The sequence below is a fragment of the Carcharodon carcharias genome, chromosome 2 (assembly GCF_017639515.1).
Source record: "Carcharodon carcharias isolate sCarCar2 chromosome 2, sCarCar2.pri, whole genome shotgun sequence".
Classification (NCBI taxonomy): Eukaryota; Metazoa; Chordata; class Chondrichthyes; order Lamniformes; family Lamnidae; genus Carcharodon; species Carcharodon carcharias.
Window position 1 is genome coordinate 59,412,077 of NC_054468.1, and position 72,089 is coordinate 59,484,165.

Here is a 72,089-nt window from a genome sequence, read left to right on the forward strand (position 1 = left end):
TCATCTGAAACAGATGGAAACAGGTTTGTACTCGAAAGAGTTACTGCAGGCAGGTGTAATGAAAGAAACACAAAACCTACATTTATACAGCACCTTTCATGATGTCCCAAATTGATTTACAGCCAATTCAGTACTTTTGAGTTGTAGTAGTCACTGGTACAATGTAGGCAATGTCAAATGGCAGAACAGGCTTGAGGGACTGAATGGCTGACTCATGTTTCTAATACATATATTCATATGTCATTTGGATGAATGAGATGAGCTGGGCTGGATGGCCTTTGTCATCCATAATTACCTTGCAAACAGAGGATGGAGTCTTGCCTGGAGTTCTATTTATTTTGTTGCTAAGGGATGTTTACTGAGCAGGTTTTGTGGAGTGAAATTGCCAGGACAGGAGTGCGTAATGAGCTCATAGTAAATCAGTAACCAGTTTTATATTGCACATGATTCTCAAGAGTATTTTCCATTGACTTCAATCTTGTCCTTTTTTCACTTACCTATTCTCCCACATATCTTGGTGTTTTTATGGGTTTTTTGTGATTTTGAAAAATTCTGATAAAGTTGTGCTGCAAAGTAGACATTGAAAATATATTGTAGCGAGAAGCAGCTATCAGCAGAGTCTTCAGACTTACTGATCAAGGAAACACAGATACAATTTTAAGCCGGTCTTTGTGCTCCGGCCTCTTAAAAGTTATGCAGCACAGAGACACCTGAGGGCTTCAATTCTTCTCACTGACAGTGAAGACTACCTCTTCTACAGAATGGAAAAGATTTTATGGAGCTAAATTTTGCTGTCGGTGAGCAGGGGGCGGAGCGGGGTCTGCCGACTTGTCAATGGCCAATTGAGGCCATTGACAGGATCGTTAAAACAATTAAAGGACCTGCCTGTCCAACCTTAAGGTTGGCGGGCAGACCAGCAGCCCAAGCAGGGAATAGAAAAAACATAAAACCTCATCCACAGGCGGGATGAGGTTTCATGTAGGGATTTTAAAAGTTTAATAAAGTTTTAGTGTAAGTTATGAACATGTCCCATGTCATGTGACATTGTCACATGGGGGGTACATGTTAAGCATTTTTTCTAATTTTGATGATTTTAGATCTGTCAGCAATCTCTCTGAGGCAGCCCTTAGCCTCAGGGAGATGTGCTCTCTTTCGTGTGCATGCGTGAAAGAACGCACTCTCGCTTTGGGGAATCCCCCCCCACCCGCACAGGAAGCGCGTAGCACTTCCCGGTGGACATAATGCTGGGTGGGCCTTAATTGGCCAGCCCACATAAAATGGCGGCTGGGCCCGCTTCTCTGGCTGGGATCTGCTCCCCGCCTGCCGGAGATTGGGTCGGGCACGCCCACCCGGAAGGCAGAAAATTCTGGCCATGATGTTTATCTGGGTTGCAAGTATTAATCTTCCCCCCAAATATGAATTTTCTGCCGCCATGTTCCTATGGTGCAATATGCAGAACACGTTACTGAGGGCTGAGGCAGTCGCCTAAATCAGTGTTATCGTCTGCACAGCATTATAAATAACCACTGGGATATTTTCCTGTGAAATTGCATGATGCTGTTAACGTAAAATTTGCACTTTCTGGTTTGTTTAATAGTCACTGCGGGATCACTTATTGGAAGCACACATCCTGCACTATATCATTACTGCTCTTAATATTAGTGACCTATGCAGCATATATGTCGGTTGATATTTTTAGCCAGATGCCAACAATGAGCGGTATCATTTTATGAGGACCTTTCTGTGATTATTTGGCAAAATGATTGGTGAATCTAGGAAAGGAAAAATATCATGCATGATTGAAGGAGCAGGATAAACAGGAGTTGGGAGGGTTGAGATGGGTGGTGGAATAAGGGGCCCGGAAACTTGAGAAGCACAGGGGCCCATGATTTCTCTCCCTGTCCCTGGGTCTCACCAAGGCTCTATGTAACTTCAGTAAGACACATTTCCTCCTACACACAAATGCTCTTGCAATAAAGACCAACATAACTTTTGCCTTGTTATACCTGCATGTTAGCTTTCAGTAGCTCATGAACAAGAACACCCAAGTCCCTTCGAAGTTGAACACTTGCCAGTCTCTCACCATTTACAAAATGCTCTCTGTGGCCAGAATTTTCCCATCGGCGATTTGTGGGTGGGGCCCACTCGCTAACAGGAAAATGACGCGTAATGATGTTGAAATAAGCCCCCGACATCATCCCGGTCCCTTTAAATCTTTAGGAAGGTGGGCGGACAGCGAAATCAGCTGCCTGCCCGCCGACCTGTCAATGGCCAATTCAGGCCATTGATAGGCTAATTAAGATCATTAAAGAACTGCCCGCCCAACCTTAAGGCTGGCAGGCAGGCCAGGAGCCCCAGCAGGCTCCTGATAACACATGAAACCTCATCCACTGGCGTGATGAGGATTCATATCCGTTTTTAAAAAGTTTAATAAAGTTTATGTCGTTTTTATTAACAGTCCCATCTCGTGTGACATTTTCACATGAGGGGGACATGCTAATAATATTTTTATATTTCTATTTTTTAAATTTTGTGCTAATCTCCCTGAGACAGCACTTAGTCTCAAGGAGCAGTGCGCTCTTTCACGCGCCCCGTTTCAGCAGTAGGGGTCGGCTGTCTGCCCGCCGCCGAGCTGGTGGGGCCTGCACACCCACCAAGGGTAAAATTCTGCCCTGTATTTCTAATTTTCCTACCAAAGTGGATAACCTCACATTTGTCCACATTTTATCCCATCTACCAACTTTTGCCCATTCACTTTGCCTCTCCAAATCCCCTTGAGTTTTCTTTGCATCCTCCTCATACCTCACACTTCCACCTAATTTTGAGTCATCTGCAAACTTGGAAATGTTGCATTTAATCCCCACATGCAAGCCATTGATTAAGATTGTGAATTGCAGGGACCCAAGCATTGATTCTTGCAGTACCCCACTAGTAAAGGCTTGCCAATCTTAAAATTGCCAATTTATTCGCACTCTCTGTTTTCTGTCCATTAACCAGTTCTGAATTCATGCCTGTATATTATCCCCAATCCCATAAAATAATTTGATTTACTAACTTCCTGTGTGAGACCTTATCAAAAGCTTTCTGAATTTCTAAATATACCACATCTACGAGTTCCCCTTTATCTATTCTGCTTGTTACATCTACAAAAAAATAATCCAAAATGTTTGGTAAACATGATTTTCCTTTCATAAATCCATCTTGGCTCTGCTCAGTCCTACCATCATTTTCTAAGTGTCCTGTTATCACATCCTTTATTATAGATGCTAGCACTTTTCTTACTACTGCTGGTCATGGACATCTTTTATCTTCCCCTGTTTATTGAGTAAGGCATCTCATATGCCCCTTGAATCTGCATCTACATATGAATTGATCAATGATCTCTGTCAGTTGTTGCCTAAAGGATATGAATTCCAGACTATTATGACACAGCCAATGGTAAAGGCTGAGTTGCTCAAATCCCAGAAGGAAACTTGAAACAACAGTCATAACCCATTTTTGCAATTTGTATGTTTCGAGATGCAAGCTTTGAATTCAGTAGTAATAAGACCACTGAGCCTCAAGAGGTCTTTATATAAAACTAAATTAAACATTTATTAACAAAAGAAAAATTATAAGCACATACATATGTCTACAAAATTACTACTATAATAACTATAAAACTCTACTAATTAATCTGTCCCAATTACACCCCCATTAAGGCGGAAGTAAAATTCATAGATTTGAAAAGACCCCAGGCAAAGCACATTTGACCTTATGAATTCAAAATGAGGCTCTTTGCAGATACGGTTGCAGGTTGGTTAGATTTAAAAACCTCTGCCTTACACAAACACACTCCTTTCTGCTTATATCTAGCTTTTCCTTTGAATGTAAATTTCCCAGTGTACTATTAGGTTTTAACATCACATATTCTAACAATAACACTTTCATCTCCCTAATTTTATTAATAACATAAACACATTGCTTGGCGTCTCCCAGCTAGGTGCAAGATTTAACTCCCACTCTTGAATGCTTTATTCCACAAATGCAAATGTACACTTAACCTTTTAAACTTCCTTACTGTTTATCTAATTAAAATCTCAGAACTAGTATACATCAAACCACCCAGACTAGCTGGTTTTAATCTAATTAAGACACACACATACACCCACAAAGGCACAGGCACCACTAAACACTATTTTTTATAAATTCCAATAACATGATAGACATTAACCTCTTCATGACACAGATGATGTATTCTGAAGTTCAGCTTTATTTATAATTGATCTTCATTGACCATACTGTATGTGGATTTTTAAGGTGGTTGTTGGACAGATCTGATGCATTCAGTTTGTGGAGGTCTTCATTGACTATAGCAATTTTAATTTTTATGGCTCGTTTATCTGGGTCTGAAGTACTAACATCCAGAAAACACAGCTCTACACATTGTTGGAACAAAATAAACTCATATGGAAATTTCACTGCCTTCCACTGGAGTGCTGGAAATTCTGTGGTCATCCTGTTGCTTTTTGCTGAGTTATTAGGACCTTATCTGAAACAGGACAGTTATCTAGGCTGTTTGTCTCCCCGCGTTGTAGTACATTTAATGGCCCCACCTTGGCTTGTGATGGGTTACTGCTTGAAAGCAGCGGTGGTGCTGTTGACCTCTTTTTCATTTTTCCCTGGCTTACCAAAGCTCTACCCAAAAAACAGTGATTTTGGTGTGAATATTGTTAAGAACAGTAGGGGGGTCAGTTCAAACAGCACTGTTTTCCTCTTACCACCAGTCCGTAAACAGAAAGTACTCAGCAGGTCTGGCAGCATCGACGGCGAAGAAAAGAGTTGATGTTTTGAGTCCTCATGACCCTTCAGCAAAACTGGGTAAATCCAAGGAGAGGGATGAAATATAAGCTGGTTTAAGATGGGGGAGGCGTGGTTGAGTGGGGAGAGAGAAGTGGAGGGGGTGGTGTGGTTGTAGGGACAAGCAAGCAGTGATAGGAGCAGATAATCAAAAGATGTCACAGACAAAAGAACAAAAGAACACAGAGGTGTTGAAGTTGGTGATGTTATCTAAACGAATGTGCTAAATCAAAATGGATGGTAGGGCACTCAAGGTATAACTCTAGTGGGGGTGGGGGAGCATAGAATATTAAAAAATAATGGAAATAGATGGGAAAAGAAAAATCTATATAAATTATTGGAAAAAACAAAAGGAAGGGGCAAGACTCAGAAAGGGGTGGGGATGAAGGAGAGAGCTCAAGATCTAAAGTTGTTGAATTCAATATTCAATCCAGAAGGCTGTAAAGTGCCTAGTTGGAAGATGAGGTGCTATTCCTCCAGTTTGCGTTGGGTTTCACTGGAACAATGCAGCAAGCCAAGGACAGACATGTGGGCAAGAGATCAGGGTGGAGTGTTAAAATGGCAAGTGACAGGGAGGTTTGGGTCATTCTTGCGGACAGACCACAGGTGTTCTGCAAAGCGGTCGCCCAGTTTACGTTTGGTCTCCCCAGTGTAGAAGAGACTGCATTGGGAGAAACGAATGCAGTAGACTAAGTTGGGGGAAATGCAAGTGAAATGCTGCTTTACTTGAAAGGAGTGTTTGGGCCCTTGGACGGTGAGGAGAGAGGAAGTGAAGGTGCAGGTATTGCATCTTTTGCGTGGGCTTGGGGAGGTGCAATAGGTGGGGGTTGAGGAGTAGGGGGTGATGGAGGAGTGGACCAGGGTGTCCCGGAGGGAACGATCCTTACGGGATGTCGCCGTGGGGTGAAGGGAAGATATGTTTGGTGGTGGCATCATGCTGGAGTTGGCGGAAATGGCCGAGGATGATCCTTTGAATGCAGAGGCCGGTGGAGTGACAAGTGAGGACAAGGGGGACCCAATCATGTTTCTGGGAGGGAGGAGAAGGCGTGAGGGCGGATGCGCGGGTGATGGTCTGGACACGGTTGAGGGCCCTGTCAACGACCGTGGGTGGAAAACCTCAGTTAAGGAAGAAGGAGGACATGTCAGAGGAACTGTTTTTGAAGGTAGCACCATCAGAACAGATGCGACGGAGGCGAAGGAACTGAGAGAATGGGATGGAGTCCTTACAGGAAGCGGGATGTGAGGAGCTGTAGTCGAGGTAGCTGTGGGAGTCGGTAGGCTTGTAATGGATATTGGTGGACAGTTTGTCACCAGAGATTGAGACAGAGAGGTCAAGGAAGGGAAGGGAAGTGTCAGAGATGGACCACGTGAAAATGATGGAGGGGTGGAGATTGGAAGCAAAATTAATAAATTTTTACAAGTCCCGACGAGAGCATGAAGCAGCACCGAAGTAACTATCGATGTACCGGAGAAAGAGTTGTGGAAGGGGGCCGGAGTAGGACTGGAACAAAGAATGTTCCACATACCCCATAAAGAGACAGGCATAGCTGGGGCCCATGCGGGTACCCATAGCCACACCTTTTATTTGGAGGAATTGAGAGGAGTTGAAGGAGAAATTGTTCAGTGTGAGAACAAGTTCAGCCAGACGGAGGAGAGTAGTGGTGGATGGGGATTGTTCGGGGCCTCTGTTCGAGGAAGAAGCTAAGGGCCTTCAGACCATCCTGGTGGGGGATGGAGATGTAGAGGGATTGGACGTCCATGGTGAAGAGTAAGCGGTTGGGGCCAGGGAACTGGAAATTGTTGATGTGACGTAATGCGTCAGAGGAATCACAGATGTTGGTGGGAAGGGACTGGACAAGGGGAGAGAGAAGGGAGTCAAGATAACGAGAAACGAGTTCCGTGGGGCAGGAGCAAGCTGATATGATCGGTCTACCGGGCCAGTTCTGTTTGTGGATTTGGAGTAGGAGGTAGAAGCAGGCCTTCCAAGGTTGGGCGACTATCAGGTTGGAAGCTGTGGGCGGAGGATCTCTAGAGGAGATGAGGTCAGTGACAGTCCTGGAAACAATGGCTTGATGTTCAGTGGTGGGGTCATGGTCCAGGGAGAGGTAGGTGGAAGTGTCTGTGAGTTAACGCTCAGCCTCTGCGAGGTAGAGGTCAGTGCGCCAGACAACAACAGCACCACCCTTGTCAGCGGGTTTGATGACAATGTCGGGGTTGGACCTGAGAGAACGAAGTGCAGTAAGTTCAGAGACAGACAGATTAGAATGGGTGAGAGGAGCAGAGAAATTGAGACGACTAATGTCGCGCCGACAGTTCTCAATGAAAAGATCAAGAGAAGGTAAGAATCCAGAGGGAGGGGTCCAGGTGGAGGGAGGATATTGAAGGTGGATAAAAGGATCCGTTGAACGGGGAGAGGACTTCTGCCCAAAGAAGTAAGCCTGGAGACAAAGACGGCGGAAGAAGAGTTCAGCATCGTGCCGAGTCCGAAATTCATTGAGATGAGGGCGTAAGGGTATGAAGCTAAATCCTTTGCTGAGCACTGAACGTTCAGCATCGGAGAGGGGATGGTCAGGGGGTATAGTGAATACACGGCTGGGGCTGGGATTGAAAGATGGGGTGGGGACGGAGGGACAGGCAGGGGTGGAGGGTCCTAGATGGGTGTTGGTGTCGATGAGTTGTTGGAGCTTGCGTTCCTTAGCACTTGAGAGAAAGAGAAAAAGTTTCTTGTTGAGGCGTCGGATGAGACGAAGAATAAAATGAAACTGGGGGCACGCGCAGCTTTGAAAAAGGGTACGGCGGTGCTGCTGGAGGGAGAGGTCAAGTGTGTTCATATGGCGGCGCATGGCACTGAGTGTGGATCTCAGAATGTGACGGGAACAGCAGTCTGAGAAACGTTTTATGTCCTGGAGATACCTGTAATCCTGGGTGGGTTCGAAACAAGAGGATTCAAAGGATCATCCTCCGCCATTTCCGCCAACTCCAGCTTGATGACACCACCAAACACATCTTCCCTTCATCCCCCCGGCGACATTCTGTAGGGATCGTTCCCTCCGGGACACCCTGGTCCACTCCTCCATCACCCCCTACTCCTCAACCCCCACCTATGGCACCTCCCCATGCCCACGCAAAAGATGCAATACCTGCCCCTTCACTTCCTCTCTCCTCACAATCCAAGGGCCCAAACACTCCTTTCAAGTGAAGCAGCATTTCACTTGCATTTCCCCCAACTTTGTTACTGCATTCGTTGCTCCCAATGCGGTCTCCTCCACACTGGAGAGACCAAACGTAAATTGGGTGATCGCTTTGCAGAACACCTGCGGTCTGTCTGCAAGAATGACCCAAACTTCCCTGTCGCTTGCCATTTTAACACTCCACCCTGCTCTCTTGCCCACATGTCTGTCCTTGGCTTGCTGCATGGTTCCAGTGAAGCCCAGTGCAAACTGGAGGAACAGCACCTCATCTTCCGACTAGGGACTTTACAGCCTTCTGGACTGAATATTGAATTCAACAACTTTAGATATTGACCTCCCTCCTCCATCCCCACCCCCTTTCTGTTTCGTCCCCCTTCCTTTTGTTTTTCCAATAATTTATATAGATTTTTCTTTTCCCACCTATTTCCATTATTTTTAAATCTTTTATGCCCCCCCCAACCCCACTAGAGCTATACCTTGAGTGCCCTACCATCCATTTTGAATTAGCACATTCGTTTAGATAATATCACCAACTTCAACACCTCTGTGTTCTTTTGTTCTTTTGTCTGTGACGTCTTTTGATTATCTGCTCCTATCACTGCTTGCTTGTCCCTACAACCACACCCCCACCTCCACTTCTCTCCCCCCACCCACCACCACCCCCCCACCCACCTTAAACCAGCTTATATTTCTCCCCTCTCCTCGGATTCACCCAGTTCTGCTGAAGGGTCATGAGGACTCGAAATGTCAATTCTTTTCTTCTCCTCCGATGCTGCTAGACCTGCTGAGTTTTTCCAGGTAATTCTGTTTTTGTTTTGGATTTCCAGCATCCGCAGTTTTTTGTTTTTATTTCTGTTTAATTGACTGCCACTGCTCTTCAAGAAATGCCTACCTTGAAGAAGTTTTGTTCGTCTCTGCGACAAGATTTCCGGATCTCTCTTTTGCCTTGTTCACCTTCCATTTCTCTCCTGGTGCTTGACAAGATGTGTCGTAAAACCCACTTTCACAGCTATATCTCCTTTCTCAGTGACTGTCTCCGTCTCTGACTTACCCCACGTGGATTTCAACTGAAAGTCCATCCCTCTTGTTTCGAACCCACCCAGGATTACAGGTATCTCCGGGACATAAAACGTTTCTCGGACTGCTGTTCCCGTTGCACTCTGAGATCCACACTCAGTGCCATGCGCCGCCATATGAACACACTTGACCGCTCCCTCCAGCAGCACCGCTGTACCCTTTTTCAAAGCTGCGCATGCCCCCAGTTTCATTTTATTCTTCGTCTCATCCGACGCCTCAACAAGAAACTTTTTCTCTTTCTCTCAAGTGCTAAGGAATGCAAGCTCCAACAACTCATCAACACCCACACCACAGTGAATATTATACCCCCTGACGCTGAACGTTCAATGCCCTACAAAGGACTTAGTTACATACCCTTACGCCCTCACCTCAATGAATTTCGGGCTCGGCACGATGCTGAACTCTTCTTCCGCCGTCTTCTTCTCCGGGCTCACTTCTTTGGGCAGGAGTCCTTCCCCGTTCAACGGATCCTTTTACCCACCTCCAATATTCTCCCTCCACCTGGACCCCTCCCTCTGGATTCTTACCTTCTCTTGATTTTTTCATTGAGAACTGTCGGCGCGACATTAGTTGTCTCAATTTCTCTGCTCCTCTCACCCATTCTAATCTGTCAGTCTCTGAATTTAATGCACTCCATTCTCTCAGGTCCAACCATGACATTGTCATCAAACCCGCTGACAAGGGTGGTGCTGTTGTTGTCTGGCGCACTGACCTCTACCTCGCGGAGGCTGTGCGCCAACTCACAGACACTTCCTCCTACCTCTCCCTGGACCATGACCCCACCACTGAACATCAAGCCATTGTTTCCAGGACTGTCACTGACCTCATCTCCTCTGGAGAACTTCCTCCCACAGCTTCCAAGCTGATAGTAGACCAAACTCGGACGGCCTGCTTCTACCTCCTACTCCAAATCCACAAACAGAACTGGCCCGGTAGACCGATCGTGTCAGCTTGCTCTTGCTCCACGGAACTCATTTCTCGTTATCTTGACTCCCTTCTCTCTCCCCTTGTCCAGTCCCTTCCCACCTACATCCGTGATTCCTCTGACACCTTACGTCACATCGACAATTTCAAGTTCCCTAGTCCCAACCGCTTCCTCTTCACCATGGACGTCCAATCCCTCTACACCTCCATCCCCCACCAGGATGGTCTGAGGGCCCTTAGCTTCTTCCTCGAACAGAGTGCCGAGCAATCCCCATCCACCACTATTCTCCTCTGTATGGCTGAACCTGTTCTCAAACTGCACAAGTTCTCCTTCAACTCCTCTCACCTCCTCCAAATAAATGGTGTGGCTATGGGTACCCGCATGTGCCCCAGCTATACCTGTCTCTTTATGGGGTATGTGGAACATTCTTTGTTCCAGTCCTACTCCGGCCCCCTTCCACAACTCTTTCTCCGGTACATCGATGATTACTTCGGTGCTGCTTCATGCTCTCCTCGGGACTTGTAAAAATTTATTAATTTTGCTTCCAGTCTCCACCCCTCCATCATTTTCATGTGGTCCATCTCTAACACTTCCCTTCCATTTCTTGACCTCTCTGTCCCAATCTCTGGTGATAGACTAAAAACAAAAAAACTGTGGATGCTGGAAATCCAAAACAAAAACAAAAACAGAATTACCTGGAAAAACTCAGCAGTTCTGGCAGCAAAACAAAAACAAGAATATCTTCCGCCGATGCTGCCAGACCTGCTGAGTTTTTCCAGGTAATTCTGGTGATAGCCTGTCCATCAATATCCATTAAAAGCCTACCGACTCCCACAGCTACCTCGACTACAGCTCCACACATCCCGCTTCCTGTAAGGACTCCATCCCATTCTCTCAGTTCCTTCGCCTCCGTCACATCTGTTCTGATGATGCGACCTTCAAAAACAGTTCCTCTGACATGTCCTCCTTCTTCCTTAACTGAGGTTTTCCACCCACGGTCATTGACAGGGCCCTCAACCGTGTCCAGACCATCTCCTGCGCATCTGCCCTCACGCCTTCTCCTCCCTCCCGGAAACATGATAGGGTCCTCCTTGTCCTCAATTATCACCCCACCAGCCTCCGCATTCAAAGGATCATCCTCCGCCATTTCCGCCAACTCCAGCATGATGCCACCGCCAAACATATCTTCCCTTCACCCCCCGGAGGCATTCCCTAGGGATCATTCCCTCCGGGACACCCTGGTCCACTTCTCCATTACCCCATACTCCTCAACCCCCACCTATGGCATCTCCCCATGCCCACGCAAAAGATGCAACACCTGCGCCTTCACTTCCTCTCTCCTCACCATCCGAGGGCCCAGACACTCCTTTCAAGTAAAGCAACATTTCACTTGCATTTCCTTCAACTTAGTCTAATGCATTCGTTGCTCCCAGTGCGGTCTCCTCTACATTGGAGAGACCAAACGTAAACTGGGTGACTGCTTTGCAGAACACCTGCGGTCTGTCTGCAAGAATGACCCAAACCTCCCTGTCGCTTGCCATTTTAACACTCCACCCTGCTCTCTTGCCCACATGTCTGTCCTTGGCTTGCTGCAGTGATCCAGTGAAGCCCAACGCAAACTGAAGGAACAGCACCTCATCTTCCGACTAGGCACTTTACAGCCTTCCAGACTGAATATTGAATTCAACAACTTTAGACCTTGACCTCCCTTCTCTATCCCCACCCCCTTTCTGTTCCTTCCCCCTTCCTTTTGTTTTTTCCAATAATTTATATAGATTTTTCTTTTCCCACCTATTTCCATTATTTTTAAATCTTTTATGCCCCCCCCACCCCCACTTGAGCTCTACCTTGATTGCTCTACCATCCAATTTGAATTAGCACATTCGTTTATATAATATCACCAACTTCAACACCTCTGTGTTCTTTTGTTCTTTTGTCTGTGACATCTTTTGATTATCTGCTCCTATCACTGCTGGCTTGTCCCTACAACCACACCACCCCCTCCACTTCTCTCCCCCCACCCAACCACCCAACCACCCCCCCCAACTTAAACCAGCGTATATTTCACCCCTCTCCTCGGATTCACCCTGTTCTGCTGAAGGGTCATGAGAACTTGAAATGTCAACTCTTTTCTTCTCCACCAATGCTGCCAGACCTGCTGAGTTTTTCCAGGTAATTCTGTTTTTGTTTTGGATTTCCAGCATCCGCAGTTTTTTGTTTCTTTGTAAACAGAAGATGTTTTGAATTAGTTTCCTTTAAAGAAAAAGTGGTGGCGTATTTTTTCTGAATTCTTGAGTGATTCAATATTATTAATAAACCACAGCAAACACTAATCAGGATAAACTCAGAAGGTTAGTTTTTTTCACATATTGAAAATCTGAGAAAGGAGTGCCCGCAATGTCCCACTCTGTGTTCACACAGTAAGGGGAGGATAGAGAAAAGGAAGTTTACGTTACAAGGACTTATTAGGAAATAGTCCAAATTAACTTCTTTTGTTGACTTAGAGTGAGTGTCATCTGGTGTCACTCCACCTCTGTAACTAGAGTCATGTGGACTAAAGGCAAATGTCCATCTCTTATTCCCTGGGCCCCCGATGTACATTCTGTTGTGAACAAATTACAGACCCTTGTATCTACAGAGCATTTGTGCAAACAATGTTACATCCTCTGATCAATAACCCAACCTATCGGAAACAATTCAAATCAACATATTATCCCATTCCCACAGATACAATGACAATTAAGAACAATAATTTCTTCCATAAAGTCAGGAAAAAATGTCTTTATTTGAAAATATAGGTGTTCTGTCCTAGAATATGTTTAATTAATTAAGCCAGTTAGTAAACCAGAATCTAATAATGCATGATTTTTCTTTAAAGAAAGGGTGTCATACTAAGTTCAACCTGCTGAGTTCAAACCTTTTTCATATTTTGTTAAAACTGACAAAGAAGTCTCCAATTGCACAAAGGGTGGAATATTCCGTTCCAGCTGGCGTCAGGCGTGCTTGGTGGCATGAGCAGCCAATATGGCGAGAAGGCCAAAAATTGGTTTCACGACTTTGTGAAACCAGTTTGCGATCATCCACTCAGCCCGTTGTTGACAGTTCCCACCATCGGATGTCAGGAATCTCATTGTAATACATCTGCATAAGGCTAGCCCGCCAGTCTCATCACCCACACTGGATATGCCGCATCACGCTGGCCTGTTTCACAACTGCACATAAGTGACATGCGCCTGGCGAGCTGCATTTCGCTCGGGACTTCGAGGTTTTTTTCACTATCTTTCTTTGGGCAGCATTCACAGTCATCAGCCCCAGGCTTTGCATACAGCACCACATCACTTTTAGGGGAGCTCACAGGCAGGTCTCTACCTACCAGACCAGCCATAATGTGGGGATGCCTTTGGATGGCTGCGGGGATAGGGCTTGCTTGGGAAAGGGGGAGAAGTGACCTCAGGCAAGGGAAGAGGCTGCAGGGTAAGGGCTGTACTGAGGAAGGGTCATCCCAGGGTTTGCATGGGGGCAAAAGTTAATCTGTGCAAGTGGCCACAAAATAGTGAGGACTGAGGAGGCATTCTCCAGAGCAAATGAGGCCAGATGGAGATGTGAGGGTGTGTGTGGGAGTTTAAGTGGTGATGTCCTTTGAGCTGGCATTGAGTGAGATGCTAGTGAATGTGTGATGGACTTGACTTTAAAGTGATAAGATGGTTGCTTTTCCCTGGCACCATGGATGAGATCATTCATCCTCTATATGCACTGGATGGCCAGCCTCTTCTGTGCAGTATTGGCATGAATCACCACTGCCATTACCTACCAAACCAGAGTGATAATGTTGCTACCCCTCCTGTGGCCAAAGTGGGGGTACAGGACATCACAGTGGGCCTCCAGAGCATTCAAAAGGCGCTCAAGGGACACGCCACTAAACCTGGGTGTTGCAGTCTTCTTGCCTTTCAGGGCCATATCTTACTTGCAGCAGTCCTAAGCTGGAAACGTTGAGAGGTGTGCACCTGGCGTGATGAAGCAGCAAGGTGATGGCATGGCGGGCGAATCAGAGTCTGCCTACCATGGAAATGGCATGTTTCCCTGGAATGCATAATTAAAGCATAATTAATGCAGCAGGTTTGGGATGATATGGTGTGAGAAGTCGCAATTGCTGTCGGTGGGTAAAACGTTGTTTTACCTACCCACTACCACACTTAGTGCAAATTTAAGACAATTCTGTCCATAGTGTAATTAATACAAATACAATTGTTTGAACCCTTTACCTTAATGGTACCTTTAAGGTCATTAAGTGTATTAAGACCAATTCCTGGCAAACAGATGCTTTATTTATTAAGTGTCTCACCAGCAGAAATTCAAACTAAACTGTTTAAAATTTGGTTAAAATAAGATCCATAAATGTTCCTTCAGACCAACATACAGCCCTAAAAAAACAATAATACTATCAAAATCTTACAACTGGATGAATGTTTTCTGCCCAGACCAGTCTACAGTGTTTTAATTTCCCCTGACCCCTTGTGGAGTCGGTAAGCAGCAGTGTTGGAGCCTCTCCTGTCTATGAAGTCTGCTTATGTTTAGAGTTTCCAGAGTCAACCATTTAATTTCTGTTCCTGCTTAAACTCCACAGCAGATGGACTTATACTCATTAAGCGCTCCTAAATTTCAGCAATCTTATCGGGACCTGGGGTGCCTGCTGGCTGGAGCGAGCTGCAATCCCAAAATGAAGATACAATGTGTATGATTCATACATTCATGCAGAATTCATACACAGTGTGAGTTCTTTATAGTTATTTCACTTCCATGCCAGTTGTTCTTTTGCTGATATGGAACGGTTGTATATTTCTCAGTCAAATCTTCAAAAACTATGCTGCCACCATGTTACATTTTTCTCTTCAATAAGAATGTATCAATCATATCCAAGGATTGGTGAAACAGTGGTGTGGGTTCTTTATTCAAAGATAAGACACCATATACAGATAGAGTTAACTGGGAGGCTAAGTAAATGCATCTCAATCCTACTGCTGTTGTTTTCAGTCTCAATACAAGTCATGGGACTAATAAATCACATCCTGTCAAGGTGATAGGGATTGACAGCAGTTTAAGATATGTACCCTTAAAGGTTCATGCACTTCATATCACAACAGTAACTATTTAGAAAATACTGAACAGGTTGAGGTCCTTTTCTCTACAAAATAGGAAACTGAATAATGCCCAGTAGATGTCTTTAAAATTATAAAAAGGTTTGAAAGGGTAAATGTAAAGATGATGTTTCCATTTGTGGGGGAGTCCAAAAATAAGGGATATGAATATTAAGTACTTGCTAATAAATCCAATAAGACATTTAGGGGAAACTTGTTTACCAATATAGTGGTTATAATGTGAGAACTTGCTACCACAGGAAGCTGTTGAGGTGAATGGCACAGAGGCATATACGGGGAAGCTAGACAATTACTTGATGGAGAAAGGAACAGAGGATATGTTGATATTATTAGATAAAGTAGAGTAGGTTTGCATGGAGCATAAACATTGGCACAGACAAGATGATCTGAAAGGCATGTCCCATGCTGTCAATTCAATGTAAATCTCTGAAAATCATTTCACATTCATGCTTCATGTATGCGCATTTTCACATTTCAAGTTGCCTCTAGCTTTGCCTGCAGGAAGTCAGAACATGGTGGTCATGCAGGACATCACGGAGGTGACATAATACAACCTCATTGCTGAACAGTTGAGATGAGTACACATGTACATGATCAATTATCGTGCAATGACATGCTTTTCCTGAACCTCACCAAAACTATGCTGACCTACTCTGTGGCTTGGAAACAAAGGAATTGGTCTTACACCCAGAACATTTGTGCAGGAGGAAAGAATTAAAATCAGAAACTTTCAGCATCTTACAAACAATATAAACACTTTGGACCTGAAATCAGGCACACCTCTTAATGGATCAGCATAAATGTGAAGACAATACTTGAAGAGGAATTCTTCCTCCTCAGCATCATAACTTCCCTTCCAAAGAACATTTATTTTTTCTTCTCTTGTCATATCTTTAAAGCATTGACTTTTCCTATCATATAGTTCTCCTGCTGCAGACTGCTGATGGTCTGTGGTTCCACTGGCACTTACCCTTATCGGGTAGATTTACCCTGATGCTGACTCTCATTGTGGTACTTTTCCTTATGTGCTTACTCTTGTTGTATAGACCCTCAGATGCTGACTTTTGCTGAGATATAGTTTACTTGGTACCAATGCTTGCTGTGGTACAATTCCACTGGCGCCAGCTCTGGGTACACTTTCCCTCTCATTAACTCTCACTAGAGTACAGTTTGCCTGTCACAGGCTTTCACTGGTGTGCAATTCATCTAGCACTGATCCCACTGGGGTGCAGTTTACCTGGCCCTCTCACTCGGTACAATTTCCCTTGCACTGAGTTCCACCAGGGCGTGATTTATCTGGCACTGACTCTCAGTGTTGAATAGTTTACCTGACACTGCTTCCCACTGGTCTATAATTTCCCTGGCACTTACTTTCACTGGGATATCCTTCTCCTGGCATTTACTCTCACTGGAGAACAGTTCACCTGGGACTGTCTCTCAGTGCATATATACCAGCACCAGCTAGAAACATTCAAGTGTGCCCCATGATCAAATGTCACATGATTGAACCTCAGGTACATATTAAACCAGATTTTCAACCTTAGGTACAGCTTATATTCTGATTACAATCTGACTTGATGCAGGAGCCCAAGTCCACCCCCAGAGACACCCAAACCATTGCTGATAATTCATTCTGAGCCATCCTTCTTGGCAGTTTTTGTCAGTGGTGGTTTGCCTTTGCCTTCAGGTGTAGGTGAGGAGGCAGGTCCCAAGTTTACCTCAGCCAGAATTGGAATCAAACCTGTGCATTTGTCATTATTCTGAACCACACATAAATATTATATATATGTATTTCTTTTATAAATATATTTTTTGAGAAAAGAATTTTTCAAAAATACTTCAGACTCATTGTTGGGGGCCACTAACCTGTTTGCAATTTTCACTATAGCTCCTGCCTAGCTACTGTAGGAAACTTAAGAGTTGAAAGAGAAGATAATTAAGCACTGGATAACTGCTCACAAAACCATAAACTTGTAACAGACACCAAAACTCTACTTAGGCTTCCTGAATAGCACTAGAAATGACAGCTCTTGGCTTCAGACATCAGTAAATTCCAGTGCTAATGGCACATAGCCTTTGAAAGCCAGCAAAGATAACTGGTTGCTATAAAGTAGGTCCTTGGAACTTATAAAAGGCAGGAGGCAACATGTGCCACACATAGCATGATGTCGGGATGCAAATTGTTAGGCACTTGCTTAGCACTTGGTTGCCTCAGAAACAACCATGGGTGGCCAAGTTCCTATGGTGTGTGAAATATCCGTAAATTATAGTGAATGTTGAAATTCACTGCAGGTCTACCAGCATCTAACGAAGAAAGATAGGTTAGCATTGCAGTTGGAACCCTTCTATTCCTAAACTTAATATTACTAAATTATTTTTAATTTTCAACTATTTGATACATAAATTATAGATATGGACCAATCTAGTGCTTCCCAAATTAAGGGCCCTTAAGCTTTTTGCTGATGCCCTCATTACTTTGCCAACAAATGAAAGTGGTTGAAATGTCAGTTCTGCAGATGGCTTACATTAAAGCAGGATTAGTAATGAAAGAATCAGTAAAAAAGCTTTAGGCTTGCTAATTGAGGAAGCACTTCGATTAGTTCATATCTATAATTTATCAAATAGTTGAATGCGAAAAATAATTTAACAATACCATCCCAGGGAATAGCACAAGATAGAGCCAAATAAGCAAATCAATGGAAATGTAAAATAATGCTGGTTTGAAAAAATAATGATAAAACAAAAGTGGTTGATGAATCCTGGTTTACAATTATTCCATAATAACAGAAATACCAATTGTGAAACACAAAATTCTTCCTTCAATTGATGACTCGTATGCTTGTAACATTTACTTTCTCAATCCATAATTTTTTGCAAACTTTATCCCAAACGGACAATATTTAATAAACCCATATCCTCTGCAATCTAGTTTCTTTCTTTCCTTTCACTTCCATATAACTTTGATTTCAAATTATATTAATACCAAACTGTAAAATTAATCAGTTTTATTTAACAAAGAGAATACACCTGAAATAATTTTTAAAAATATTTATAGGAACTAAAAAATAACTAAATACCTCTAGCCAAGCAACCCTCGTAATACAAATTCAAATATGTGTAGGTAGTTTCTTGGGTTTAGTGATATCAGCTGGTCTTGTAAGCAATCTCTTCATCTTGTTTTTATGGGAGTTAACACATGCTGCCTGATATCTACTTCCACAATATTATAACCTAGGGGTGTAACAATATGTTCCCTGATGACCCGAACCTGATACTGGTGTCTTGCACACATGCCCTTCTTTAATTTCTGTAAAGACAGATTGAGCAAATACTGAGTGAAGAGAGCCTTGACAGGAATCATTAAGCTCCTTTATTTCACAGCAAGTGAGCATACAGCCCAACTGTTATCGGATTTGCTTAGATCAATCAGTATAACCTACCTTCATGTAATGCTACAGAACTCACCATGCACAGATCAGTGAGTCATCTTACTTGACTTTAAAAAAAAGGTTTTCTAATAATATTCTGCAGGATCACAATATAGATATGGAATGTCATTCAGCCCATCTTAATTCATCATTACAGAACACCTGTACTTCCCATATTGCTGAATCTAATTGATTTTCAAATGATTTCATAACTTTCTCCTCCAGGAATCTGGCCAGAAGATGATTCAAGTGTTGGTTATTCTCAGTCTGAAGAACGTGCTCCCAGTACTAAGACTTAGGACTGAACTATCTCAATGACAGAGAGCCTTTTGTGGGGCAGGAATGAGACCAGGTCAGGATTTGGGATGCACATTTCGCAGAGGCAGCTGTCCATATAAAACTGCAACTGCCTCCTGTCATGCCTGATATTCATTAGCCAGGGATGGGAAAACTATGTGTGCAAATTGGGCCTGGTAGGGACAGGTCTCAAATTTGCAGAATCCTTTGAAGAGTTGGAATAACTTTCGGAGAGATAGGTACCCCTTTGGATATGATCCCAGTGCAGCCTTGGTGAAAGTCAGGTGCCTTTAGGGAGAGGAAACCTGCCCTTTGGGAGAGGGAAGGTGCCCTTTGGGATTGTTAAAAGTGGATATGAGCGTGTGTAGAAAGTGCTTAGACTCATTGGAATTGTCAAGAGAATTGTCAAGAGGAACTGTCAAAAGTGTGAATAGCAGCTGTGAAGGCATTAAAACTCCTGCCCTTTAAATCTTTGAAAACACTGAGCTGGATTTTACGTGCGACCATTGGGTTTGGTTTTTGTGGCAGGGGCATGTAAAAATAGGGCAGGTGCCCACTATACCGCCTACCCCACCCACCCCCAAGCTCACCCCCAAGCTCACCCCCATAACACAGTAGGTGGGTGGGTGCCTAAATCGGCAGCCCGCTACCATATTTAAATAAATAATCAAGGGCCAAATGAGCTTATTATCAAGCCAATTGATCCTGACAATATTCTGCCCATGCCATAATTCAGTATGAGTGGGTGGTTGGGTGGGAGTAGAAAGGCGATTTTTAAAATATTATTGCAAGTTTTTAAAAGGCTAGGAAGGAAGAGTGGGTACTCTCTTTGGGTGGTGCCTTTTATGAATGGGGGCAACCCCCCAATACAGTACCTACCTTTCTTCCTACTCGCCTGCTCACCAGAACTCACCATCCCCACCCACCTTCCTAAACTAGCCAAACCCTCCCTGCCCAATACCCCGGACTTACCTTACTCCGAGATCCATTAGGCCTTTTTAGCACTGGTTGCTGGCCCAGCAGCACCCAATAATGAGATCTTCACTGCCAGGACTGCTGGATTGGCCGGCAGCTCCCGAGGGCATGAGGTCCTGCTGTCAGGCAATTTAGCCCACCCACAGTGTGTTATGACTGTGGGGTGGGCTGTTGTGGAACGAGTCAGCTTCACAACAACTTTGCTTCTGGTGGAGGTGATGGGTGGCGATGCCTGACCCAAATCCCAGAGAATCCTGCCACCCCGGAATTAAAATCGTAACTTCGGGGGCATTTTCTCCTGGGTCGGTTTTGCAGAGCTGGGAAATGTCTGGTGGGCATGAAGGGTATGAGGGGCAGTGGGGTGGGTAGAAGGGCATAGGTTGGCATGGGAAATACGAAGCTTTATGGAGGGTGGGTAGGGGGCATAATTTAGCATGGGGTGTATGAGGGGCCATGGAGGTGGGTAAAGGGGCATAGGTCAGCATGAGGCAAGCGAGGACCATGAGGATCTGGGTGGGGGGCATGAGGTGGTATGGGTTGGCATTGGATGGGGTATGGGGATTGTGTGAAGGAGTGATGGGGTGAGGGCTGGAGGGTTGCTTTTTGTTTAATGCTTTTAAAAATATCATAGATACAGTACCTGTGCACCAAGTCCAGCCCAGCTCCGCACTCAACAGCTTCTGCCCTCCTTCCAGGGTCACCCGGCCTGACTGCCAGAGAATCCTGCTGCCTTGCAGTGAAAATCCTGACTTCTGGGGCACTCTCACCCAGGTTGGGTTTGCAGAGCTGGGAAATGTCCCGACTCTGTGCTGCAACCTGGGAGCAAATATTCAGGTCTTAGAGCACAACACTCTGTATATTCCTGCCTAAGCATCCTAACATTATCTCTCTGTCCAGTAAATATTCTTTTCCTATCCTTCAACCAATTTCTTATTCATACCAAAATCTTACCCTAAATGCATACAACTTGCACTCTAGGGGCAACATGTTCCCCCTATCGGAGGGGGAGCGAGGAAGTGGGTAGCCCTCCAATCGGTGCCCCCAATCAGGGGTGCGCTGCAATTTTTTGTGGGCAGGCCAATTAAGGCCCGCCCAGCGTGATGTCTGCACAGAAGTGCTGTGCGTTCCCTGTGCGGGCGGGGGAATGCCAAATGTGGAAGTGCGCTCCTTCGCCTATGCACACGAAGAAGCGCTCCGATCTCCCTGAGACTAAGTGCTGCCTCAGGGAGATCAGTTCCCAAAGTGAAAAAGTTGTTCTGTCCCAAATTTCATTTACCATTCCTGTCCCCTCATGTGACAATGTCACATGAGTTGGGACATGGACATAACTTTAAATAAAAGTGTATCTTAATTTTTTAATTCAATCATGAAACCTCATCCCACCCATGCTTTTTGAGATGCCCGCCAGCACTTCAGACGGCCCGCCAACCTTAAGGTTGGACGAGCAGATCCACCAATTGGTTTAATTGTTTTTTGAATGGCCTCAGTAGGCCATTGACAGGTCGGCGGGCGCAAAGCTAACTCGGCAGTGCTCCCGCCAACCTGCAAATGCAAATGAAGCAAGAGGACGTCGGGAGTTCCATTTTCCGTGTGGGCTTGCGGGCCCTGCTCCTGCTCGCCGATGGGAAAATTCTTCCCTAGGTATATAGTCACCATCCCATGAGCTTTAACTTTTTAGCATACCAATTCTGCTTAAAGGTCACAAACCTGGAAGGTTACCTTTGTTTCCCTCTCTAGAAATGTTGCCAGACCTGCTGAGTATTTCCAGCATTTTCTGTTTTTATTTCTTATTTTCAGCATTAGCGATATTTTGCTTTTGTATGTGGCTATCTATTTTCCCAAACATGGGAACGCTTACAGTCTAAAGTATATTTTACCTACCTCCCCTTTTGGGCCTTTTGCAGCAGTGAATATCATGCCCATATCTATTCATCAAAAGGTACTGATTACAAGTTTTCTTTCCATTTCTGCTTCTCCCTCAAACTTAATACCAACATCCCTGCTTGCTTTCCCTTCACCACAGTGCACCCATATCTCATTTCCCAGGATGGAAAACTTCAAAGTTTCTGCACAAAACAATTACAGATGGGGGTGCAGTTGTATGTATCACTCTTGGAAAGAGAAAATGAGCAGAGGCATCACAAAGTAGCATAACCTGTTTTAAGAGGGAGGAACAGGGGGCCATATTTGCTCAAGGAGAAATTCTCCAATCTCAGCCACAGCATGAAACAGTTATACATCTCTGCTTCACTAAGGAGGTGCTCACTGAAATCTGTCACCTGTTGTAGCTACAACTGCAGCCTCAGTGGAGGGTGAGGATGGCATTGCCAGTGGCTGTGAAGGTGACTGTGGCCATGAACCTCTATATATCTTCCTCCTTTCAGGCAGGAATGGATAACATTTGCAACATCTCCCAGTTTGTTATTCACTATCGAGAGTGATCACTGAGATTCTGTATGTAGGTGCTGCTTCCTCCAGTTGTGTAGCGCCTTGTCCTGCAAGAGAGATTGAAGTGTGCCAGTGATAGTGGTGCAATCTGTCTCGATGATGTGGGTAGCATGATGCAATGTGTGGAAACTGCGAGATGTGGATTTGAGGCTTGCAGCAGTGTTAACGGTTCAATGAGGAGTAAAGGAGTGCATGTCAGGAGCAGTACCAGGCATATCTAAACATGAGGTGCTAACTTGGTGAAGCTACAACACAGGACTACAAGCACGTAAAACAGCAGAAGCAGCAAGTAATAGGCAATAACCACGGGACCAGATACAAGCTCTGAGCTCTGCAACCATGCCACATCCAGTTATGAATGGTAGTGGACAATAAATAACTAACCAGGGAGGAAGCTCCACAAACATTCCAAATCCCAATGATGGATGAGACAAGCATGTCAGTGCAAAAGATAAAGCTGAAGCCACATTCAGCCAGGAATGAAAAGTCGATGATCCAACTCCTAAGGTCCCCAGCAACTCAAATGGCAATCTTCAGCCAATTCGATTTACTCTGTGTGATATCAAGAAACAGTTGAACGTATTAGTTACAGCAATGGCTATGGGCCCTGACAACATCTCGACTGTAGTACTGATGTCTTGTGCCCCAGTGCTGGCTGCGCCCCTAGCCAAGCTGTTCCAGCACAGCTACAATACAGCATCAACTGGACATTGTGGTGAATTGCCCAGGCATATCCTGTCTACATAAAGTAGGACAAATCTAATCCAGCCAATTACTAGACCATCAGTCTAATCATAATTATCAGCAAACTGATGAAAGTTTTGTTGACAGTGCCAAATCAAGTGACACTTACTCACCAATAACCTGCTCACCAGTGCTCAATTTAGGTTCTGCCAGGGCCACTCAGCTCCAGACTTCTTCACAGTCTTGGTCCAAGCATGGACAGAAGAGCTGAATTCAAGAGATGAAATGAGAGTGACTGCTCTTAACATCTAAGCAGCATGCGATCAATTGTGGCATCAAATAGCCCTAGCAAAAGTGAGGCCCATGGTTCAGTTGGTAGGATATAGCATTTGAAGATGTATTGACTGACAACGGTTACTAGTGTGATGTCATTTAACTTCTTGCCACACAGTATCTGAGTCCTGGCGATAACACTGCTGCATTGACCACACGGTTATCAGATCCCATGTTCATTACAGTATCTGACCAGATGGTCTTCTGTAGGGCATCTCTCCTCCTTTCTACCTCCTACTCCAAGGCTTCTGTTGCTATGCTTGAGAACCTTGGAGCACATTTTCTCTTCTGTTGTACCATTAGTCACTCTTCTTGCAGCTCAAGCACTGCTTCTCAGCGATTTCCAGCACCTGCTCCAGCTAGAACGCAACTTGCCAATAAGAGGTGAAGGCTGGCTTTAAGTAGTATTGGCTGGCCTTAAATGGTGCTAGCCTCACATGAACTTGGGCTGGGTCTCCTGCTGAGGCACACAGCCACTCAAAGGTGTGTTTGCCTGCAAGCTACATTCATTTAGATAGCAGGTGGCATGAAGTTTGTATACTGCCTGCATCAGAAGGAACAGACAAGGATTTATTGCATATCATGATCCTTGCATCCATTTACAGGGGCTACCAAATCTGACCCCCCCAACCCCCGTCTCTCCAGTCCTTTTTTGCATGTCAGCTATTGACATTAGGGTTCAGCTTCATGATATTTCTCTACACTGCCTCCAGCATTTTAATGTCATGTTTCTTAGTGACCAGAATTGAATGTATTCCTCAAGGTATGATCTAACTAGGGCATTATGAACTTTGATTATTAAGCCCTCTGACTTACACTCTACTCTTTTGGTTATGTGATTAAACACCCTAACATCTTATTGGCTTTGTTGTTTTCTGCTCTGCATTGTTTGATCATAATTAGGATTTGTTAAAGATGATTTTGTGATAACAGAATATGATTGCTCTGAAAAAGACTCCTTTGGAAGTTTCTGTGAAAGGGTAATTGAAGAATGGCTGTGATGCTGCTGATGGCCCATGCAAGACTTCCCTTCTCCTCCTCCTCTTTTTCAGGGTCATCTGCACCAGATAACTGGTTTTGTAGATCCTGTTTTGGTTGTCAAAATAGATTCCTTTCATTTGCTATGCTATGAAGGATGCAACAAACAATTTTCAGACTGGTGCAACACCACACGCCCTGACCAATTCAAACAGTGAAGTGTTGCTTCAAAATACAAACTGTGTTCAGTAATGCCTTGTGTGGAGGTGTGGATGATTTGAAGAAGAACAGCAGAGTTCTCAGGCTCTTGTTTCATTCAGTTTCAAGTTATCCTGTTCAGATTTACATAGAATGCAGCATACATGACTGTGTATTATTGTGTCTGATTCTGACACCTTTTATCTGGCCTGTGCTGATCATAGGCACACAAGGAAGAAATGTTAAACTGATTTGCTTTCTCCAACTGTGCCCAGCGCTCCATCAAAACCTGATGATAATAATAGACTCTGAGTCTACTGTTAAGTGTCACCCTGAAGCATGCAGCATCCTTTATTACATGATATGACCATGTATAATATGAGAATGATTATGCACACTGTATTGGTTTTCAAATAAACCAGCTCAAAAAATTTATAATTATAAAAATGAAGATTAAAGCAGTCTTTATGATTAATATCTCACTGTGGTGTAAAATGATTTGTAGATGCTGGAAGGCTAAAACTGTTAAATCATATCATGTTAGTTGACACCGATAGTCATTCACTTCAATGGAAGTTTTTTTATGAGGAGAGGACAGATAATCAAATTCAAGTTTCTTCATTCTTTCCTACTTTGGGTTGTTTTTGTTCTGTCTTCTACAATCAACTATGCAACTGTGGAATACAAGGCACACAACACTTGGGAATAGCAATAGGATGCAATAAAGTCTAGTTTTTGTCTGAAAGTGTTTCAAAGAATTACACTTTGCCCAGTTCTATTCCCTATGTACTGTCTTTTCATAAATAGAAAAGAGCATTTTCAAATGTTTAACAAAAATAAACTGTATTACTGTAGAAATGAACCATTCTTCTGGACAAGCTATTCTATATGAACTTACTAATGTATTTCAACTATTGTATCAACCTTAAATAATTATGTCCACTAACAGAACAATGCTGTAATGAATTACCCTAGAGAAGCAAATAGACATTAAATTCTTGCCCATGTTTGACCTGATGTAATGAGACTTCATAGGGTTGGTATTGGGACCCTTGCTTTTCCTGATATGTATAAATGATCTAGATCTTGGTGTGCAGGACACAATTTCAAAGTTTCTGGAAGACTCAAAACTTGGGAGAATTGTAAACTGTAAGGAGGATAGGGTAGAACTTCAAAAGGATATTGGCACATTGGTGGGGTGAGCATATAGGTGGCAGATGAAATTCAATGCGGAGAAGAGTGAGGTGATGCACTTTGGTACAAAGAACATGGAGAGACAGTATTAAATAAAGGGCGTGCAGGAGCAGGGAGACTTGGGTGTATACGTACATAAGTCATTAAAGGTGGCAGGACAGGTAGAGAGAGCTGTTTCTAAAACTTACAGTATTCTAGGCTTCGTTAATAGGGACATGGAGTGGGGCCCACTCGCTGATATGTAAAATGACACGGGATGGAACTCCCGACCTCATACTGCATCATTTCCAGCTGCACATCCACCGACCTGTCAACAGCTTATTGAGGTCATTGAAAAGCTAATTGAGTTGATTAATGGACCTGCCCGTCCAACCTTAGGGTTGGCGGGCAGGCCGGGAGCCCGGGCTGGCTTCGGAAAAAGCATAAAACCCCATCCACGGGCAGGATGAAGTTTCACGAGGGTATTTAAATTTTTATCAAATCTTGCAATAAAAGTTATGGACATGTCCCAACTCATACGACAGTGTCACATGAGGGGACATGTCAGGGAATTTTTTTTTTCATTTTCATTAAAATTTTAATTTCGAGCCGATCTCCTTGAGGCAGCGCTTAGCCTCAGAAAGATCTCTGTGCTCTTTCGCATGCATGTGTGAAAGAGCACATTCCCAGCTGAGGGAATACCCCCCCCCCACCCGCACAGGAAGCGCTCCCTGGAGTACGTCACGCTGGGTGCGCCTTAATTGGCCTGCCCACATAAAATGGCGGCGGGAGGCATGCCCACCTTCGCCCACTCCCACACTTCCCCTCCAATGGGGGGAACATTTTTCCCATACAGTACAAGAGCAGAGAGATTATGAAGAACTTATATAGGGCACTATATAAGGTTAGACCTCAGCTGGAGTATTGTGTACTATAGGAAGGATGTGAACTCATTGGAGAGAGTACAGAAGAGGTTTACGAGAATGGTTCTAGGGATGAGACACTTCAGTTATGAGGAAAGATTGGAGAAGTTGTGACTGTTTTCACTGGAAAAGAGAAGGCTAAAAGCAGACTTGGTAGAAGTTTCAAAATCATGAGGGGTCTGGACAGAATGGTTAGGGAGAAGCTGTTCCTGCGTGTAAACAGATCAAGAACCAGAGGGTACAATTTTAAAGTTTTGCAAAAGAAGCAAATGTGAGGTGAGAAGAAACTTTTTGACACAATGAGTAGTTAGGGTTTGGAATGCACTGCCTCGAAATGTGGTGGAGGCAGGTTCAAGTGAGGTATTCAAGAGGTCTTTGGAAGATTATTTAAATAGAAACAATGTGCATGGTTATGGGAGAAAGGCAGGAGATTGGCACTAAATTAAAATGCTCAGAGAGCCGGTGCAGACATGATGAGCTGAATGGCCTCCTTCTACACTGTGAATAACATGCACCCTCTGATCCTGCAATGACCACATAGGCCAGTTGAAGTGGAAAAGTTACATTCCCCAGTCCCACAGCGACCACAGAGACTCAGGCTTCCTTTTAACCAGTTTTATTCAAGCATATGCAAGGCAACCATAATCATTCCTAAGAATGAAGACCCAGCTCCCAGACTGATTACATTTCATTATTTTTGTACTTTTTCTTATCATAATACATTTGAGTACATTTGAATACATCCAATCGGTAACCGACACACCAGTCCCATGCTAACTGTATCCTATTGAGTACATAAACATGTGGTTTTGCTAACCAATTATTCTAAAGGCTGTATACTTAATTATATTATTCAATCAAAATTAAAACACGCACGCAAAGACCTTGGTTCTCACAACTCAAGACTGTGTTTAATCAAAGCCCCTTCTTTGTCCATTGTATGTCTTCCCATATCTAAGCTAAAATCATCTGCCCCTTCCTTATGTGAGAGGGGAGGACACTTAATCTAATTTATGTCCTACTTTTGTCTCCAGTCTGACTCTCAAGGCTGTGCAATGTTCATCTGATAATCTTCAACTCTTAATATGTTTAGCAGCCATGTCTGCCTGGAGATTTTAAGGGGTTTTCAGTAAATTCTTACTGTATTCTCTTTTAGCATTTTTAATTTCCCCCTAACAACCATAACAATTTTGTGATGCTGTAATTCTATGGGGTCCGGAGTTAATGTTGAAGACTCCCAGGGCAATGCTCTCCCAATTGTATACCACTGTGCTGCCATCTCTGCTGGGTCTGTCCTGCTGGTAGGACAGGACATACCCGGGGATGGTAATGGTGGTGTCTGGGACATTATCTGCAAGGTGTGATTCCATGAGTATGACTATGTCAGGCTGTTGCTTGACTAGTCTGTAGGACAGCTCTCCCAATTTTGGCACGAGCCCCCAGATGTTAGTAAGGAGGACTTGGTGGGGCCAACAAGGCTGAGTTTGTTGTTTTCATTTCCAATGCCTAAGTCGATGCCAAGTAGTCTCCTCGGTTCCATTCCTCATAGACTTTGTAGCAGTTTGATACAACTGAGTGGCTTGCCAGGCCATAATGGGGCCTCCTTGGCTATCATGAAGCTCTGCTTAACACAAATTTGTAGGTGGATCCCCAGGGATTTGAGTCATCAGAATTTTACTATAATTCTATGTGAGTTGGTCTTTTGTGCAAAGGGCAATTGTCTATATTATAGATAACCCTGCTCACCATCTATAATCAGTCTTCGATTATCAGTTTTTTCAGGTATTGTCTGTGAAAATAAATATTTTTCTTTTGGCTGGAGACAAAAATAATATTAAAGAGCTCTCTGTCTTCTTGCAAAAATCAAGGATATTAAACATTATCTGTAACGATGTTCATTGTTTTTGAATTAGCCTTGAATCTGCAAATGTAATTTTGGCAGTGGCACAGTGGTAATGCTAGTAATCCAGAAACCCAGGCTAATGTTCTGGGGATGTGGGTTAAAATCCCAGCGCAGCAGCTGTTGGAATTTAAATCAATTTATAAAATCTGGCATTAAAAGCTGGTCTCAATAATGGTGACCATGAAACCATTGTCATTTGTTGTAAAAATCCATCTGTCACTAATGTCCTTTCAGGAAGGAAATCTGCCGTCCTTACCTGGTCTGGCCTAAATGTGACTCCAGATCCATAGCAATGTGGTTGACTCTTAACTGCCCTCTGAAATGGCCAAGCATGCCACTCAGTTCAAGGGCAATTAGGGAGGGCAACAAATGCTGGCCTTGCCAGAGACACCCACATCCCATGAAAGAATTAAAAAATTAGATTAATTTAGCTCCACATTATTTTTTGAGATTATATAGCAGTTTAGTACAACATAATAACATAATATTAGCTGAACAAACCACTTTTGGATCAAAGAATATTTTAGGCACTATGTGATCTACTTACTAACATTGCCTTTGGTGATGAACCCAGCATCAGCAACAAATTAGTTAGAATAGCCATTTAAAAAAAATAATAATCCAAGAAACGCAGCATAAACTGTATCATCAAAAAGGAATGCATCATCTCTTGCGCTGCAATAAATTTTATGAAGGCTTAAAAATTAGCAACTAGTGAAAATATTATGCAGCAAAGGACTGGATCTAAATGTTACGTCTTAAACACTCACTGCTCTTTACCCAAAACTAATGCTAGGATTTGACTTGGCTGCTGGCTCAGAGAATATACAGTGTACACAGAATGGGTATGGAATGATGCTTCTCTTTCAAATGTTACAGCTGTTGAAACATCCTGCCAGGATTATATTCAAGTAATCCTGTGAGAAGAAGCTCAAGCGTTAGAAGATTTCACTTTAGAAAATAAAATAACACAAGTTTCTGGTATTTTATCTTAAATTGCTACAATTGCATATTTAAACCAGAAGCTTAATTCTGATCTGGATTAACTGAACTATAACTGTTTAGGTTGATGAAGCCCATGAATCCTGTTTACTTTAACGCTTGGTACCTGCATCTATTGCTAGGAGAAACCTACTAATGCGAAAACCCCTGTGATGAGCAAATCAGAAATCTTCCTTTAATCTCTCCTACTGTTAGTTCCCTTGGTGCTGACCCCAGCCAGAAGCAGAAAATTTATAAAATTAGCCAATTGTTTTTCTCAAATAATCAGCATGGAACTGTAAGTGTGTGTGTTCTACTTATCTGGTATACAATACTTTTTAAAAATGATCTAATTTGCTTGCCTGTTAAGCAAACAACATCTAAAAATGTATATATATCCCAGTTGGCAGTGCTGTGTCCTGTAAATACCAATAAAACTAGTCATTAAACCATCTCTAACACGGGTTTTATTATAAGTAAGGGAATGTGAAACTGGCTCCAATGTATAGAAAAAGCAGGAGGTTACGCAAATCTATTCATGTTAGCTGGATACTACCTACAGATAGTCTGTTTAGAAGAATGAGCAAGCATTTAATATAGATAATTATAAATAAACAGACAAAACAGATTCTTATATTGCTTTTGCATAGTTACTTGAACTGCATTTATGGATTTGTAGATTATCCCTCCAGGTAGAATATTTATATTCTGTCGAAGGGTCATGAGGACTCGAAACGTCAACTCTTTTCTTCTCCGCCGATGCTGCCAGACCTGCTGAGTTTTTCCAGGTAATTCTGTTTTTGTTTTAGAATATTTATATTGATGTGAACTTGCACATAATTAAACCATTTAAGTTGAAGTATTACATATGAAAGAACTCCATGTTTGACATGCTAATAAGTACAAATAATTTGGAACAGATACCCCTGTTATACTTAACTTTTTGGGATTGGTATTAATGTATTTTGTCTTGTGCCAACGTTAAAAGCACAGGATAATGGAATTCTCACCTACAACCCTCAGTAAGACTATGTTTAAGGGGAGAGTCTGCATTAATTTTTCTTGCCAACGTTAGGCAGCAAGCACATTCCTCATCTTTTAACTTGTGTTTTTATTTTAAATTACACTTCTGAATTTAAAATTATTATTTTATTTTGATTGAAAAGAACTGTCTGTTTCAGCAGCAATGCAGGGCCCTGTATAAATCATGATTCTGTATGTGCATTTTTGAGCAAGTCTGCAGAATGTTGCTCTGCACCGCCCCCCTCCACCCCCACTGAGCAGCAAGCAGCTTGTACAACTCAATAGTTCCTGCTTGCACATCTGAAAAACTAGAGCTGAGACTGCACTGGCAAAAATAGTCCTACAATCTATAAATGGGTCACAGTGCTTATAATCTCCATTAAAAAATAGCACCCAAAAATAGAAAAGAAACATTTATAGGTGCATAAATTACAAACAATACTTAAGTCAAATAATGTGAGAAGTAATTAACGGGGAAAGCAAGTATTCAGTTATTAAAAACAAAAAAACTGCGGATGCTGGAAATCCAAAACAAAAACAGAATTACCTGGAAAAACTCAGCAGGTCTGGCAGCATCGGCGGAGAAGAAAAGAGTTGACGTTTCGAGTCCTCATGACCCTTCGACAGAACTTGAGTTCGAGTCCAAGAAAGAGTTGAAATATAAGCTGGTTTAAGGTGTGTGTGTGGGGGGCGGAGAGATAGAGAGACAGAGAGGTGGAGGGGGGTGGTGTGGATGTAAGGACAAACAAGCAGTGGTAGAAGCAGATCATCAAAAGATGTCAACGACAATAGTACAATAGAACACATAGGTGTTAGAGTTAAAGTTAGTGATATTATCTAAACGAATGTGCTAATTAAGAATGGATGGTAGGGCACTCAAGGTATAGCTCTAGTGGGTTTTTTTTTATTATATAATGGAAATAGGTGGGAAAAGGAAAATCTTTATAATTTATTGGAAAAAAAAGGGAAGGGGGAAACAGAAAGGGGGTGGGGATGAGGGAGGGAGCTCACGACCTAAAGTTGTTGAATTCAATATTCAGTCCGGAAGGCTGTAAAGTCCCTAGTCGGAAGATGAGGTGTTGTTCCTCCAGTTTGCGTTGGGCTTCACTGGAACAATGCAGCAAGCCAAGGACAGACATGTGGGCAAGAGAGCAGGGTGGAGTGTTAAAATGGCAAGCGACAGGGAGGTTTGGGTCATTCTTGCGGACAGACCGCAGGTGTTCTGCAAAGCGGTCGCCCAGTTTACGTTTGGTCTCTCCAATGTAGAGGAGACCACATTGGGAGCAATGAATGCAGTAGACTAAGTTGGGGGAAATGCAAGTGAAATGCTGCTTCACTTGAAAGGAGTGTTTGGGTCCTTGGACGGTGAGGAGAGAGGAAGTGAAGGGGCAGGTGTTGCATCTTTTGCGTGGGCATGGGGTGGTGCCATAGGAGGGGGTTGAGGAGTGGGGGGTGATGGAGGAGTGGACCAGGGTGTCCCGGAGGGACCGATCCCTACGGAATGCCGATAAAGGGGGTGAAGGGAAGATGTGTTTGGTGGTGGCATCATGCTGGAGTGTATACCATAGATTATTGACAGCTTACAGATCTTCTTACTTGTCAGACTGTAAATTGTTCACAGGAAATGCAGGTAAAAATCCAGGTTATTTTTGCTGACAACATTCCTAGCGCAGATATTACATGAAAAAATACCCCAACAGGTTTAAGCTGTCAGTCATAGCACTCCTAATCTATTAATGCCAAGTAATGTAAATCCTGTTACTGAACCTCTGAAGGTCACAGAATGAAATCTAAACTTGAACTGAAACATGAAAGGTTACTATAATTTGAGAAGAGAAATTATATAAAATTGGGTTAAGAAAACATTTTGTTAATTTGCTATTAGTCTTGTAAATACTAAACAAGCTTATTTTATTATTTAGTTATTCTTAGGAACCCTTGCTTTTACTAAGAATCTCCATCCTGAATATGATTTAACTTCAAAATGTAAAGAATCATCTCTTTTGCGCTTTAGATGCGAAAGGCTGTCAATAATCTATTTTATACATAACTGAATGCTTACTTTCCTAGTTAATTACTTTTCACATTATATGCCTTAATTATTGTTTGTAGTTGATGCATCTATAAATGTTTCTTTTTTATTTTAGGGTGCTATTTTTGGATGGAGATTGTAAGCACTGTGATTGTAAGTGACTTGTGAATAAACAGACTGAGAAATTTCCGGTTAGGTGCAAAGGCCTCAAAACTTCATTCAATTCATGAAGTTCAACTCAATTTCAATTTAATGTCCATATGGAAATCCATTTTGGGTACATTGCTCGTTCATTAATCAAATTATATAAATATGAATAATAACTCCAAAAAGAAAGGAAACTATCCTGTCACAAAGATCAAACCTTGATAAAAATATATTAAAAACTATTCTGTACATTAAAATAACCAGTCAGAGAATCCCATATTGAGTGCATGTCCTCATCCATTCATCAAACTCCTGTTAAGAGTTCTTATTGAGGAGGCACAAACAAGTTCAAGAACTGAGTTGTCCTGTATCTGAGGGAATGTAGCCTTAGCCTTGGATATGATAACTATTTTAATTTACAGAAATTAAGGTTTATTGAATTCACTACATTAAACATGGCATTTAGAAATTACTTCCATTGTTTTGTTCCTATGCTTTGTGTCTAAAGATTAAAAGAATAGTTTCTTTCTACAATAATATTTTGCTAAAATGTAATCCAGAAAATACAGATTTTGGCTTTAGAGAGGAAACACAGAACACATTTATGTCATTCCTATACTTATTTAATGCAAACATTTTAATGCAGCTCCAACAACACTCATGAAGCTTGACACCATCCAGAACAAAGCAGCTTGCTTGACTGGCACCCCATCCACCACCTCAAACATTCATTATCCCCACCATCTACATGCAGTGGCAGCAGTGTGCATCATCTACAAGATGCACTTTTATTTGTTTGTTTAGATACATGGAGAGTGGCTACTGAACAGAGTCACCAGAGTCAGCTAATGAACTTTTAATGAAAGAATAAAACATTTATTTAACAAGAAAAGATGAACTATATTACATTACTCCTTCAACCACCACTATACCTTTACAGATGTATACAGATTTGTAAGGGTAACACAAATTACAAAATCTATCTTATACTCTAATGTACACAGTAAGTACACAGTCCATGTAAACCAATAGGTGACCTGTGGTCAGGCATACCACACTCTGTAACCAAGTGACGGATGCCACCTCAGACAGGTGCTATGGATCCCTCATCAACTCACCCCAAACCCCCAGTTGCTTAATACCATGAGCCAACCGATCTCCTGAACTCTGCCTTTTACACAAGAGTTACCAATCTTCAATCTTCAAGAACTCACTTTGGAATCTTCTCCCAAACTGACGCTTTCTCCCACAGACCTTCCCAACGGCTCACCTCCAAGGTTTCAACTTTCCTCCTGATGTTCCTCTTCCCTGGGTCACCACATGCATTCAAGCTTTCTTCCACGCACTCTCTCTCACCGACTCAGCCGTCAACAGTACCACTGCTTCACATGCCCATAGCAAAAAGTTACAGACCATCAGCCATCTCTTTGGACCTTCTGGCCTCTCACAAGCCTTTATATCACTTCAAATCTGTTTTCTGCAGAATTTGTCTCTTTAAGCTTGAAGCTTGGAGCCTTTCTCTGCTCTTCACTCTTAACTTTGCTTAACAGAACATTTTCCAGATTCCTATCCTTCTTTTCACTAGAAGATTTTCTTGGGACTTTCTTCTGTTCCACTTCCCTGTATTTGGGGACTTTCATCTTTAATGTGGACCGTGATATCTGTCCCTTTTCATGTTCTTCCTGCCTTGACACCTTCTTTCAAGTGAACTCAAAACTGCTGTTTCTTTCATTTTTCTGTGTGTGTGTGGGTGGGACTTGCCTCTCTTGACTCCTGTTGCTAGGCAACAGCACAGATTTTTCTAATCTTGTGTTTGTTTAACTTCTCTATAGGAGATGTAAAACTCATTAGTGAAACTAAAACTCAACTTGACCTTTTCTTAACACGCAAATACAGAAACACAAATCAAACTTAAACTTTAAAGCTAAAACTCATTCTTAACACCAACAAATACAAATATAACTTACTTAAACTGTCTCTATTTCCAAACAATACTACCACCTGCAAATTTCTCTCCAAGTCACACTGATAGCTGATATTGCTGTTCCTTCACTGTCTCAGGGTCAAAATCTGAAACTCCCTTCCTAACAACACTGTGAGTGTTCCTACAGCACATGGACTGCAGCAGTTCAAGAAGGCAGCTCACCACCACTTTCTCAAGGGCAATTAGGGATGGGCAATAAATCCTAGCCTAGCCAATAATACCCACATCCCATGAATGAATAAAAATGCTGGCGGCCATCCAACTGATTTTGTTAGCCTTGTACTGGGTGGGTAGTGTCTTGACATTCATGAAGCAACATGGCTTCTTGGACTTTCCTCTCATAGGAAACAACAGCTTTTCGATGCCATCCTTGTTGGCACAGACCATGGCAGTGACATGTTCCTTGCTCCACTTTCCACCATTACATGTTTCACCTATAAACAGCAAAGAGCGGTCTTGAAAAAAGTGGTAAAACAGTCCAGTTCAAACACGTTAAAAATGTTTCATGGTACATACTAGTTCAAGACATTGGTGAGACCATTTTAGAGCCAATTACCTGTTATTGCTGCTATAACCACCTCACCCCCACTGCTTACCACATGGAAGGTGATGCTGTATCTTGACTTAAATTGGTCCAGCCATCCGTCTCTGCAGGTGAACTCCATGTGGCCCAACATCTTTTCTGGGGAAGTCCCCTTTCCTGCAGGATTGTACGGGAGATGGAACGTTCTCTGCTTAAGCTGCCTTGAACCATGTTAGCAGACCTTCTTCAGCATTGGGATAGGCAGCCACTCTCATCCTTTCCTTTGCTGGAGAGCATGCCTGCTTGTCGAATTGTTCCAAGATGTTTGCCTTGTGTTTCATAATGATGGATGAATTCAATGGTGGAATCTCCCACTCCTTTGCTATGTCCACTTTCCATTTCATTCCACTGCGTTCCACTTGCTGCATCAACTTCGCTTTCTCTCCAATCAACAACACATTGAACTTTCTTACATGCTTAGCCATACTCACAGGCTTTGCATGCCCTTTCACAGGGAGATATTGATGTCAAATGATGGCTTGCCCAGCACTCCATGATTTCACATGCTTGTGTGGCCACCTCTGATTGGTCAGCACAGTCATATGATAAGCTTAGACAATTGCAGCGAATCCAGAGTTACTGGTGCAAAATTTCAACTCATCGTGGGCATTGTTCTATGGGATTTTCATTCAGCTAGCAGGATTGGTCGATGACTTCAACATAACCAGAATTTCGTATCATCCAAGTTTGACTCATTGCGATTTCACTGTAATTGAAATTCAGACATACCCTCTAAGTTTTCAACTTTAATTATACAAAGCCCTGGCTTACCCCGTGGCCAAACCTTTCTGCAGATATGTGCAAATTAAATCTAATGTAGCTCAAATTTGAATTTTATGTATCATAAATGTGGTCAAATGAATGCAACATGAACATATTTTGAAAAATACATTCAATTAGCCAGGTGCCTAAAAATCAGTTCTGAGCCCTAGTTGAATACTCATTAAGTTTTGCATGCATGTGTGTGTAGCTGCACTATAGAGATCTAATATGGATCTTGTAAGTGTATCATTAATAATGTACGGTATGATGCCAAAATTAGATTTCTGTACATCATTAGGAACTGAAATTCACATTTATACCTGAAATGTTTCTCTTTGACTAGGAAGCAGAGGATTAGGCCTTGAATTACTTCAGTGCTACAAGAGGGAGCTTAGTTTAAAGTGTTATTGTTACTTTCAAATCAATGCTAAGTGGTTTTGGGTGTGCATCAATGTAAATGTTACAGTACACTCTGAAAACTATGAAATACATTAAAGCACTGAGCTACCTCCTAGAGTTTTCAGTTTGTACAGAGCTTAATGTAATTACAACCTTAAATTGGTTGTTGTTGACTATGCTATACCTGACCCAAAATTCCTTGATGCTAACACTGAATTTCTGAAATGCAAACTTTTCTATTCCTCAGTGCTAACTTTTCTCACCTGGATAACCACAAACAAAGTCAAAAATAAAATCTGTAGATGAAAAGAACTTGGAGAAAATAGCTCCACAAGGTCATTGTGGCACAATTAATGTCGAAGAAAAAAAGATATTGAATAAAGAATGTAAATTAAAAATTAAAAGTATGAGACCAGCAATAAATGTCAGGAAATTATGATCAAAAGCATTATTGTAATTACTGCAATAAATACATTCCCTAAATATCACTTAAATAACAATAATAAGGATGATTGTGTGTGATCAATAGGTCCTATAGGTAACAATTGGATAAATCAATGGTCAAATTTATTATCATTATGATTCATTTTGAGAAAAAAGCAAAGAAATGTGCCATGCTTCATAACATTGTAAATGTTTTGCCACCTCAGGTACCATCTATACCCCTCTATTTCAAATCCGCTGTCATTATTCTTATCAAAATAAAAATGCTCTTTGCCTCAATGTCTTTGACAACTGCCTCCTTTTCCATTGTATTTCCTGCTGCAAAGTCCCATATTGTTGCTTTCCAAATCCATTCCCATTTTTCACGTCTCAATGCTGAATCTCTTCAATCACACGTCTATCCCTGCCATTGCACCAAAATGCTGCCAGCAAAATCACAAATAAAATTTCTGTGCAATCGTGGCACATTATTGCTGTTGGGTTTTGATAAGTTATTATCATATATCCTTATCCTTACTACAAGTTTGAGGACTGAGAAATACTGATAAATCTGACTGACTTGATGAATAAAATATATTAATGAAACGATAATGGCTACACTCCAAAAATACCTCAATGGCTGTAAAACAAAGTGATTGTGCATGGCAATACATAAATGCAAGTCTTTACTTTTTCTTCTTTCTCCTAACATGATGCTATTACCTCTCCTTCCTACATTCAGTTAATACTTCAGTACATTAACCTATTATCATGTCTAGTAACATTCCTTACATTTCTCCCTTCAAAGCATTTGCACAATACCATCTATCTTTTGCTTATTTTTCTCTTGCATGAGAAAGCATGGCTATGAATCTTCTTTATCTCTTTAGTGAATATCTATTCAGTCTTTGTATACTAGACATATATACTATCTTCTAACTTTCTGGCCTTATGTCTAGTGTCTTTCTCATTTCTTCCCACAAAATTTTAATGAGTCATTTATGCCATTACACCAGGCCTTAACGTTGTCTTGCATGTGACTTCCTAAAACTATTGTAGTTTAATGTGTGAATGTTTTATGTTTTATATTATAAAATACTTATTAGAACAATGAAAGTGATTTTTACCTCGCTACTTGGCTTAAAATTTCTTACAGCTTGTACTCATCCTCTTTGAGTTTTTGAAATGGTTGACTGCACTATCCTGAATCAATACCTCTCCTTTACTTTCTAGTTCAGTGGAATTGCTCTTTTCTACAGGCAGAGCATCTTCAACAATGACATCTCTCCAGCCCCTGAATTATTACTTCAGGAGTTTCCCAAAAATCTATCCTTAACTCTCTCTCCAACTTCATCTACACGCTGACCCTTTGCAATGCTATTCACAGACATGAGGTCAGTTTCTACATCAATGCTAATGGGGAGTCTGAAAACAGCACGAGATGAGGGGCAGTCAGGAATCTGAAAACAGGACATGAGGGGAGGCAATCAGGAGATTGATAACAGCGCAAGTGGTGGAGCAGTCAGGAATCTGAAAACATTGCGAGAGAAGTGGCAGTCAGGAGATTTAAAACAGCGCAAATGGAGAGACGGTCGGGAGGTTGAAAACAGCGCAAGAGGAGAGGCAGTCAGGAAATTGAAAACACTGAGAGTGGAGTGGCCGCTGGGAGATTGAAAACAGTGCAATTGGAGAGGTAGTCTGGAGATTGAAAGCAATGTGAGTGGAGATAACGCCGGGAGATTGAAAACAGCGTGAGAGGAGAAGCAGTCAGGCAATTGGAAGCAATGGGAGGGAAGAGGCAGTTGGGAGATTGAAAACAGCACGAGTGGAGTGGCAGTCAGGAGATTGAAAACAGTGTGAGAGGAGGGGCAGTTGTGAGTCTGAAAACAGCTTGAGATAACAAATAGTGACAGTATGGCAAAGAAGCAATTTGATTGATTGGAGAAGAAGCTGGCTGTTTGGTGAGTATCTGGTGAGTGTCTAGTAAGTGGTTAAGGTTATTCTATTCCTTAGATTTAAAATAGAATAAGCATTGTACTTTTGTAAGTTGATTGGCCACTAAGTGTTTAGTATTAGGGACAGTGTATTAATAGCCAGCTAAGGACACAGGAGTTAAGGTAGATCTATAAACAAAAAAACTAAAACTTTAAAATTAAAATAAAATAATTAAAATAAATATCTGAAACACATACCTGTGTAGTGAAGAAATGTATAACTTTTAGTTGTCAGTGGTATTGGCATTAAATAAGCACAGTAAATTGTAGCATACATAGGAATTATTCTAAGTTAATTAAAAAAGTAGTTAAATTAATTTAACTAAATAACCTAAGTAACAATGGCAGGACAGGTGTTATGTTGCAGCTGTGGAATGTGGGTTCTTTTGATTGATAAGGCTATCCATGACAAACACATCTGCAGAAAGTGTAAGCAGCTAGAGGAATTCCAGATCAGGATTATTGATCTGGGAGTTGAACTGCAGACACTGCGCAGCATAAGGGAGGGGAAGAAATACCTGGACATTTTGTTCCAGAAGATGGTCATACCTCTTAGAATAGGGTCATCTGTTAAGGTCAGCAGTTAGGGACAGGAGGATGTGACCATTACTGAGGCAGGAAAAGGGACTGAGCCTCAGACTTTGCAATTGTCAAATAGGTTTGAAGTGTCCACAAACTGTGTGGATGAAAGTGAGGTCTGCAAGGTGGATCAGCAGGCTGGACATGGCATCATTGTACAGGAAGCTGTTCAAATGGGGGGAGCAAACAGGAAGGAAATGGCAGCAGGGGACAGTATAGTGAGGGGGATTGACACTGTTCTCTGCAGCATAGAGCGAGAGTCCAGAAGGCTCTGTTGCCTGCCCAGTGGCAGGGTTCAGGGCATCTGCTCATGGCTGGAGAGGAACTTGCAGTGGGAGGATGAGGAGCCAGATATTGTGATCCATCTGGTAGCAATCACATAGACAGGACAAGGAAAGAAGTTCTGGATAGTTTGTATGCAGAGCAATGTACCAAATTAAGAAGCAGAACCTCAAAGGTAATAATCTCTGGATTATTGCTGAAAAAAGAGGCAAGTCTTTGTTTTTCATCATGCACTGATCAGGACATGTCGCAGGCTACCCAAATCAGATAAGTTCATGCTGCATATCACTCAAACTCGTGAATGGGCCTAAGGCCACCACATTTGGTCCTGAAAAGTGCCCAGTCTACCTCAGATTACCCTGGAAAGGCAACATATCTCAAAAATTTGAGCAACAGGTGAAGCTAGCTGTGTGAAACAGCGTGAAGCTGCTATTATGCAGAAGGAACATGAGTGGTATTCGCCACTAACAAGACTGCTGCCAAGCCAAAAAGATCTTCTGCCTATCACACAAATGAATAATGTGATATATAAATTTCAGTGCCAGCATGAAGCTAGGTAGGTAGGATGTATGTCCCAAAGACGGTGGATCATATCAAACAGCATGTTCCAGCTGCTGTTCTTGACGGGTAAGGTACAGACTGAACCCGACCAGCCCATGCTTGCAAAACTCAAAACACAGTGTCCAACATTAGATGTGATTCTGCGGTCAAACAATATTTGCTAAATAATTCTCAGTGTGCTAAGAATACAAACAAGAAGCAGGAGGAAGCCATTCGACCCCACGAGCCTGCTCCGTGATTTAATAAGATCATGGCTGATCTGATAATAACCTCAAATCTGCACCCCACCTACCCCCAATAACCTATCCCCCCCTTGCTTACCAAGAATCTATCCACCCCTGCCTTAAAAATACTCAAAGACTCTGCTCCCATAGCCTTTTGAGGAAGAGAGTTCCAAAGACTCACAACCCTCCAAGAGAAATAATCTGCCTCATCTCCATTTTAAATGGGTGACTCCTTATTTTTATACAGTGATCCCTAATTCAAGATCCTCCCACAAGATGAAACATTCTCTCCACAGCCACCCTTTCAAGACCCCTCAGGATCTTATATGTTTCAATCAAGTTGCTTCTTACTCTTATAAACTCCAGTGGATACAAGCTTAGCCTGTCCAACCTTTCCTCATAAGACAATTCACCCATTCCAGGTATTAGTCTGGTAAGCCTTCTCTGAACTGCTTCCAACGCATTTGCATCCTTCCTTAAATAAGGTGACCAATACTGTACACAGTTCTACAGATGTAGCCTCACTAGTGCTCTGTATAACTGAAGAATAACCTCCCTACTTTTATAATCAATTCCCCTCATAATAAATGATAACATTCTATTAGTTTTCCTAATTATTTGCTGTACCTGCATACTAGCCTTTTGTGATTCATACGCTAAGACACTCATATCCCTCTGCACCTCAGAGCTCTGCAATCTCTCACCACTTAGATAATATGCTTCTCTTTTATTCTTCCTGCCAAAATAGCCAATTGCACATTTTCCTTCATTATACTCATTTGCCAGATCTTTTCCCACTCACTTAACCTATCTATATCTTTTTGTAGCCTCCTCATATCTTCTTCACAACTTACTTTCCTACTTATCTTTGTGTCATCAGCAAATTTGGCAACTATCCCTTTCATCCAAGTCATTTGTATAAGTTGTAAACCGTAGAGGCCCCAACATTTATCCCTGTGGCACACCGCTCATTGCATCTTGCCAACCTGAAAAAGACAGTGTGGCGCATTTGCCTGTACTGGAAGCTCCATATATTAATATAGAGCCCTGTTCTTTGCAGACAGAAAAAAATATGTGCACTTATTGCGCCTATTTCAGCTAAATAAAATAAATGACAGCCATTCGCTAACTCACCCCTCAGGGCAATGCCTTGACCAATCAGGGTCAAGCTGCCTGGTTTAAATTTCAAACAATGCTTGACAGTTAACTGTCAATCACGACCGCTGGTGCATTCTCCATGGCAAAGCCACTGCCAACCAATCGCCACTCTTCATATAAAGCATATTGTTGTTTCCTTCTCATATTGGTATTTGTGCAAGGTATCCTGATGAGTGCAAGATGAAAAGCTTAGACATGTCTCTTTTTTCAGCAACACTCAATTCTGTACTAGCAAATGTCTAATCTCTGGATTATTACCTGAGCTATGTGCAAATTAGCAAAGGGAAAATACAGTTAGAGAGATGAATGCGTGGCTCAAAGACTGGTGTGGGAGAAGTGGGTTCTGATTTGTTGGGCACTGGCACCAGTGCTGGGAAAAATGGGGCTGTATCATTGGGACGGTCTATACCTGGGCCATGTTGGGATGATTGTTCTTGCGAATTGCATATCTAGGGAAGTATAGTATTTTAAACTAAATAGTGGGGTCAAGGGATCAAAGATGAGAAGATGTGGTATATCAAAGAGTAGAGACAAGGTAATAGAGGAAGGTAGAGATATGGGAAATGATAAACAGAAAGGAAAAGGAAGGGACAGAGAGTACAAGTCTAAGATTAAACCAACAGATAAGGCTAGAGATTACAAAAATAATAAAAGGACAAAGCTTAAGGCTTTGTATCTGAATGCATGTCGCATTCAAAACAAAACAGATGAACTGATTGTATAAAGAGATAAATAAGTTTGATCTAACAGCCATTACAGAGACATGGCTACGGGATGGGATAGATTGGGACCTGAACATTGAAGGGTACGTGACTTTTAAGAACATTAGGAAGTTAGGAAAAGGTGGAGGGATAGCTCTGTTAATTAATGTTGACAGTAACACAATAGAGAGGGATGGCCTAAGTTAAGGAAATCAAGATATAGAAGCAGTTTGGGTAGGGGTGAGGAACGATAAGGACAAGTCACTCTTGGGAGTGGTGTACAGGCCCCCTAATAGTAATCACATGGTAGGATGGGGTATCAAAGAAGAAATAGTGGGAGCTTGTCAGAAAGTGACGGCGGTTACCATGGAGGAAATTAACTTATGTATATACTGGAATGATTAGATGGGAAAAAGTAGGATAGATGACAAATTCATAGGATGTTTTTGGGATAATTGCTTACATCAGCACTCTCTGGAGCCAATGAAGATGCAGGCTATATTAGACTTGGCATTGTGCAATGAGATAGGATTAATTAATGACCTCATAGTAAAAGCGTTCCTAAGTAGCAGTTATCATATGATTGAATTTTACATTCAGATTGAGGGAGAGAAGACTTGGGCCAGAATCTCCGGGTCGGCGAGCAGGGGCGGGAGCGGGGGCGAGGGTGGGGCCCGCTCACCAAAGACTAAAGTGACGCCCGGTAACCTCAAGTGTGCGTGCCGATATCATCGCGCATCAATCAAATCTTGAATTTGGCGGGTGCACGCCAGAGCCGGTGTGCCCTCGCTGAACTGTCAAAGGCCTATTAAGGCCATTTAAACAGCAATTAAAATAATTAACTCAGCTGTCCGTCCAACCATAAGGTTGGCGGGCAGGTGAAAAGCCCAGGCGGCCTTCGCATTTATCATGAAACCTCATCCACGGGTGGGATGAGTTTCGTGAAGGCTTTTAAGCTTTAATAAAAATTTTCAAAAAAATTCATAGGCATGTCCCACTTCATGTGGCACGGTCACATGAAGGGACATGTCTTCAATTGTTTTTTTCCTTTAATTACATATTTTTTATTATCAAACTGATCTCCCTGAGGCAGCTCTGTGCCCCCACACCCCCACCCCCTCCCCGCCACCCACCGCCACGCAGGGAGCGCTCAGTGCTTCCGGGTACATGTCATGCTTGGTGGGCCTTAATTGGAGTAAAATGGCGGTGCGCAGCTGATCGCAGACAGCGATTGGCTGCGCGCTCGCTCCTGCCCCTGCCCAACACCCCCTGACGGGGAGAAAATTCTCTCCTTGGCCTAAGACTAGTATTTTAAACTTAAATAAGGGCAATTAAGGGCATGAAAGCAGAGCTAGCGAAAGTGAACTGGCAATTTAGGTTAAGGGAGAGGTCAATAGAGATTCAGTGGCAGATAGTTAAGGTGATATTTCAGAAAACACAGAACAGATACATTCCTTCAAGAAAGAAAAATTCTAAGGGAAGAATTCACCATCCGTGTTTAACTAGAAAAGTTAAAGATAGCATCAAACTTAAAGGAAAAGCATATAATTATGCAAAGATTGGTGGCAGGTCAGAATGTTGGACAGACTATAAAAAGCAGCAAAGAATGATAAAACGATTAATAAGGAGGGAAAAATTAGAGTACAAGTAAAATCTAGCTAGGAATATAAAGGCAGATAATAGGAATTTCCATAGATACTTAAATAAGAAAAGAGTTAACAAAGTGAGCATTGGTCCCATGGAAAGTAAATCTGGGGAATTAATAATGATATATAAGGAGGTGGAAATTGAATTTGTATTTTGCATCATTCTTCACAATAGAGGATATAAGTAACATCCCAGAAATAGCTGAAAATCCAGAATTGGATAGGAGGGAGGACTCAAGAAAAGTACAATCACCAGAGAAGTGGTAATTAGCAAATTGTTGGAACTGGGATTTGACAAATCCTTTGGTCCTGATGGGTTTCATCCTCAGGTCTTAAAAAATAGTTGAGATAGTTGATGCATTGGTTTTTATTTTCCAAAAATTACTAGATTCTAGGAAAGTTTCATTAGATTGGAAAATAGCTAATGTAACTCCTTTATTCAAAAGAGGGGGAGACAAAAAGCAGGTGTTATGGCACAGCAGATGGTAAATGACAAGCTGCTCAAATCCCAGGGGGAAACTTGAAACAGTTGCCACAACTGTTCTGCAATTTGTATTTTATTTTGAGATGCGTGCCTTGAATTCGGTAATAATAAGTCCACCGAATCTTAGTGTTTTTTTACAAAACCAAATTAAACATTTATTAATAGAAGAAAAGATTTTAAGCACATACATAGGTATATAAATTATGACAATAATAACTTCTAAATCCCCTAATTAATCTAACTCCCAGCTACATTAAGGCAATAGTAAAAAGAAATAACTTTCAACAGACCCAGGCAAAACACACGGGGCAGAATTTTCTGCCTGTCAAGTGGGCGGGCCCGATCTCCAGCAGGCGCGGAGCCGATCCCCATCAGTGAAGCGGGTCATACCACCATTTTACGTGGGCAGGCCAATTAAGGTCCGCCCAGCGTGACGTCCAACGGGAAGCACTATGCGCTTCCTGTGCGGGCGGGAGGAATCCCTGAAATCAAGAGTGCGCTCTTTCGCACATGCACACGAAAGAGTGCACATTTCCCTGAGGCTGCACTTAGCCTCAGGGAGATCACCTAGACTTTGAAAAATATTAAAATTAGAAAACAAAAATTCCCTTACATGTCCCCCTCATGTCACACGAGTTGGAACATGTTCCTAATTTTTAGAATAACTTTATTAACATTTTTAAAACCCTGCATGAAGCCTCATCCCGCCGCTGGATGAGGTTTCATGTTTTTTCTATTTGCTGCCAGGGCTCCTGGCCTGCCCACCAACCTTAAGATTGGACGGGCAGGTCCCTTAATTGGTTAAATGATCCTGTCAATTGGCCTCAATTGGCCATTGACAGGTCAGCGGGCCTGCAACTGATTTTGCAGCACTCCCGCCTTCCTGAAAATTTAAATGGGGCAGGATGATGTCGTGGGGTTCCACCCTACATCATCCCGTGTCATTTTACATGTTGGTGAGTGGGCCCTGCCCCCTGCTCACCGACAGCAAAATTCTGCCCACAATACCCTGGACAGTGATATTCACAGTGGGTTTTTTTAGCTTTGGTTCCTGTAGACAGCAACTTGATGCACAGAGGCTGGAGGCTTTTCACACTTGTTAGATCTTAGAATTCCTTCCCCTTTACACATAACCTATATCCTTTATACATATTTGTCCATTTTTAATGTAAATTCTATTGTTGCAATACATCTTTACAACTTTACTTTTCTCATAATCTACATCTTTCATAGTATTCATATTATCAGTAACGTTTGGGAAAAATAAACACACTGTTTGGCTTGGCTTCTTATGGCTAGGTGTAACTTACCATTTCTTTGAAATTCAAACTAACCTAAATTATCTAAAACTGCAAATGTTGCTCACACCTCACAATTTAAAACTTCAGCCATGCTTATGTATTTAGCATTTCAAACGTAGCTTCCATTTTGATAACTCAAAAGCTCCAGACCAGCTGCCTCCAATTCAATTAAATCCCCCCCACACACATCCACACAGAGAAACTAATCCAAATGCCACTATTAACGTACCTTTACAATAAATCACAATAATATTATGAAAATTATTTTATTTTCATGACACAGGAAACTACAGTCCAGTTAGCTTAACATCTCTGATAGGGAAAATTTTAGAAGCTATTATTAAAGGCATTATACCAGGACACTTAGATAAATTCAAGGCAATCAGGCAGTGCTTACATAGCATTATGAAATGGGAATCATGTTTAACCGATTTGTTGGAATCCTTTGAAAAAGTAACAGGTGCTGTGGATAAAGGGGAACCGATGTACTTAGCTTTTCAGAAGGTATTTGATGAAGTGCTTTATCAAAGGTTATTGTGGAAAATAAAAGCCCATGGTGTAGAGTTTAACATACTGGCATGGATAGAAGATTGGCTAGCTAACAGGAAACATAGGGCAGAATTTTCTGCATGTCAGGCGGGCGGACCCGACCCAATCTCCGGCGGGTGGGGAGTTGATCCCCGCCGGAGAAGCAGGCCCCGCTGCCATTTCAAGTGGGCAGGCCTAGCATGACGCCTGGCGGGAAGTTCTATGCGCTTCCTGAGTGGGCAGTGGGGGGGAGGGGGATTCCCCAAATGTGAGCGTGCGCTCTTTCTCGCATGCACAAGACAGAGCTCACATCTCCCTAAGGCTAAGTGCTGCCTCAGGGAGATCGCTGACAGCTTTATAAACTTTAAAAATAGAAAAATAAAAAAATCCTTAACAATGTCACATGAGATGGGACATGTTAATACATTTCACTGAAACTTTAATAAACTTTTTTAAACCCAACGTGAAACCTCATCTCGCCGGTGGATGAAGTTTCATGTTTTTTCAGAAGCCCGCCGGGCCTCCTGGCCTGTCCACTAACCTTAAGGTTTGATGGGCAGGTCTTTTAATTGTTTTAATGATCCTGTCAATGGCCTCAATTGGCCATTGACAGGTCGGCAAGTGGACAGCTGATCGCGCTCTGCTCCTGCCTTGCTGAAGACTTAAATGGGGAGGGATGACGTCAGGGGTTCCCCCCGACATCATCCCATGTCATTTTAATGTCGGTGAGTGGGACTCGCCCCCTGCTCGCTGACAGAAAAATTCAGAGTAGGCATAAATGGGTCATTTTTTGGTTGGCAGGATATGATGGGTGGTGTGCCACAGGGATCAGTGCTGGGGCCTCAACTCTTTACAATTTATATAAATAATTTGGATGCAGGGACCAATGATATGCTTGCTAAATCTGCTGATGACACAAAAATAGGTGGAAAGTAAGTTGTGAAGAGGACATAAGGATGCTACAAAGAATGTAGATAGGTTCTGTGAGTGGGCAAAGATCTGGCAAATGGAGTATAATGTAGGAAAATGTGAGATTGTCCATTTTGGCAGGATGAATAAAAAAGAGGCATATTATCCAAATGGTGAGAGATTGCAGAGCTCTGAGATGCAGAGGGATCTAGGTGTCCTAGTGCATGAATTGTAAAAGATTGTTATGTAACTCTTTTAGAGTTTAAACAATTAAACTAAATGAACAAAATTAAGGACAAATCAAGCACAGCCCCTAATCCAGGTCGGCTGTAAAACCAAGGACAAAATTTAAAGGAAACAAGATTGTTATGTAGGTGCAGCAAGTAATTAGCAACGTTAATAGAATGTTATTGTTTATTACAAGGGGAATTGAACACAAGAGTAGGAAGGTTATGCTTCAGTTGTCTCACGAGGTAAGGCTGGACAGTCTAGACTTGTTTCCACTGGAGTTTAGAAGAGTAAGAGGCGACTTGATTGAAACATATAAAATCCTGAGGGGACTTGTGGAGTGAATGTGGAGAGAATGTTTCCTCTTGTGGGAGAATCTAGAACTCGGTGTCACTGTTTCAAAATAAGGGGTCACCCATTTAGGACAGAGATGAGGAAAAAATTCTTCTCTCAGAGGGTTGTGAGACTTTGGAATTCTCTTCCTCAAAAGGTGGTTGAGGCAGAGTTCTTGAATATCTTTAAGCAGGGGTAGATAGATTCTTGATAAACAACGGGGTGAAATATTATCAGCGGTAGGCAGGGATGTGAGGTTAAAATCAGATCAGCCATGATCTTATTGAACAGTGGAGCAGCTTGAGGGGCTGAGTGGTCAACTACTGCTCCTAATACTTATGTTCGTATGACACCCAGTTCCAGCACTCCAATATTTCTTTTGATTCCCCTCTCTGCCTCTGTGTTATTACACTTCTTGTCTGATATCCAGTCTTCAATGGTTCAATATTGCTTCCAGTGAGACAGGGGCAAAAATAAAACCATCACCTTGAGCTCTAGATTCCATTTTTCTTTATTCTTTTATGGGATATGGGTATCACTGGCTAGGCCAGATTTATTGCCCATCCTTAATTGCCCTTGAAAAGGTGATGTTGAACTGCCTTCTTGAATCACTGCAGTCCACGTGGCATAGGTACACCCACAGTACTGGTAGGGAGGGAGTTCAAGAATTTTGGCCCAGTGACAGTGAAGGAAAGGCAACATACTTCCAAGTCAGGATGGTGTGTGGCTTGGATGGGAACTTCCAGGTGGTGATATTCCCATGTGTCTGCTGCCCTTGTCCTAGATGGTAGTGGTCATGGGTTTGGAAGGTGCTGCCTAAGGAGCCTTGATGAATTCCTGCAGTGCATCTTGTAGATGGTACACACTGCTACCACTGCATGTTGGTGGTGGAGGGAGTAAATGTTTTGGAAGGGGTCAAGCTTCTTGAGTGTTGTTGGAACTGCATTCATCCAGGCAATTGGAGAGCATTCCATCACACTCCTGACTTGTGCCTTGTTGATGGTAGACAGGCTTTGGAGGGTCAGGAGGTGATTACTTGCCACTGAATTCCTAGCCTCTGACATGTCTTGTAACCACAGTATTTATATGGCTAGTCCAGGTCTGTTTCTGGTCAACTGTTGCTACCAATCCCACTACCCTTCCTGTATTTGGGAATTAATAATGCTTTAAATCAATTATTGAGCTATAAAGCAAAGTCAATTCCCAAATTTCTTAGAGTAGGCACAAACTATGGACATTATGTATCTGCATTAAAATTGCACAACAAGCCAGTTCATGCAATGCCATGGCTCACTGCCTACTTCAAATAAAGACAACGAGGATAAATTATAAAGTAGAAATGCAGCTTGCAGTTCATTATCAGGAAATCCCAAAGTATAGTCACTGTTGTTATGTAAGTAAATACTACAACTAATTTGTGTGCAGTGAGGTCCCACGAACAACCATAGAAATTGCCAATTAATTTGTTTTTGGTAATGGTTGAGGGATGAAGGCTGGCTAGGGGAAGAAGAACATTCAATTACTGCTTAGTTTGCAAGAGCCAAATGGTGGATAGAAAACAAACAGCTTAGCCACAATTCTCAAAGAACATATAACAGCCTCACTGTGTCAATAAAGCCCAAATTAAATGATTCAAACAATTAAGAAAAAGAGTTGAGTGTCTTGATAAAGGCATCATGAGGAAACTAGCCACATTTGGGAAAGGAAGTGGAAGAACCCTACCAGTACTTTTGCTAAGAGAAGGGGAGTGGAAGCATGTGGCTTCAGTTATAAGTCTTATGCTGAGTATATAGTAATAGTCCTTGAGTAGACAGCTACAGTTACAGCCATCTTCAACAAAAGAAAAATATGGATTTTTTTCCTTTGAAAAAATTGAATTTACAACAGCACATGCATGTTCTTTCTTAACAGAGATATGAAAAATGTTCCACTCTATGACAACTGAGGAGTAGCAGCTGGAGCATTGCTATAGTCCCAGGCATCAGATTGTTTCAATCCTTCTTTATCTGAAGTGAATGGGCAGGTTAACATTTTTTTTAAAAGTAGGGACACTGGATAGAGGAGAACGATAGTAGAGTTCCACTGGTATGCACCCAGCTCCACAATAAACACAAAACTGTTTCAAAATAAAGGGATGAGGATTGGACTGGTTCAGCTTTATATACTACAACACTAACATAATATACAATGTATAAGGGAGCTGTTTCCAATCAAAAACTATCAAATAATTTATTCCAGCCAAGGACTAAATTTCTTGATATGATTTTGACATTCATAGAGGACATGAGGTTACAGATGGATATAAGTAGGTTGAGTGAGTGGGCAAAGATCTGAAAATAGAGTTTAATGTGGAAAATGTAAAGTTATTCACTTTGGCAGGAAGAACAAAATAATCAGAGTATTACTTAATGGAGAACGACTGCATAATTCTGATGTGTAGAAGGATCTAGGTGTTCCAGTACATGAGTCACAAAAAGTTAGTATGCAGGTACAGCAAGTAATTAAGAAGGCTAATTGAATGCTATCCATTGTTACGAGAGGGATTGAACATAAAAGTAAGGATGTTATGCTTCAGTTATACAGGGCATTGGTGAGACCGTAACTCGAATAGTGTGTGCAGTTTTGGTCTCCTTATTTAAGGAAGGAGGTAAATGCAGTGGAGGCGGTTCAAAGGATGTTTACTGGATTGATACCTGGAATGAGTGGGTTGTCTTATGTGGAAAGGTTGGACAGGCTGGGCTTGTTTCCACTGGAGATTAGAAGAGTGAGGGGTAATTTGATGGAAATGAACAAGATCCTGAACGGCCTTGACAAGGTGGATGTTGAAAGGATGTTTCCTCTTGTGGGTGAGTCCATAATGAGGGGGCACTGTTTTAAAATTAGGGGTTGCCCTTTTAGGACAGTGATAAGGAGAATTTTTTTTCTCTCAGACGGTTGTGTGACTTTGGAACTCTCTGCCTCCAAAGATGGTGGAGGCAGGGTCATTGAATACTTTTAAGGCGGAGGTAGATAGATTCTTGTTAGGCAAGGGAATCAAAGGTTATCACGGTTAGATGGGAATGTGGAAATCGAAACACAAGAAGATCCGCCTTGACCTTATTGAATGGCGGAGTAGGCTCATGGCGCCAAACAGTCCACTCCTGTTCGTATTTCTTATGTTCTTATGTTCCAAATAAAATGTCAGTTCACTGTAGAAAGAAGTAGCTGGTGTCAATGTGACGAAAAAGCACTCTTTAGCTTAAGCGACCTTGGCATTGAATAAGCAATAGGGACCAGAAAATGTTGTCATGGAGAGCATTGTTTATTGGGTCATGGTGACTTTTAACAGTATAGCAGGTCACCTTGCTAAAGTTACCAAAAGCTGACAATTACAACTCGCTAAGATATACTGTGTCATTGAGCAGTACCTTCAGAATAGAGTTAGTTAACAAAATTGGCCTTTGATTGGGCAGCTGAAGTGGAATGATTTGATGTCTCTGAAATTGAAAGAGTTTAAGATTGCAAAGGTGCTGATATTTAATGGAACAGGATTCTTGAGTAGAGTGGGGTGTTGGTGGGGGAGATGTGGGAGTTATGTTTCAGCATGTGGAAATTTAACTCCACAGCCTATGTGTTTATTCTTAAACAGATTCCCTGCCTGGTAGCAAACCTGATTGACAGCAGGCACCCCAGTAAGTGGAAAACATTCCAGAAATCGGCATAACCCAGGGGCATGTTAAGTTTTAAGGTTATTCAAGATGGCAGGAGGCAGGGTGGGAGAGCATGGTTGGGTTGGGGATGATTGTGGAGGGTCAGGGAGAGGTCAGGAGTGGTGGAGACCTGATACAGGTTTGAAGTGGTTGGGGTAGAGCCAAAGATCGAGTAGGGCAATGCAGAGAGCTTTGGGGCCAGAAATGCGAGGAGCGGAGATGGGTTGGTAATGAAAGAGTGTCAAAGGAGACCATGAAGATGGAGGAATGCTTATAGGTTTGCTTGTTAGATTTGGAGTCAGCAGTCTTGCCCCTCCTTGGCCACACACATTACTGTAAAAGCACTTACCTCATAGATGCAGTCCTTCTACATTAGAACATAATATACAAAATAGGAGTGGGAGCGAGCCTACTCCACCATTCAATAAGATCATGGCTGATTTTCTACCTCGACTCCACCTTCCTGCTCTATATCTCTGTATCCCATTACTCTGTTAGTAACCAAAAAAAAACGATCTGTTTCTTGAATATACTCAACACCTGTGTCCACAGCTCCCTGAGGTAAAGAATTCCAAAGTCTACAACACTGAATGAAGAAACTTTTCCTCATCTTAGTTCTAAATAGCTGACCCCTTACCCTGAGACTGTGACCCCTTGTTCTAGAACAAAAGCAAAATTCTGCAGGAAATCTAAAATATAAACAGAAAATGCTATAAATACTCAGCAGGTCAGCAGTATCTGTGTGAGAGAAACAGGGTTAATATTTTAGGTCTATATGACCTTTCATCAGAAGTCCCTTGTCCTAGACTCCCCAACCAGATGAAATATACTCCCAGCATCTATCCAATTAAGTCCCTTAAGAATTTCATATGTTTCCATTATATTACCTTGCATTTTTCTAAATCATAGGGAATATAGGTCCAGTCTACTCACTCTCCCCTCATTGGGCAATCCCCTTATCCCCTCTAAGGCAAGTATATCCTTCCTTAGGTAAAAAGAACAAATCTGTACGTAATACTCCATGTGTGGTCTCACCTGCATAATTATAGGAAGACATTTTTACTCACATGCTCTCATTCCTTTGTGACAAAAATTAACATTTGCCTTCCTAATTTTGTGCAGTAATTACATGTTAACTTCTGTGATTTGTGTACACTGACACCCAGGTCACTAAATACCACCACTTCCCAGTCTTTTACCATTTAAAATATATTATTGTCTTCTATTTTCTGCTGGGATTCCTGAATCACAAGAGCCACAAAAAGAAATCCAGGTTAAATGAAGCCTCTTTAAAAGGTTTCAGCAACTGACCCAATCCCTCAGAGAAGATTGGTCAAGTACCCCTTGTCCTGCCTCCATTGAAACTGGAAGTTGACGGGTTTGAGGCTGTTTCATTTAACTTCACAACTGATTCAACCTACCTGTTTCACACTGAGATGAGGATGAATTTCTTCACTCAGAGTGGTGAATATTTGGATTGCTGTATCCCAGAGGACTGCGAATGCTCACTTGGTGATTATATTCAAGATTGAGATCAATATATTTAAGACTGGGGCAATTAGGGAAATAAGAGATAAGGAGATAGTGCAGGAAAATGGAGTTGCTGTAGAAGCTGATCTAGCTAAATGGGGAAGCAGGACCAATGGACCAGATGGCCCATTCCTGTCCTATTTCTTATATTCTTAACTGGCTTGCAACTCAAGGAGAGATTTTATGGGAGATGCTTTAACCCAATCTGCTTAGCAGAAGATGAGTCGGTGGACTAAATAATCCCCGGATTACTTGTCCACTGGAAAACTATCTGGATCCCATCATTTGAATTTGAAGTGACACTTCTAGAATCTAGATAGATGGCTCTTGCTGCCCACCACAGCCAGCAGAGCCCTAATTTACATATGTTAATCACAATCCAGTGACATGATCATGGCCCAACAGCAATTCTATTGCTGCCTGAGTGGGGAAGCCATTGCAGCCTTCATGTCAGGTGAAAAGGATCAGGAAACTAAGAGCTTCCCTGGATAAGTTTCTTTTTAACTTTCCTTTGGAAGACCAGAAAAAGCAGGAATGCTCCAAAAGAAGGGCTTGGGTTCATCTCCCTGTCTTCCTACCATTGGCAGGTTGGGAAATTGGGCCGATCTTATGCTTGGGAGTTTATTAATTATGCATCAGCGAGTAACTCTCTGAATCACGTGCCCCATGAAAGCTAGTGATTCGCCCATCCCACCATAACCAAATGGGGTCTGAGGTCCTTGCACCATTTAAAAACACCAGCCAAACATACCTATTACTCTCTGGAGCCCAGCTGTGTGGACGGCCAAGGCACACTTGGATCCAAACGAAAAGAAGGCAGTACCAAGGTTCAGCAATGACTCCCTTGAGGCTCATGTTCATGGCGTCTACATGAGGGATGGTTCCAGGAGACCCACCAACTTCACCCCTCTGGCCTGGAAGGCAGTTGCAAGGGAAGTCAGCACATCGGGCACTCAACCGAGAAATGCCATCCAGCATAGGAAGAGGATGAATGATCTCATCTGCACCTACAGCTTAAGTCATCATCCAACTTACTCCAAATGCACACTCATAATGGTATTATGCACTCAGAGCATCTCTCAGCTCAGGGATCTCACAAAACATTAGTGGGGGTGATATCAGCAATGAAATCCTATTCACCAGCATCTCATCTTTCATCTTGCACAAACTCCACCCTGGGTCCTTACTGAAGAGGGCTCAGCACACAAAGCAACATGCATGCTTCCCAACCTCTGCTCCATCCCTCTTTTCATGCAAGCCAAGCTTGCCCAGAACAAGAGAGAGAGATTCCAGATCAGAGGAAGGAGAACAGGCATCCAAGGTCGCTCCAAGTTTGAGGAGGGTTCTGCCGAGTTGGCAGGTGAGGACAGAGATCACTTCTGTGGGGGAAGAGAGATTGACTTCTCCCAGCAACCCAGTATGGATAAGTCCTCCATGAGTTGATCAGATTCTGAGATTCACAGTGAGTGCACTATATGCATTATTATATTCAGCCTGCTCATGAACTAAATCTATCTTCTCTTTCTTACAGGCAGCATCAAGTCCAAACAGAGCAGCACATGCAACATAAGCCCCAGCCCCCAGGACATTGCAGAGGAGGATGCTGAGAATCCAGTTGAAGAAGACCCATCACATCATTCACCTGCACCACCCACCAGTGCATAGCCACACACCCCGGTGGGTTATAGTTCTAGATAAGGTTTGGGATTATATTATGGGGAACACCTCACTGATCCATCTCCGCAGCATGTGGAGGCAGTGACAACCCAGCGTTCTGATACTCAGAGGACTGCTGGAGAACAGCCACCTGCTGAGTCCAAGTCAGATGATAAGCCTCTGGAAGCAGCTGTCACTAACATGCTGGAGATACAACGACAGGCGGTAGAACATCAGGCAGAGTTGCAAGAGACAGTCAACAGATTACAGTGAAGGATGCAGGAGTCCGTCTGCATTCTGCCTGATGTCGTGGCTCCAACTCGAGTGCCTCAAGGTTTCCATGGGAAGAGTGGCAGCCACCTTGGAACCTTGGTCCAGCAGGCTTTGCTGGATTTGCGCTTGGACCTTCACTCCATTGCTATAGGCTTTGGTGGGATCCATCAATGGCTAGGCGAGAAGAGGGGCAGGGCACCTTGATCTCCCTCCAGATGCCCCTTCTGCTCAAAGAGTCAGGTAAGGGCCCTTGTGCACCCACGGAGAGGAGGACCAGCAGCTGGACACCCCTGGGCCACCACTCAGGTTGCTCCATTAGTGTTCAGCTGATCCCAATCTCATCTGCCTGTGACTCCATCACCTCCAGTTGCACAGGCCGAGGAGGGTGCAGCTGGTCCACAGCAGGACACCCAAAGCAGGCCAGGGGCCTCCAGGCCTCGTGGCTCCAGGGGACGCTCACCAAAGTCATCAAAGACAACAGTGGGTAGCAGTCAGCAGGCTGCCTCCACCTCTGCTGCAGAAGTCGAGGATGCACCAAGACATTGCGATAGGGTTCGAAAGATTAAGAAACCTTGATATCACTTTTGGGTCACAGGTGTTCACTCACTTGAGATAGCATGCACCTTTGTAAATATATTTGCTATTCATGACAATGGCCTCGTCATTTGAAAATATTATGCATATGTATCTATGTGGCCTCGTATTGAGAGGGTGACTCCAAGCTCCCACTTTGTGATCGCCTCCCTTTATGAGCCTCATATTCATGTGATGTTTAGCTGACTCATGTTAGTTACTCGTCCGTTGTCTAATGTCAGGGAGATGTGTCAATCTCTATTGAAAGTGACTGCAAATTACATTAAGAAGTGATATGGATTGACACCATGGATTGACACATGCTCAATTGTGTTGCAGGATTACCCGTCATCTCCCCCTGTAACCCTGGACCCTGGATCCTATTGTCATTGTCGTGGACATTCCTGCCCGCCCCCAAACCCATCACTGTCAATCTCCTATGTGGACTTCATGGCTCCTCATTGTGAGGCTGTGTGCACGGTCACATACAGAGGTGAGCTCCCCAAAACACCACAGGATAGCATTGATTAGCCCCCCACCATTACATTTTCCACATTTACAGGCTGCAGATAACTCTCCTAACCATGACTATCCCATCTCAGCCCAGTATTGAGTCAGACACCCTCATCACCACCAACTGTGAGACCATGACCATGTCCTGCGCACCAATTGAACACAGGCCTTGCCCCTCCTTTGAACAGTAACACAATGTGCATGCCATACATAACACCATAGCATGGCCCACGGGGCCCCAGGATTGGCTTTAATCTCTCATCCCAACCTTCTAGCATCAGTTCTGGGACTATGACTATCTTTCACTTAGCTCTCCAGCTAATTAATGAATGGCCACAAGACTGTTTCTCCTCAATACCCTCCATGAGTCTCTGTGTAACCCATTCCTTATGTGGAAGATTACCCCGCCCTCCACCCCACCACCCCATACCCACCGCCCCTCCCAACACACACCACTCAGGAATCCCTGCACAACCCTTCCCTCTTTTGCCACATTAAACCCCCCCAAACTTTTGTACTTTAGAGTCTGTGTGCATCCCCTACCATTCATGCAAATCAAAGCCCATCTACCTCCATTCTGCAGTTGCACTCTACTGTCCCATGCTAGACTCCTGCTTCTTCATCCCCAATCTTCCCTCTGCCTGCCATCATCCCCCTGTCCAATCTTACAAAACCTCCTTCACCCTCATGTCTCTGTAGGTGAGCGAACACAGGCATAATGGGTGGACAGGATTTGGTGTGGATTAGGACAAGGGCAACAGAGCTTTGGATGAACTGAAGTTTCTTGAAGGTGCTGGGTTTGGGGGGGCAGGGGGTGGAGGTCAGCCAGAGGAGCATTGGAATAGTTGAGTCCAGAGGTAACAAAGACAAGGATGGGTTTCATCAACAGATGAGCTGAGGCAAGAGAAGAGATGGGTGATGTTTCAGAGGTCGAAGTTGGCAGTCTTGGCGATGGAGAAGTTATGGAGATGAAAGCTTAGCTCAGGGCCAAGTAGAATGATAACTTGTGAATAGTATGCTTCAGCCTTTAATAGTGGCAAGTGAGAGGGATGGAGTTGGTGATTAGGTGTAGAATGATTGAGCCCTATCTAATTCTTGGATGTGTAACTATATCCGTGGAAGTTGTGGAAGATTCATTTGACACCTGTTCACTAATACAACATATACCTTGGGATTTTTCAATAACTTTGATACATTGGGTCCTCTACAGTATTTAGCATGTGTCTGATTCTACATAATAACGTTGCTAAACAAGAGCATTTTACATCAATATGAATAAAGCAGGGGGAGATAACCCAACCTGGAACTGTGACCTTTGGACAGAAATTAGTGAGTCCCTTTTAATTATGTGTTTCCATCCTGAAAAGCCAAAAGGTTGTTTTTGTGCTATTTATGACCACTGTAAACAGCAACACTAACTGTAAAACAAATACAAATCCTGTCTGCGTCCACTAACAAAGCAATGTTTTCTTTCTTGAGGATTCAATATTGCACCACTGCCTCAAGCTTGGCTTCTATTCTCCCATCTCCTGTATCTGGTTTCTGCAGGCACTCTTATTGATTTCACCAAGCTCTCCATTATTCTGGTATAAGCTCTAAGGACATTCAGCTTAGTGATTACAGTAGGCTCAGTGGACAGGATACTCTGTTGGCTGCCTGTCAACAGTTTTGTCCTTGCTATCAAGCGTTGTAGTTATACCCGACAGCAGTGGTTCTCTGACTGAAGTAGTGTTCGTCTTACTTTCACAGTAATTCAGCTTTCAGATACACCTTCAAGAAACATTAGCTTTAATATTAATGCACAGCACTGTAGAAATGTGTGACACCCTCATTTTTTAAAATTCAGTCATATTCCAGATGTTTTTCTCTGTGTTCCTTGGTTATTGCAGCTTATTTTTTTCATAGTTGACATTTACAATAGAATATAAAGCCAAAGAAAATGAAGATATAGGGGATCTCTGATCAGCAGTGCTGACTTCTGAGAGATGAGTCACTGAGTGTCATACGTCTAACAACTAACAATCATCACAGGAACGAACATGTTGTGTCAGCTGCAATATCAATGGTTTATTCTACATAATGTCTTGCTCCCTAAGCTGCATCCTGTTTATATGACACATGATTATGAATGTTTTTTGCATTATAATATATATTTTAAAATCCTAATTATTTCACTGATTGGGGTAATTAGCAGTGTAGATGTGAAGACAGACTCAAAGTGACCCACATTTCAATGTCATGTAACACAATTATTAATAGTTGGTTAATTTACATCATTGGTTGTTATCTGGACATCTCCCAAATAAAGATATATGGGAGATATAATGAATTAAACTCAGCAGTGTTTTACCATTGTGTTACAGTGCATTTTACTTGTTGGAGTTGTGATTTTTGCAATGTTTACATTAAATAAAATGACCTTGGTGGTTCATTAATTTCTAAAGTATAAATATATGGCAAACAAATGATTTCCTAACAGTTTTAACAGAAGCGAAGTTAGAATGCTTTTTCTTGTCATTGATGAAGAAACAAATTATTAATCAAATGGTAATCAAGAATGGCTAGGAATCCTGCAGCAAGTAACTCACCTCCTGACTCCCCAAAGCCTGTCCACCATCTACAAGGCACAAGTCAGGAGTGTGATGGATTACCCCCCCACTTGTTTAGATGGGTGCAGCTCCCACAACACTCAAGAAGTTTGATACCATCTAGGGCAAAGCAGCCCACTTGACTGGCACCCCATCCACAAACATTCACTCCCACCACCACCGACGCACAATGGCAGCAGCACGTACCATCTACAAGATGCACTGCAGGAACTCACCAAGATTCCTCAGACAACACCTTCCAAACCCACAACCACTACCACCTGGAAGGACAAGGGAAGCAGATACATGAGAATTCCACCACCTGTAAGTTCCCCCCCAACAAGCACACACCATCCTGACTTGGAAATATACTGCCATTCCTTCACTGTCGCTCGGTCAAAATCCTGGAACTCCCTCCCCAACAGCACTGTGGGTGTACCTACACCACATGGACTGCAGCGGTTCAAGAAGGCATCTCACCACTATCCTCTCAAGGGCAATTAGGGTGGGCAATAAATGCTGGCCTAGGTAATGATGCCCACATCCCATAAATGAATATAAAATAAAGAATCTGATGGGCTTCAGTATTCCCAAGAACACAGACATGATGGACTGCATCCAAGAATACTTGAGGAAGTGAGGATTCAAACAGCGACAAACATAGTTGAATGTTTTCTATTGCTCATTAGATGCCATATCAAGTGACTGGAAAACATGTAATGCATTCCAAATTTGAAAGTGTCAATAAGCTAAGCTTAAAGTAAGGAATGACTTTTTGATTATATTTATTGATTTAAAGAATACAATACCACTTGCAGCAGTAACTATCAACTTAGGTGAAGTATTCAATAGGTAATTAAATTAATGCTGGACTCAACAAAAAGTAGACATGTATGTATGGATTCGAAAGTAGACTGAGTGCATCTTTTTCATTTTACTTTGGTCTAGATTTTGCGATGAGCAATGAAGGAATGGCAGAAAGCTATCCGCAAAGAATTAGCGGGCTTTGTGGTGTAGATTTCCCCTATTATAATGTCACTTTCGTTTTGATGCCATCCAGCGGGGATGTCCAGCATTTAGGAGTAGTGAGGTCATCAAGCAGGTTGAACAGCCAATCAGACTGAAGAATTCTCAAACACAGCAAATCAGGAAGCAAAGAAAATAAGTGTTTTACAGCCAATAAGATGTAGTCACTAATTTTATGTGGCGAAATGTGACAACCAATTTGTGCACAGCAAGCTCTCACAAACAGCAATGTGACAATACCAGATATTCTATTTATGTGATGTTGATTGAGGGATTAGTATTATTTAGGACACTGGAGATAACTCCCCCACTCTTCTTTAAAATAATGCCATTGGATCTTTAAGTCCACCTGCGATGTCATACGTCCATCTGAAAGATGGATAAAGCTCTGGTGATCATTTACTTTTTAATCATGTTCTAGAGAAGGAAGTAACAATTGGAGTATACTCAGAATTAAAGCTGGAGTTGAAATATCAAAAGTAAACATTAATGAAAATATTATTTATTTATTATTTTAAAACTCTAAGGAATTTCTATCATGGAATAGAAGGAATGCCAGTGCAGGCATCCAGAAAAGGGCCAGAGAGGTTGTTTGGAAATAATTAAGACTCAGTATGCCATTAAAAACTCAGTTGCATTTCATTTCGTTCAACAAGGATTAACCTTTTCAATGGTTTTTACAGACAGAATAGTGAATATAACCTTTGTTGTGTAAATCTCTATATCCAGCAACTGGTATTGCTAGGATTTCATAATGCACTGAATGATTTGCGATTTGTTTAATGGCTATTTTCAATCATTGCTTCAATAGGTTGTTGATTTTATTCAATCCTATGGATGTGCTTACAACTATTGACCATATTCAGGTTAAGAGAGGGTACAGCATTGACTATTGGAACTGTTTTTAGAGAGACCTTGTGGCGCAGTGGGTAGCATCCCTGTCTCTGAGCCAGTAGCTCCAGGTTCAAGTCCCACTTGAAGGTGTTGCCATAATATGGTCAAGCAGATTGATTATCAGTCTGTAAATTCTTCTAACATATGCCAATGACAGGTGGTGACAGCAGGAGAGATTTCTGGCCACCCATGTGATGGAAAGAAAATTGGGGCCTCTGCCATCATTGTTTATGTAAGAATGCATGTTGCCACTTGGATTCCTTGGCCGGACCAGATTGGTGCCAACAAGGGTTCAACCCCCATTCTTGCTGGGCTGGATTCGGGACCCACCTCCTTGTCCTTACCTGCAGTGGAGATCGCAGCATTGTGTGGTGGACCTGCTTTCAAGTAGAGAATGGAAGAAGATTGTCTTTCTATATTTGCTCATGGTTGTTGAGCCTCTTGTACTCTCAATGACTGCTGCGCCTTGTGAATTAACTGGGTTTAATTGTAGATATATCATTTGGTTTCCATATTTTTGGGCTTTTTACATTTTTTTAGTTACTGAGTACTGTATGTAATTGTGAATTGTGGGCTCTCTGTCAATATTTTGTAAAATTGAGTATGGTGTGATGGGTCCAGACTCACTTGGGGAGACTTTCCAGCTGGGTACCCAACAGGCACAATATCAGTGATATACCCACCACTCATGTCCAGTTGTACACTCAGGAAGACTGAACCACTTTCGGTTTTGGGTCTCATTAACATTTACTTGTTAAGCTATGAGCGCCAAAATGGTGCTCCCTTGTTTGTCAGTTCCCTTGTTAGGTTGGTAATTGCAGGTGGGGTGGGGGAAGGTGGGAACAGGGTGCCACAGAAGCAAAAATGGAGGCCTCCAGCAATTCCTTTGAGGAGTTAGGCCTCTGAACGCCTGATGGATAAGAAATGGTGTGCACCCTGAATGGCTTGGTCATTTATTGGTATCCTGCAATAGGTATAGGGCACCAATTAGCATATTTAAACAGCACCCCAAATGCTGGGTTCCTATTTAAAGTCCTGCCTGGCAGCTGTTTCAGGTGAGCAATGGTGAACAAGGTTCAAGCAAACAGCAATTGAATGCCTCCCTGTTGGTTTCTGATAGGATGAAAGAAATTTGTCAGCATTCTATTTATTGTGCTATTATGATTTCTTTTCATGCCTTAGTTCAATGCAATCTGCTAGAAGGGTCTTGTTACTTGGATATTTTTATTTAGGTTGTTCTATAGAAATTACCTACATCCTGATCCATAACTACTTTAGTTTTTGTTTGAAGTTTCATCATTTTCTTTATTGTACTGACATTCTCCATTCTTGTGATTTGTGTGGCAGTTTGTTCATGAATTGCTTGCAGCTCATTTCCAATAGTAGGAAGCTTCATTGTTAATATTTGTATCTGGCTTTGTCTCATCAGTAATTCTAACATCCTTGTACAGATTCAATTTTTTCTACTTCTGCACCCCTTTGTTCTTTGTTATATTTCCTGGAGTATTGAATCCCAGTCTTCCCTTCGAACTGCAGAATAATTATCCTGCAGGTATTGAGTATTAAAGTTCGTTGTCATTATATTCCATATAAATACTTTATGATTCTGAAAGACTGGGCTTAAGAGAATAAAATTGATTATGGTCCACTTTCAGAGTGCAAGCCCCAAAAAGTAATTTAAAGCTTGCCCAATTTGGGTGAACAGCTGGCATTTGTTGTGCCCCCAGAAGTTAGCATTCCAATTCAGACCTCCTGCCTTGCCAACAGCAGCCTTCAGGAAGTCTTGGGATGGGGAGGAAGGGTACAAGAGGTGGGAATGTTGGGAACAGTGGCAGCTCTCAGGAGTGCCATGCAACCCTCCTGATTCCAGAGCAGCTTTTTAAAAAAAGTTTTGGTGGCAGAGGCTGCCTAAGCCGGAGGAGCAGCTGAAGATTCCTGAGCAGAGCATACCGAAGCCTGCATTACTCAATAATATAATGCATGGTCCAGAAGCAGGTGTTAGGCCCCTCATTTACATATATACGTGAGCTTATACCTGTTTGATGTGGGCATCACAGGCACCCGCCTAAACCATTATCTCAGTGCCCACATTCCTGGCACCGATTGAGTGAGAAATGTTGCTTCTCGAAATTGGGGCTCACAGTGGCTATTTTACATAATGTAGTCCAAATTCTACCCCAAGCTGTTTAGAGAATTTCCAACCAATTTTATTTGTTTGGATTATGGTGCTGTATGGGTGAAATTAGTTACCATAAAGTTTGGTTTAAGTTTATAAAAGAAAACTGCAACAGCACAATGTGCTTTTTCAAATTAGAACATAAGAAATAGAAGCGGGAATAGATAATATGCCCCCTCAAGCCTTCTCCGCCATTCAATATGATCATAGCTGATCTTCTACCTTCATCTGACCCCTCCCCAATTCTGTTAGCCCTAGTTATACGATTCATCGACATTGATACAAATCCTATTTAAGTACAGTCTAACCCAATGGAATAGCATCCTCTTCCCCTAGTAGTGGTGTTAGTGCCCCATGGATCAAAATTCCCTCTTTCCACAGCCTTCTTTGGGCCATGTGTTTAATTCTGTCATCTACGTAACCATATGACAATCAGTGCATCAGGTAACAGTCCAGAAATTATTACCTTTGAGGTTCTGGATTTTAATTTGGGTCCTAAATCCCTCAATCTCTCTCAACAGAACATCATTCCTAGGTCCACCTATGTTGATGGTTCCCACATAGATGAGAACAATTGGTTCCTCTCCCTCTGACTCTAAGTTCACCTGCAACCATACGATGTCTTTAACCCTGGCACTAGGCAGGCAATGCAATATTCAGAACTCTCAATCACATATTTACCTTCTTGACTCTACTGTCCCCTATCACTACCACATTCCTTTTCACTCCACCGGCTTGAATGGCTTCCTGCACCATGGTGTTATAGTTGACCATCTACCCTACAGTCCTCATTCTCAATCATGCAGTTAGCAAAAAGCTCATTCTTGTTGGTCAAAGTCAAGATATAAAGCTCCTCCATAACTACATGTTGCAGTCGCACCCTCTTGTTCCTGACCAACTCTAAAATTCTAATTAATAAGGGATGTGACTGCATCCTGAGAAAAAGTGTCCAGTTAGCTCTCCCCCTCCCTGATGTCCCACAATGGCTGGAATTCGGATTCCAGTACAAAACCTCTGAGCCGACGTTGCTGATGCTGCAGACACTGACCACAGATATGGCTGTCTGGGATCGCAGTGCTCTCGACAAACTCTTACATATTGCAGTTACAGCACACTACATGACCCTGTCATGTCTGTCTAACTTCATTTACTTACTTGATTACTTACTAAATTAGTAACTACTTAACTGAAGTAATAGCAAGTTACAGTATCCTAGCTTGGAGGCAGAAGAGGAACACTCACCAGCTACTGAAGGTAAAATGAAAAGAATGAACCTGCTTCTCCCTCTGTACCAAGTTCCTATGTACATAAATTCCTCACTTTAGCAATTGGTTTATGGAGCACTCAGTTTCCTCGCCACTATGCACATCACACTCCGTGCAGTAACAAACATTGTCCACTTATATAGAGAGCTTATGATTCACATGCAAGCTACAACTACTTAGGACTGAATTTTACTTCCAGTAGGCTGGCATGTACCTGAACCGATTGGGCATAAAATTGCGCGAGCAGACATTGGACAAGTGTCCTGACGTCATTGTGCACAAGGGCAATGTTTTGTTCAGTGGTACGCACAAAATTAGGCTCGCCCGTCGACAATTAACAGGACAATTAAGCCCATTAACAGCGGAATTGTCTCCGATTTTTCGCCAGCCTTCTGGCTGGTGGATGGGCGAATTGGCCAGGCGGCATTTGTATTTTTCCAAGGGCAGGATGAAATTTCCATTATAAAATAAAATAAAAATAAATATCTGTGGGCAGCATTTTTATCAGCTTTATTTTCAGGTGATTGATTATGGTGCATGGACATTTTTTTGCAGCTTTTTAAACCTTTATTTTAGCATTTTCAGGTCAACAGCTCCATGAGGCAGCTGTCTGCCTTCAGAGAGCTTTCTCGCAGTGCTCACCCATGCCCGCAGAAACAACATTGCCTGCCCTTTTCCCACCCCCACCCTAGCAGCGCTGAGCTTTTCAATGCACATTTCACTCCGGCTGGCCACTGGTCAGGCCTAAGTCAACTTCCTGCTATACAGCAATTAACAGATTTGGACAACCGCTTTCAACTCTTTGATGGTTAGCTGCTACTGCCTGTACTGACAAGTAGTTTCTGTTAATCTGGTAATTTAATTTGTTTGCAGCTTCTTTTGCGGTTTTAAAGTTCTAAGTGAAATTCCACACGTTAATCTAAATGACGGCTGGTGGGAGATCCCACTTACACCCAAATTCCCATTTGGTTTATAAATCACTCTGGGCTGAATTTTGCTTATGTTGGACAGGCTGGGCAGGGGCGAGTGGGGGCTGGCGTGGAGTCAATTGCTGCCCGCGATCGGCTGTGCGCCGCCATTTAACGTGGGCTGGTCAATGAAGGCCTGCCCTGCATAATGCATATTCCGTAGTGTCAGCACTACCTGTGCGGGTGGGAGGAGGAGGGAGAGTTGGGGCCTGCGCTCTTAGCGTGCATGTGCGTGAAAGAGTGCAGCAATCTCCCTGAGGCATGGAGCTGCCTCAGGGAGATTGAATGGGCAATGAATGTTTTTAAAAATTCAAGTAAAAACTTATTTCAACATGGCCCCTCATGTGACAATGTCACATGAGTTTGGACATGTTTGTCAAGTTCACCAAATTTATTTATTAATTTTGTAAAACCTTCAGGAAACCTGACGGGCAGCGGTGTTAATGACATTAATGACTTCCTTAGTGGCCTTAATAGGCCTTTGACAGAATGGTGGGCGTGCAGCCGCCTCCGGCGCAGGCCTGCCGAACGTAATATCGGAATGACGTGCGATGACGTTGGGACACAAGCCCGATGTCATCTCACGTCATTTTGCGTGTCAGCATGTTGGGCCCACCCCCGCACACCAACGGCAATATTCTGGCCTCTGTTCCCCAAACACACTGTGCTTCATATTCCTAAAGCTTAAATGATATTGATGCGATTAATAAATATTTGCTGCTGAAATGGCCTCTAAATGTTAGCTATACAACTCTGGTTTTGAAAATATCTCCACTAGTGACTTACTGGAGGTGTAAATTGGAACTTAAACCAATCATATCATCAGAAATTATAAAATATGAAGTAGGATCTTCAATATTTTTGTCCATAATTTCTATTTAGAAGCAATATCAAAAAGGAAACAGTAAGGCAATGTTAATTACTGCATATGAAGCATCTGGGGGGGGGGGACAGAATTCAAATGTAAACAATAAAAACTTGATGAGTAAATCTTAGTTACTACCTTGTAACCTCTGGATATCCAACTTTAAATTCAGCTCAGACAGACCACCAAAAGGATTGCAAATGGCTTGAAGTGTGGCAGTTTATGTTGTGAAATGGAGATTGGGACACTGCTCACTTTATTCCCATTACAGTTGTTGCGCACTCACATCTGGGATCGGAATTGAAAAGATTAGGAAGTGAGCATCTGGTCTAGATCAAGATGCTTCTTTTTGATTGATTCTGAGGTTACAGCCATTAGCAAGAACCACCTGGCCTGGACCATACCTGACTGAAAAAAATCTAGAATTTGCTATTGCCCTGTCCTTTTTTGGAACATTTTCAGTCTTCACCCTGTGAGCAGGAGACAAAACATGGATATGAGAATCCTGCAGGATTCAGTGATAAAACCAAAATTGTGAAAGACAAGGACTCAAAATTAGTTTCCGTAGCATCTTTGATGTTGATGCTATGGAAGGCTGGAAATCTGAAAATGACAACCAATTTGCTTCTTACTACTTCCGGTGTGGCCCTCATGGAGCGGCATGATGTAATGTCACTAGCCGAGCATGTCATGCATGCTCTGGAAGCATGCAACATGGGCAGATTGTAGCATCATTCAGTGTGTATCGCTGGTTTGACATATGATCTGCTATTTTAGACCTCACAGGTCCTTTTAACACCATTTCTTAAACACATTCAGCTGAACATGCTGAACACACCCAAACCCCCACTAACTTTCAGGAGAGGTGCTTTTGACTTTGTTTTGAGCTTCATGATCCAGTTTGGGATTGTTAACATTTAAAAAAACATCTGAAGACCTCATATGAAACAATTGAACTATGCCACAAGATTTCACTTTTTCTAACCAAAGAAACTTTATTGTATGTAAAAGACTTAAACACAACAAACACTATTGACTTAATAATGTGGTTTATAACGATATATTTTATACACTCAGGTTTATTTCCTACTTCTCCCAAGAATTCTCTTATGAGGCACATCGATTTTAACGTTATTTACTTCTGCAGGATCCACCCAAAACTATGCCACAGCCCTCTGGACAACTTTCCTCAACACCAGCTATTCTCAGAGGTAAAACTTTCATTTACTCTCTCTTGACTGTGGAGGCCTCAGTCTCTTGTTCTGATTGTTTTTCAATACATCCAAACTACTCTGCTGGTTACTTTCTTTTGCAATAAGACAGTATGAGATGTAGACTATAGATTCTCCTGCTAGCTTCAAACTAGGCAATCTTCAAGTTTCTGTTCCTCACAAAATTCAAACTGAAATTAAGCCTCATCCACCTTCCACGCAGTCAATGATGAAGTTATAGTTTTAATCTGCTAACAGTGCAGGTCTGTCCAACTGTCATTTATTTTGGTTAACTTCTCTCCATGAGCTGAAAACCACACAAGGTCCAAACTGCAATTAAAGATCTCTCCCAGAAAACACGGAGAAAAATTGAAACCAGAGCACCTACCCAAGCTCCACCCATCTCCATGACAATATAGCCTGCTCTGGGCTATCCTCAGCCTGACTTTTATGTTAGTTATCCCTCATCTACAATTCTTTATTTGATCTGATGAAGTAAATGAGTTTCAGAATTCAGTGAATGCTTTTAAACTAATCTAGCTCTAACTTGCAAACACAACATCTCTCTGGGCTGCACTTCTTTGTAAGCAGTTCAGACAGCATTTCTCCAGCTCTGCTGTTAAGTAAGCCTATGTGCTGTTTTAAGATTTACTTTTTTAGCTGTTAACTCCTTTAGTCAACATAGCCCCAACCTTTTAAGGATAATAGACTCCAATCTTGTTTAATTGCATTTATCCCATTTTTTACAGTTAAACTTTAATTGCTAAAACTAAAAATGATGTACTAAAACACATGAACCATGAGCTAGATATTCACAAAAAGTGTTTGTGGAATTATGTGTACTGTGTTGTTGGAGGAGTTCTGAAAAGTTGTTGGAGTCAGAAGGGAGTGGTGGTGAACCTTTCCAAGGAGTTCAGTGGAGTTTGAAGTTCTATTCTCAAAAAGGTTGCTATTGTTCACACAGCTGGAGTACTGTGTGCAGTTCTGGTTGCCACATTATAGGAAGGATCTGATTGCACTGGAAGGGGTGCAGTGGAGATTCACCAGGATGTTGCCTGGGATGAAACATTTAAGTTATGAAGAGAGGTTGGATAGACCTAGGTTGTTTTCGTTGGAACAGAGAAGACTGAGGGGCGACCTGATCGAGGTGTACAAGATTATGAGGGGCATGGACAGGGTGGATAGGGAGCAGCTGTTCCCCTTAGTTGAAGGGTCAGTCACGCAGGGACATAAGTTCAAGGTGAGGGGCAGGGGGTTTAAGGGGGATGTGAGGAAAAACCTTTTTACCCAGAGGGTGTTAACAGTCTGGAACACACTGTCTGGGAGGGTGGTGGAGGCAGGCTGCCTCACAACCTTTAAAAAGTACCTGGAAGAGCACTTGGCATGTCATAACATTCAAGGCTATGGGTCAAGTGCTGGTAAATGGGATTAGGTAGGTAGATCAGGTGTTTTTTCACGTGTTAGTGCAGACTCGATAGGCTAAAGGGCCTCTTCTGCATTCTGTGATTCTGTGATTCAAGGGCTTTTAGTAACAGTCTCTCTTGGGATTCCAGCATTACAGGGACATGGAGCACAGGCAGCACAGGGGGAGGAGGCAGAAGAGTCTCAGTAGAGATCCATATCCACCTAAGACCATCAGGGAACATTTATCCTAATTCCATCTCAGCCAGATGCAGTGTCTGAGGTAGCCATGATTCAACAAGAAAGTGGTCACTGAACTGTATCACCTGTCCAACCAACATCAACAAAGCAAGGGGAAGAAGAGGCTGCCAGTGGCTGTCAACACCTTTGTCACCCTCAATTTCTACATCATTGGATCCTTTTAGGGGAGCCAGCGACATTGTCAACATTTCACAGTTCGTTGTGCATTGCTGCATCAAGGAAGCTCTGCACCTCATAGTCTTCTCTCTAAGTAGAAAGAAGCAGAATGAATGATCATGTGGTTTTGCCAGACTAGCGCGATTCCCAATCATGCAGGCAGCCATCAACTGCACACAAATGGTTCTATGGGGGCTAGATACTAATTGGAAGATGTACAGAACCTCAAGGGAGAAGTGGGATTTGAGAAGCTGGATAAGGTAGACACATACTGTCACCTGGAATATTCTCAGTGATGTCAGTTGTAATGACCTCAATCATTGTGGTGCATTTATTGTTTGTGATGCATTGATTGGGATTGTTATTTCCAGAAAGCCAGGTAAAGGATAGAACGGGAGCCAATCTTTACACACTTTTCAAAATAATTTATTTGCACAGTTACAGATTGCAAACATTCACCTCCTAATCAAACAACCATAGATTCATTTTGTCTCTACTTATACGCCATTGATTCAACCAGAGGTTGCCAATAATGGGGAGCTAAATGCCCCTTCTGAGCGAGGCACCACTAATATACGGTACCAAAAAACCAAAACCTTGAAAGGAAACTTAGTTTATCAGATTACTGTGACAATCTGGGATGATGATGCACTCCAGTTCCCCACTGGTCTTAGAAGGCCTAAAGTGTAACAGTGGGCACCATGTGCTCCCTCTACAGGGACATTTGGATGTAGCTATGGAGCAAGGCAGGCAGTCAGGCCAAATGACTCACTTGACCGCTCACTTACACCTGTTGTTAGCTGGTTTGGCCAGGCCCAGGAGCAGTCCCACAAGAATCTGCCCGCTCCCCTCTGCATCCATGGAAGGTGGTTATAACATCACATATCCTATATAAATGTCAATTGTGGAAACATGGACTCCTACAGGTTACAGAAATTACAGGAGCCCTAGAGTTGATGAATCAACTTAACAATCTATTGCTCGGGACTTCTGCATAGAACACCCTCCATGCCAAATCCCCAGTGGACAAAGGGAGGATTCCAGCATAGAAAGTCTTCCATGGAGGACCTCCACCTCTTCTGAAAGGCAGATTGGAAACACCCTGGTATATCTGGGTGGCCAACAAAGCCAAGGAAATGTAGTATGCATAAGAATCTCCCATATAGGAAACCAGTCCACACAGAATAGAATGGCATATAAGGGATTTCTGAGAGACGGCTCAGGCTCTGGGGCTGAGGTTCCTGAGGGAGGTTTCGGGGTTGGCATCAATGAGAAATTCCATCCGAATGGGGGTCAGCTCGGAGAGGAGTGCTCCACACACTTTGAGTGCAGTCAGGGCCAAGAACTATTTTAAGATTCTCTAAGGCTTTGGCCACGAGCTGGACGCTACCCAGGGATACACATTGTGCAAGTTCTTCTGGCAATATCCAGCCTGCTCCTCCACCGTCAAGCATGTCTCCTACCCTGGTCACCTTGGCAACCCGCACCCTCTCCTTTGCCAGCCACATGTACCTGTACTGATGGAGGTGCGGATTCCTGAGCAGCGGCTCCTGGATGATAGCCACCACTGACGGAAGGGAAGTCAACCTGAAGGCAGCCATCTCCCAGGCCCTGATCATTTCCTGATAAAGTGTGGGCAGCTACTGAAAGGATGCATGGAGAACCCCCTCCATTCCAGCTTTATAAATAGGAGCTGTCTGTAGTAATTGAGGTTGCGCAGCCGACAAATGAAACATGTTGCCAGCGCACGCTATCTGGGAGGAGGCCCTATCTATAGCATCTCTGCAGGAATCTCTTCGGCTCGATGAGAGTTCTATCACTGCCTGACCACCCTCCCCAAGTGGGAGTCTCAGCATGATGACAAAATCCCAGAGCTGAAGCTTCATCTGTACCTTGGTGACAAACTTAAGGAAAGGGATCATTGTGGCCAACCAGTGCCACAGCATAGAGGCAACCAATTGATTTATGACCAGTACACAACATCAGGTAAGATAGCACACTGAGTAATCAAGTCTAGTGCCCTAGGAGAATGGTGACTTTGGGCTCCTGCTCTTGCCAGTTCATCTGCCATGCTTTCTGGGCAGGACTAAGATAGATTCCCAGGTAGAAGAGCTGGGTGATGCTGCAGGCAAAAGCCCTGAGTTCTTCTGACAGGGAGTTCAGCCACCACTGACCCACTAGGAGTCCAGAACATTTCTCCCATTTGATTCTAGTGTAGGACCCCATGGACTAGACCTTTTGATACTCACACATCCTTCATAGGTCAACAGGATCTGCGAACATGAGGAGCACATCATCAGTATAAGCCAGGAGGATAACCTCCATGCCCGGCCCATGCAGAAACAGTCCTATCAACTTCTTCTGCAAAAGGCACAGGAAAGGCACCACGCAGATGACATATGACTGGCTGGACATGGGGGACACTTCTCTCCCAAAGCCAAGAGGCGCTATCAATGACCATTAACCTTAATCAGACATTCTGCAGCGGCATACAGAAATCAGATCTGGGTGACAGAATGCATCCCGAACCCAAATGCCTGCAGAGTCCCTAATAAGAGCTTATGATTCACCCTGTTGAGCACCTTCTCCTGATCTAGGAAAAGAAATGTGACCAACAGATCTGCCCTCTGGGAATGGTAGACCAAATGGATGCTATCATGGATTGTCTGGCCCAGGGCCATGTAGGACTGGTCAAGGTGAATTATGTAGATCAGCACAGTGCCAAGGCGAGCTTATATGGCCCTAGCAAAAATCTTGCAGCCTGTGCTGAGGAGGGAGACTGGACACCAGTTCTTAAGCAGGCGAAGATCACCCTCTTGCGCAGCAGGACAATACTGACCCTGTACCATTTAAGGGGCATCCGTAAGATCACCAGACTTTCCACCAAAACCTTAGTGTAGTTGCCCCTCGGGACATCCCACAATGCCATGTGGAATTCCACAGTCAGTCTGTCCAATCCTGAGGACTTGCCCCTCAAGAGCCAGTCGAGGATTCCAGTCATCTCCTCCAGGTTAAGCAGAACATCGAGTTTCTCGATACCCACTGGAGTGACCTTAAGCAGGTCTTCTCAACTCTGGAAGCATCCTTCTGCACAGATCCAGAGAGGAGAGAGTACCATAATAGGCTTGGGCCTGGACACCGATGCTCTCCGGACCCATGGTCGGCCAGTGGCCTCACGAGCTGCTTACAGAACCCCTGCCTTTTTTGCAGTGAGTAGAAGGAGAGCTGTAGTCCAGGTTATGGAGGATCTGGAA